This window comes from Rhinichthys klamathensis, unplaced genomic scaffold (assembly GCF_029890125.1).
Source record: "Rhinichthys klamathensis goyatoka isolate OS25496 unplaced genomic scaffold, OSU_Roscu_1.1 h1tg000020l_1, whole genome shotgun sequence".
In the NCBI taxonomy this organism is placed as follows: domain Eukaryota; kingdom Metazoa; phylum Chordata; class Actinopteri; order Cypriniformes; family Leuciscidae; genus Rhinichthys; species Rhinichthys klamathensis.
This window is the reverse complement of record NW_026606571.1, coordinates 3,843,115-3,904,719: the sequence shown is the minus strand read 5'-3', so window position 1 is coordinate 3,904,719 and position 61,605 is coordinate 3,843,115. Positions and strand designations below refer to the sequence as shown.

At 38.5% G+C, this 61,605-nt stretch overlaps 3 protein-coding genes across 4 annotated transcripts in view; 2 read left to right on the top strand and 1 right to left on the bottom strand.

Annotated features, from left to right (window-relative positions):
* Window positions 1–22,839: 22,839 nt before the first annotated feature.
* Window positions 22,840–27,984, top strand: nr4a1 (nuclear receptor subfamily 4, group A, member 1). Of its 2 annotated transcripts, none has more exons than XM_056240151.1 (7): window positions 22,840–22,994; window positions 24,648–25,438; window positions 25,561–25,690; window positions 25,782–25,945; window positions 26,096–26,298; window positions 26,382–26,560; window positions 26,660–27,984. In XM_056240151.1, the coding sequence occupies exons 2-7, from the start codon at window positions 24,650–24,652 to the stop codon at window positions 26,914–26,916; spliced, it is 1,722 nt and encodes a 573-aa protein (XP_056096126.1). In that variant the 5' UTR covers window positions 22,840–22,994; window positions 24,648–24,649; the 3' UTR covers window positions 26,917–27,984. The 2 variants fall into 2 exon arrangements, with proteins under 2 accessions (XP_056096126.1, XP_056096135.1); XM_056240160.1 differs by having other exon boundaries at window positions 22,859–22,994; window positions 24,739–25,438.
* A 10,530-nt stretch (window positions 27,985–38,514) lies between these two features.
* On the top strand, window positions 38,515–39,156 carry rprm3 (reprimo, TP53 dependent G2 arrest mediator homolog 3). The gene has a single exon (XM_056240409.1). It carries the CDS (start codon window positions 38,794–38,796, stop codon window positions 39,106–39,108), a length of 315 nt encoding a protein of 104 aa, XP_056096384.1. The 5' UTR covers window positions 38,515–38,793; the 3' UTR covers window positions 39,109–39,156.
* A 627-nt stretch (window positions 39,157–39,783) lies between these two features.
* Window positions 39,784–61,605, bottom strand: part of zgc:56699 (uncharacterized protein LOC405758 homolog) — a 27,684-nt gene continuing 5,862 nt past the window's right edge. Inside the window, exon 7 of the mRNA XM_056240138.1 lies at window positions 39,784–39,875. Within this exon, the coding sequence (XP_056096113.1) occupies window positions 39,874–39,875 (2 nt within the window). The 3' untranslated portion in view covers window positions 39,784–39,873. The remainder of the gene's footprint in view (window positions 39,876–61,605) is intronic.

Sequence of the window (61,605 nt, the reverse complement as noted above, 5' to 3'; positions counted from 1 at the left end):
ATTCAAAACAAGCATCTGTGCGGCTTTGTTATTAATGCCAATAGAGAATAGACCATCTCTGTTTTTTTGTTGTTGTTGACTTATGGATAATAATGTAGTTTTATCGTGTGGTGATTTGGAAATTTAATTTATTGCTTGATTGGTAGTGTTTCTTATACACTTCGCAAGCTGTTATTCAGGTTAACACATAGCCTATACAGTACACATTCATTCCAGTGCCTCAGGCTGTAACAGATGTGTAAATGTTTGTTAATGAGCGTTACTCCATCTCTCCAGCCTCTCTGTCTGTCTTTCCTCTTGGAACAGTGAAGCAAAAGGGTCAGTTAGACTATAACGTGTCTGCTGATAGCAGAGATTAAGAACTGGAGAAGTATAGACAGCTGCACTTCAGCAGCTCTCAGTGGAGTGAATTAAGAGCAACCTGCTAACAAAATGGGAAGCTCTTCCATTCACATTAAACCCTATGGCTGTGAGCCAATACACTTATTAGGATTGTGTGTCTGTGTGTGTACACTGTACAGGTGAAATAACTGAAGCCAGGATATGGAGGCCGTTGTCAAGCATTTAAACAGCAGACTATAAAAAAAAACAGAATCTAAATTGCACTCCATCCTGTATTTTTGCCACAGTCTTAGTTCCTCATTTTCAGTGGTTTTATGATGACAGAACCTCTCTGATAGTGGTTATCTGCATAGACGTCAGTTCTCGAGTGGACGCCATCTGCCCGCCATTACAACCGTTTTTTCCTCTCATCTTGTGACTAATGTTTGTCTGGTGCTGGTATATCAGTGTGCACCTGGTTAAAAGATTATATTGATTGCCATGGACAGCCTTTGAGACAGGAAAGCCATCTGACCAGTGGTTATATAATAATTATATGGCCTATTTTGTGGAAAATATGTGTGTCAATACTTGGGTTACGTAGATGAAAAATGGGAATTTCACAACAATTTTTACAGCTTTTTATAGAAAGTCCCAAAAGAAATGGCAGGAAGGGAAAGCAGGTTGTTGCAGGAAGCTGGTGAGTCTATTTTACATAACAAGCACTGATAAGTAGGTAACTTAAGTTCAGTTAAAAAAAAAAAAAAACACTAAAGATTTCCTCATTAAAAGTTTGAGGTCAAATTGCAAACTAAAAGGAGCAGCAAATGTTGCTGTTCTTTGATTCATTTCAATGTACACAGGTTGCAGTTTTGGAGGGAGTTAATAAGGCTGATGGCACCAATATGACAAGGATATTATGCTTTCTGTTTTTCCATGGCATTCTTGGTATTTTAAATAGTTAGAGTATAGTATGTTAGTCTGCTATTCCAAATTCAGCAAAACAGTCCAAAATCCTTTGCTAGCAAATGCCTTGGAAAAAGTGTGAATTATGGTGGAGTTGGGGGGGGGATCTGAATTAAATTTACTGCAAACATTTCAGTAACCACAATAATTTGAATTGAAAGTTTTTAGAAATATGCTTTAAAATACAGTTTTGTTTATGTTCAATATCAAAACTTGTACTGCTGTCATTATTATGACTTTATAATATATTTACATACCATAAATACCTCTCGTAAACTTTCAGTTTTTTGCTTAAAAGTCTTTAAGATAGTAGACTGTTAATTAACTGTGATAAGGGTCCCAAAAAACAATTCGCGTTACGCAGATCGACAGATTGCACACCGAAAATGAAATAAAATACTATTGAAAGTCTGGTAACACTTTAGTTTATGGTCCAATTCTCCCTATTAGCTAGTTGCTTATTAGCCTGCATATTATCAGATATCGGCTGTTTATTAGTGCTTATAAAGCACATATTAATGCCTTATTGCGCTTCACCATGCATATTCTGCATCCCTTATCCTACCCAATACCTAAAGTTAACAACTACCTTACTAACTATTAATAAGCAGTAATTAGGAGTTTATTGAAGCAAAAGTCGTAGTTAATAGTTAGTTAATAGTGAGAATTGTACCCTAATCTAAAGTGTGACCGAAAGTCTATAGAATTTACATATTGGTAGACATTGCACATAATGTGGGTTTATTTTTGTGACTCTGAATTGTCCTGTGTATTGTTTCTCTCCAAGAGATCAAAGATACATATCGCCCCGTGGAGATGAGAGGGAAGACACTGTGTACTTGTGCACGTCTGTTTGTGCCTCGTGATTCGTGAATGGTCTCTACTTGGTTATTAAAAGAAATGAACACATGCATTAGTAGTAAAAGCTTTCCATCTCAACACTAAAAGGAAATGTCTTTGCTAAAACTAAGGCACACACTAAAGAAAGGATACTTCAACATAATATGGCCTTGCCTTGCAGTAAATTGATTTTAGAACTGTACACTGAGAGATTATTTTATGCTTTGCTGTTACTACTGTTGTCCAAAAACACCACAAGTGGAACATAATGTCCAGCCAGGTCTCACTAACTGAATGTTGTTGTTTTGTGTGTTTGAACAGCTTGGCTCTGCTGGTCCATTCTGTAACACTGGTGTTTATCAGGGGGTCGGGATGTGTTGATTCATCAGGGTTTTCCTAGAGGCCAAGCCATCGTTGCGTTCCAAGACTGAGAGGAAGAGAGCTGAAAGCACGGAACTTGGAGATACTGTACATCGTTCCCGCGTGTTTCCCAGTGTAAATTCCAGATGAAGTAGGTCATCTTGACCAGCAGCCTTTAATCACACTACTTACTGAACTATCACTGTCACCCAATATTAATGAACAGATGCTTCAACCAGCCAATCAGAAACGGAAAATTGTTATAAAAATGTCAAATGTTTTTTGACTTTATTTGGAATGTTCATGTTCAGGGATCACACATTTTATCCGCAGTTGATAAGATGGATAAAAATCCCATGGACTTAAATTGATGAAGCTGTTTGGGCTTCTGTTATTTAAAAAGTTTCAATGAAGAGTTTCTTTTAAATAAATGAATACTTTTATTCAACAAGCACACTTAAAAATGAATAAAAAGTTACAGTAAAGACAATTTTCTTGAGCAGAAAATCGGCATATTAGAATGGTTTCGGAAGGATCATGTGACACTGAAGACTGGAGTAATGATGCTGAAAATTCAGCTTTGTCATTTTAAATTGTAATACTATTTTATAATATTACTGTTTTAATGTATTTCTGATCAAATAAATGCAGCCTTGTTGAACAAGAGACTTCTTTCCTAAACATAAAAAATCTCATTAACTTATAATGCCAAAAGGGGGCCTTCCCTCACACATTGACCCACTGTCTGTCTCATGTGACAGTTGGTCATACATGGGTTAAAAAGAGACAAATATTCATATTTGCATGACCTCTGGGGTAAGGATATTTATAAAGAGCAAGAGCATAAGGTCATATAAGGCAATAGAGATGTAGGCCTACTAATATCAGAAATTAGACATCCAATATGTTTGGATCTGACAGAGAGGTGAAACACCTCTAAAAATGCCTGTTCCAGCAACTGGTGATGTATTAGTGACATAATATTATTAGTCAGTGTGTGAGATATGAAAAGTATAAATGATGAGGTTGAATAAGTAATAATGACGACAACGAAAGTGGCAGATGGACGGATGCGAGCAGCAGCGTCGCGCTGTTATCACGTAGGCGTAGGGTTCTATGAAGCAAGAGGAAGCTCTGTGGTTTCTGATTGGTTGCCTCAAGTTTTCCGTTTGCTGACAGATCTCCATGATCTCTGCAGCCAGTCTTATTTAGACATGGAGCGGTTTGTCACCTCAGCATTGGTTAGTTGCATCAGAATGTCTTGAGGCCTGGGAGGACATTTCTGAGTACATACTGTAGGGCTAAAACATTCTGTCATTCAGTCTGACTTTAATTATAGATGAAAATAAGTCTCTTATGAAACACATAAATACTGAATAAGTTCCCTATATCCTTCCCCCATTTCTTCTTCCACTATTAAAATCTACTTGGCGACGGCAACCCTGAGTGAATCAAGGAAACTCTGAGACAGTATCACTGTTGTGCTGTTCCTTGGAGCATCAACATGAGTATTGGAAGATGCAAGAAAAAAACAGAGAAATGTATAAAGACTACTTGAATCTACATGAATGAGTCATAGATGGCGTTGATCCTGGTTTGGAGCGAAATCAGACGCAACGGTAGAGGTGTTGGCTGAGGCAGCGTCCCTCTTAGCACTTGCCGCCTCTCCTTTTCCTGGCTGAGCCTTTAGCTTGAGCCTCAGCGCAGCTTCCTGACTGTTTTCCTGTTCAGCTCTGGGAATGCAAACAACGTGCACCCCCACCCTTCACTGCTTCCCTGCATTTGGAAGTCCATAGTGACACCCAGTGTCCCATATTAAAAGTTAACCCTGTAAAGCCTATTGTGTCATATTTGATACACAAATTTCTAAGGCCTCTAAATTATCTACGTGATCAAATTGTCGCTTAACACAATCTACTCCATGCTTTGTTGTCTGAAAGTTCACACTTTTTTTGCAAGGCGCAAAAAGTCTTCAGGTGTCTTTTTGCTGTGAAATCCTTACTGATTTTAGACACAATGTCTAAAAAATAGCCTTTTTGTCAGTAATATTATTATTTAATGGGGCGGCAGTGGCTCAGTGGTTCATGTAGATTGTCTACAAACCGGAAGGTTGGTGGTTCAATCCCCGGTTCCACCTGACCAAGTGTCGAGGTGTCCATGAGCAAGACACCTAACCCCAGCTGCTCCCGACGAGCTGGATCGCGCCTTGTATGGCTGACACCGCCGTTGGTGTATGAATGAGTGAGTGAATGGGTGAATGTGAGGCAAATTGTAAAGCACTTTGATAGCCATTGGGTCTGTGAAAGCGCTATATAAATGCAGTCCATTTTACTTTTTTTTTTTTTACCATTAGTAATATTTTAACATGAACATGCTGGATTGAAGCAACATAGATTTATTTGAAATATCATGTTAAAATGTATCAAATTTGATACATCAGGCTTTTGAGGAATGTTTATTTCTACATCACCTAATCATCATTTTATTGCACACATTTTAAACACATACACTGTAAAAAAAAATCCTGTTGTTTTTACGGAAAAAAACTGGCAGCTGTGGTTACCAGAACTTTACCGTCAAAAATACGGTATCAACGTTTTTGGTTTTACAGACTTAACTTAAAATTTACAGTAATAAACCATGTAATAAACCAGTAATAAATGATAATTTACCAACCTATTGAAGTATTAATATCTGTTTTGCACCATTAATACACTGACAACCAACAATTATCACAGAAGTGATGAGTCACATGATAAATCAAAGGTCATCACAAGCAATCTTCCACAAGAAAGTTAATACTATTATATTGAAGCTGCACAGTGTTATTCGCACAAACATTAAACACCATCATGGTAACACACATGAAATTAAAAAAATGCAATAAACATTAATTTAACAACATTAAATGTAACATAAAACCCTGATGTAGGCTAACTGATTGGAAAAGAACTTAGAAAACTAAGAAGAAACAGTTATTTCAACAAAAATAAATCAAATGTGAAGTGTCATGCAGGGAATTGTGGGAATGTCAATTTACGGTTTTTCACTGTAAATTAGACAATGAGTTGTTCTTTTCACTTTCAAAAACTGTAAACGGTATTTTACAGTAAAATTACATTAAATGTACCGTTAGATCTATCACAGTTATTTACCGTATATAGTAAGGAAACTTTCTGTTAACCAATTAACAGTTTTGCACTGTAGCATTTTTACCGTTAAAATCAAGAATTTTTTTTACAGTGTAGGCTTTTTTTTTAAAACATTTTGTCTAAAGGTTCAATAAACTGTTAAGGCCCATTTACACCAAGGACGATAACTATAACAATAAAGATAGTTTAGTTCTAAAAATTGATCTAAATACCAATACCAGTCCATACCAACAACTATAACGACAACGGCACAGAGAAACAATATCGTTGGAATTTTATTTTAGCTGATGAATGATAAAAACATTGACATCTGATCAGAATCCACACTGCGGCAGACAACAAAACTGTAGCGCATTTAGAATAAACAGAACAACGTCTTCCGCTTCTGTGGATGCTAATATAGTTATCGTTGCAGTTATCATTCTTGGTGTGAATGGGTCTTTTAGATTTTTCGGACTATTATTTCATATTTCAGGCTTTACATGGTTAAACTAAGTGTAAAATAGTATCTTATGCCAAATTTAAATATAAACTAGACTTTCTGAAGAAAATGTGAATTATATAGTATAGCTCCCACAATGCTAGAGTTTTTTGGTTGGACGCAGATCATTGCTACGCACTTCATAAAGTGATCCGAGTCATTTTACTGCATTGCTAGGTGGTTGATTCCGACAAAAAGCTGTCAAAAGAGTCAGAATGATATTCTGGCCCCTATAAAGGGCTCAGGTCACTTCTTAAACGCCAGGCAACTACTTCAGGCTGAAATCTTTAGTCCGATCACAAAAGTAACTCGTTCTTTTTGGAAGTTTGGATAGCAAGCACCACTAATAATAATGACACTCATGGTGTCTTATGGTTCATTCAAGTCCAAGTTGGAAAGTTATAATTTAATTACGACGTCACTTTAGAGCATTTCTACGAAATGATGAATAAAGAATGAGCATCGGGTGTTTTTGTTTCCCTATTGTGAAGTACGAATTAGTGATGGGCGGATCGATCCTAAAGTATCGATACTTCGATACTGACGTGGTATCGAAAAGGATCGATCCTCACATAAAAATATCGATCCAAATGGGTATTTTTTTTACCAGTATTTTTTTATTAATTTAGCACGCAATTCAGTGCGAAAAATAAGCGAATGTTAGCGGGTAATTGTGTAGGATAGAACCTTTTCTCCTAGTCATCTGTATACAAGACGAAACCAATCAATCACAGAGAGCGTTCGATGCTGGTGCTTCGCTGAGCTCACAGGCCCAGTGCGTTTGGGAAACGAAGCCTTGCTTAGATGACAGAGAAACAATCGGGAGTTATTTCGCAATAAACAAACCAAAACTGTACATAACGATTTAAAATGTTGACGTCAGTAAGATCTTTTTTATGAAATTAATATTTTTATTCAACAAGGATCGATGCATTAAATTGATCAAAAGTGACAGTCAAGGGTTTTACACTGTTAAAAAAAAATCTACTTCATATAAATGCTGTTCTTTCAACTTTGTTCATCAAATAATTCTGCATAAAATGTTTCATAGTTTCCGACAAAATATGAAACTGTTTTCAACATTGATAATAATAAGAAATGTTTCCTGAGCAGCAAATCAGCATATTAAAATGAATTATCATCATGACTGGAGTAATGATGCCGAAAATTCAGCCTTGATCACATGAATAAATTACAGTTTACTATGGCATAGAAAACAGATAGCAGCCTATGTTAAATTGTAATATTACAGTTTTTACTAAGAGAAATAAAAATCTTACAGACCCCAAACTTTTGAACAGTAGGCTAGTACTATAATTAGGGTAGTTTTGTAAAAGTCACTGACTAATTAAAGGGGAGTTGAGAGCACAAATCACAAAATAGGACTAGTAGTCATGAAAACGTGTTCAGATTTAGCATATTAATGATGCATTCACCTCATAAATCATGACACACTGCTCTAGCACAGGAAAGTGCATACAAGTTCAAATGCATGCTTTTAAAATGAAAAAGTATCGGTATCGGTATCGATATCGGCGATACTGGCCCTGTATTTACTTGGTATCGGATCGATACAGAAATTTGCAGTATCGCCCATCACTAGTACGAATATCCAAGTGAATTCTTGAAGGTGAAAAAAAAATGTAGGGCGGGGTTTGATTTTGTCCATTGACAATTAAAGGTGCAGTAAGCGACTTCTGAGAATCATTGTTGAACACGGTTGATATTTGAGGAAGAACAAACTATTAACATGCAGTACAGAACTTTTATTTGATATTTTACAGAACATACGAGAGTTCATTGTTAGTCACCAGCAGCACACACTCAAAACCAATGTTACTCACGTATGGAGGATAAAAAAGGCAAAGTTGTTACAAGGTGGAGAAATTACTGTTTTTGATTAAAGATGACGGGGTCTCATATATATATATATATATATGATGCATGCACAGTATTATTTATCATAAACAGAAATATTGCACATTTTGAGGTTTTACTTGTTGTTTATGGAAGGGACTCATTGTTTTGTCATTGAGGAATCGTTCGAGTCAAATGAGAAAAGAGAGAGATCAGAATGAAATCTCACACACTTGGACAGCCATTACACATGTTAGAGAGTGGGTAGTTTGCAGCCCAGAGAATGTGAGAGTGGGCACAATCAAAAGAGGTCTTTCAGAGGGACAATGATGTTGGTGTTAGAGACAGAAAACAGGCAACAGCAAGAATCAAGAAGTCTTACTCTTAGTCTCATACAGAAAATGCCAAGTATTATTAAAATGTTAAAGGGGTCATGAACTGGCTTTTTAAATTGTTTTATATTGTTGTCTGAGGTCAACGTATGACGTTCGCTTGGTTTTTACATTCAAAAACATCAAAATGAATACGTAATAGGCTATTTTCTACCCTAGTTTTGAGCCTAGCTCAAAAACGCTCGGTTTTTATGGGCGTCTCGCATTGAAGACTTGGAAGTAAACGCCCACTGCTGTGAGTGGATAACAGTTTTGCATATTATAATGAGTTTCGTGTAATGCGCGAATCGGTGGGCGGGGCTAAACCGGGCGTGTTGAAGTAGGCGTTGATCTTCTTCTGCGGGGGTGGTGTTTTATCCTCTTTGTCGTCATAGTTCCCCACTTTGAAAAACGAGTCGTTTGCTGAGCCTGGTGTCAATAAAAGCTTTTATTGGACTAACAAGAACGTTTTCAGTTCTGAAACTTACAGGATATTCTTATAATTTGATGACCTCTTAGATGTCAAAAGCTCAAGGAAAATTTGATTTCTCAGTTCATCACCCCTTTAAAAGATCTCTTCATAGTTGTGACGTATTTAGGAAATGCAATCTGGAACAATGGCCTTCTCTTCAACAATGAGCAGTATTGTTGAGAGGCTTTGCTAATTTCCACATTTCAATAGTTGATCTATGTTCTCTAGGACTCATTCAGCATAGGCCAGCAAATGTATGGCTGTAGGATTGTAAAGCATGTTGCATGTAAGACTGGCCTATAAGGAAAGATCGTCTATACTCAATTATTGAAATAGTTGTAACCGGCTTGAAAAAACTGAACATTATATACAAAAAAAAAAAAAAAGACACAAAGAGGACATAAAATCACAGATATGTTGCAACAGGGTCAGTAGACAGCAGCACTGTAAACTTGAACAGAATTGTGGAGTGAATTTCATGCACTTGATCACAGACTGCCCTCTAGTGGATCAAATCAATCGTGCAGTTACAACACTTGAGAGAGGACGACAAAGTCTAGCTAATATTGTCTTTTTTTTTTTTTTTTTTATGATATTATATGGAAGAGCTCAAGACAATCTGCTAAACTTTTAATTTTGTGTTCCACCGAAAAAAAGAACGTCATACAAGTAAGAGTTGAGTTAGTAAATGACATAATTATGGTTTCTTACTTGAAGTGTGATTTTTAGAGTTTGCAGGCATATAATGCTTGAAAACGTATAAAAAAATGATATGGAAAGTTCTTCATAACTAAAGTGCTTCAATATATTTGCTGTTTGTGTTTATGCATTCACTCTGTCAAATCATATGACGGTATGCTGAATATGGTTCTGTTTATAGTGTTTGTACAGTTTCCAGCTCCTATCTTTCCACTCGGATGCATCCTGAAGCGATGCTAGGGGAGTATTAGCAACAGTAGCTGTGTAACTTGAGGACTAGTTCTTCTCCCACAGCTTCACACAGCTGAGACGCCTGACCTTGTGCTGCCCCGAGCAGAACTTCAACACAGCAAAATAAACCAGTGTTTATGGGAAATTTAGCCAGTTGAACACTACCTAACTAAGAGCCAAGCTCTTAACACTATTCCAACATGGCAGTGTGTGTCCTCATGTAGCACAGCTGGTCATCCACAGATGGATAGATAATTAATCTAGGGGTAATTATAGGTTACATAAAAGTGCATAAATATTCAACTATTATATGTATTTACGGATCTGATGTAATGAGGAAAAATAAAGGGAAAGACTGCTGCTAATAGCCTATACAAAGCTGTTTTTTTTTTTTTTTTTAAATCGTTAAACATTTTTTTTCTTCAGAATTCTTTGATGAATAGAAAGTTCAAAAGATCAGCATTTATTTGAAATTGAAATCGTTTGTAACATTACATTTAATAATAGTGAGTCTCTCTCTCTCTCTCTCTCTCTCTCTCTCTCTCTCTCTCTCTCTCTCTCTCTCTCTCTCTCTCTCTCTCTCTCTCTCTCTCTCTCTCTCTCTCTCTCTCTCTCTCTCTCTCTCTCTCTCTCTCTCTCTCTCTCTCTCTCTCTCTCTCTCTCTCTCTCTATTTCCAGATGTAGTTTGGTTTCAGCCAGTAGGACATTTTCAGGCGCTAGAAAACTATAGGGTTTCAAAAAGGGCACACCGGGGTCTAATATGGTTATGAATTCACACCAACGCTGCTAAACCACGTGCTAAATGTCCACACGAATCAAGTGTCAAAGGCTTTGGAAAGACATCCTTCTCATTTGAAAGCTGTGTGTGAGAATTGAGTTTGTTTATCCATGAGCTGTGAGCTATCCTTTACTTGATGACAGACCAGATATCACAGCACTGTCTACAATCGACATAATTTCGCCTGATCCAAACAATGTTTTTTTAATGAACTTATTGCACAAGTCACCAGCAGAGGGCGTATAAGATCTATAACGGCTCTAAAATGAGTCCTGTAGAAGTAGCTTAATGTGCAATGATAAATTAATGGCCAATAAGTGCAAAAGAAAACATATTTAATGCAAAACCTTCCAACTGATACAACAGGTAGGCTATATAGAAAAATTCTATACACAAACCTGGATTTTTCGTTATGACTTTAATAGAATATCTTATGTAAAACATTATTATTCTGAATTTTTGATATCCCAATTAACCTAAAAAATATTTAAAGTCAGTGTCTACTGCGCGACCTTCCCCCTAACCAAATGACACTGTTTATGTCATCTTGGTGCCTCATGGGAAATGATAGTATCTTCAGCCGAAACCGGAATTCACAGTGGACTACAGAGCTGAGACTCAGTATCTTGTGGTCCCCTAACGAACTCACTGGAGTAATTTATGTAGTCTATATTTAAATATGGCCTCCTATCTATTTTCTGGTGCGCCAGGAGTGGAACTGGATAAGGTGAATGGTGAATTAAGACTGCTGGAGGAATGCCTGAACTCTAGGAAGCACCAGGCAATGGGGTTTCCAACACAATAATGCTGGTCCAGTTCAAAGTGAACTCTTGAGACAAAATTTGGTTCAGTGGGGTTCTGTATAGAACCCGAGGGTTTCTGACTCACTTTTAAAGAATCCTTTACGCCAAAAAGGTCCGTCATCATTAAATGTCTTAAATGATTGTATAATACTTTCATGTTTAATGTTTTTTTTCCCCACATTTTTCTAGCCATAAAGTATGTTTTTGAACGGTTTCATTCATAGATTTTTAATAAAACTAAAAAATGTATTAAAACAAAACAAATTAAAACTAATCCATAAAATGATCCCATTTGGGAACCCCTAAAATATTCTATATACGAAGCACCTGACAGAACCCTTAATGGTTCTTTTATAGAACCTTTTCTTCTAAGAACGAAGTTTCTATAGAATGGAAGTAAATTAAGACTAGAGCTGACAAATGCCCCCCAAAAAAGCAAAAGTTGTGCATGTGATCTGTAAAATTATATACAACTTCTGAAGCCATTTGGTAAATTTGTATGAGGAAAGAACAAAAACGTTAGCTGTTTCTTTTTTTTATGATTAACATTTTATTGTTTTTTCAGAACACTTAAACACACACACATATCCATCCAAAAAATGAAGCAGTACTCATACAACAAAATAGAATGAAAGGGGGACATAGCACAACCATAGACAAAAACTGAACAATAAATACATTTAGAAAATAATAGAAAAGAAAAAAAACACAGTGATGCACCTAGCCCTTGAGTTACAGCCTTGCCTAAATGTAGGTACCGTATTCTATCAAAATGTATCCATCAATAATGTTTCCTAGTTAAATGCTATGTTTTTGAGCCGGAACGCCGTTAAACCTTCAAAGTGTACGAATGAAACTTCCCCCATTTCAAGTTGTACTCCTCCACTTTATCAAGCAACCTATAGGACAGTTGTTCAAGGGCAGCCAGCTGACCCAGAGCGGCGTACCACAAATCCAGTGCTGGTGCAGAGGGGGCTTTCCATTCTTTGACCAAAAATTTCCGGCCTAGCATGAGGACAGTCTGGATCCAGTTAGAAAGTGGAGGGGTCAGGTCACTTAATGCAGAGGGGTCCCCCAAAATAAACAGACTAGGGGTGAACGGGATATTCTGGTCGACAATTTTCTCTACGATTGTATGTAGGGAAGACCAAAATGCCTGAATTCTTGGGCAACTCCAGAGCATGTGTACTAAGGTACCATTTTTGTCCCGACACCTCCAGCATTCCGAGTTATCAACCAAACCAACCTTATGCAGCCTGGATGGTGTCCAATAGATTCTATTCAGTATTTTGAATTGGATAAGTCGCGTTCGCAGTTCCCTTGACATTTTTTTCCCATTGCTTAGAATTCTGCCCCATTCTGCATCTGTGAATGACACCTTTAGATCAGTTTCCCATGACATTTTAAGGGAGAAAATATTAGAGTCCGAGGCCGTAAGGATCATAGCGTAGTAGGCAGAGGCTTCATGGCCGCGCCCATAGATTGTTAGAACCTTCTCCAACATGTCACCGCTCGGTGGGACTACTGAAGGGGAGCCGAAGACCTGCACCAGTAGGTGTCTTAACTGAAAATACTTCCACTGTTGATTACGTGGTAAGTCAAATTCCTGTCTAAGTGCCTCAAAAGACTTTAATGTCCCATCCTGGTACAAGTCTCCGAGCACCCTAATCCCTTTTTGCAACCAAAGCTTCCAAAGGAAGGGAGATTTATTTATACAGAGCTTGGGATTTTGCCAGATCCCGGCAGCCTGGTGCAGATACGGATCAAATTTAAAAATCTTAGCTACTCTCTTCCAGACCCACTGAATGTGAGACAAAATGGGATGTGACTGATTCTGTTGGGCTAATTTAGCTGTGATGTATGCAATGGGTGAGAGAGGGGAGGACACCGCGCTTTCGAGGTGAAACCACGGGGGGGCTCTCTCCGGGGGTAAAGAGCACTGTGCCATATGCCTGATGGTAAACGCATAATGGTAAAAAAGCAAGTTGAGCACACCTAATCCTCCTTTGTCCACTGGCCTCTGCAGCTTTCGCAGGTTCAACCTGGGGCGTTTATTATTCCATAAAAATTTATTACAAAGTTGATCAAATTGTTTGAAATAGCGCAAAGGAATTCGGACTGGGATAGCCTGTAGCAAGTAGTTGAATTTCGGAGCACAAATCATTTTAATGACGTTTGCCTTTCCCCACATAGAGAGATACAATGGAGACCACCGCTCTAAGTCAGCCCGCAATTTGTCCAGTAGGGGGTCAAAGTTTGTTTTAATCAGATCCGTCAATATGGGGGGGAATGTTAAACCAAGATATTTAATGCCTTTCTTAGGCCAGTCAAAAGTGCCTGACTGGAAGAGGGATTTGGGACAATATGAAGTGAGAGGAAGAGCGTCAGATTTTGTCCAGTTGACTTTATAACCCGAAATGGATGAGAACTTGTCAATAATTTTGAATAGTGATGCAAGAGATTGTTCGGGATCTGTGACAAACAAAAGGATATCATCTGCATACATCATCAATTTATGACATTTTTCACCGATTTGTATGCCTGGAAATGCAGGTTCTTTACGGATAGCAACCGCTAGCGGTTCAAGTGCAACTGCAAAAAGTAGAGGAGAGAGAGGATCTCCCTGCCTCGTGCCTCTTTCCAGTTCAAATGGGAGGGAGATGATACCGTTAGTAAGCACTGACGCTGAGGGGTGAGTATATATGAGCCTAATCCAATCTATAAACTTTTTGCCGAAACCGAAACATTCAAGGGTGGAGAGCAGATATTGCCACTCCACCCTGTCAAACGCCTTTTCGGCGTCCAGCGAGATAGCAGCCACGGGAGAGGCATTATCCTGAGTGGCCCACATAATATCAAGAAGTCTTCTGATGTTGTCAGCCGAGGAGCGCGAACGTATAAAGCCGACCTGGTCAGGATGGATCAAGGAGGTTATTACCTTGTCCAGACGGTTAGCTACAATTTTAGATAGTATTTTACTGTCACAGGAGGTCAAACTAATAGGTCTAAAATTCTTACAGTCTAAAGGGTCTTTTCCTTCCTTCAAGATAAGGGTGATAATGGCCTCGGATAATGAGGGAGGGAGTTTACCCTTTTTGAAAGCTTCATTATAGGTGTCTAAGAGTAATGGTGCAAGTTCCTCAGCATAAACTTTATAAAACTATGCGCTGCGTCCGAAATCGCAAACTGTGTAGGCACTTTTGGTTTGAAACTTACTTCTCGACTGCATGTTTAGTATGAATGTGTGTCTATCTATCTTTCTATTACCATTTCAGTCATATCCAACTCTTGGTGATTCTATAGCCATATCTTGCCATATGCGAAAGACTGTTCATGGATTTTCTTGGCAATGATTTTTCTAGGGTAGGTAGGCTTGGGACCCATACAACACACACATTCACACCTATGGACAATTGAGCCTCTCCAATTCACCTATACATGTTTTCGGATTGTGGGGGAAACTGGAGCACCTGGAGGAAACCCAAGCAGAGACAGGGAGAACATGCAAACTCCAAACAGAAAGGACTCCTGGCTCGGCAGGGACTCGAAAAGGGGGCCTTCTTGCTGTGAATGGAAGAAATTTTGACGTATACATCCTCTATGTTGTCACTTCACCGCCATTCACAAATCCTTTTGCCATGGCCTCATGGGATAATACCATGATAGACTATAGGTAAATACCCTATGGTAAATACACACTTTCCGAATCTCAGCGGAAGTAGGTCATCCAGGCATTCTTTTTGCCTACTGTTTTCGAATACTATTAGGACATTCTACTCTGTTGGCATACTGTTTTTAGATACTATGTAGAAGAGAAGTATCCGATTTCGGATGCAGCGATGTTTTTTTTGACGGAATCTTCTAGACCAGTTTTATGAACAATTATTTGTTCTGAAATTAGACTTAATTTCTCTCACAAATTTGCCAATCAGAGTCGTCGTCACCATTCAGTTTTTACAGCTGAAATTGCATATGCTTTAATAGGTGCGGATGACAAGATTTTCTGTAAATAAAGACGTAGGCCTACTGAATATTGTTTGTAAAAAATTAGACTTGAACAATAATCCAAGAGCAACACATGTCCTCATTATAAGGTTGAAATAGAAATACAGTGATCAAGTTGGTGGTTCACATTTGATAGCTTTAGCTTTGAGCTATAAGGCAGCTGTCTGGCTTCGGCTAAGCCGTTTGGGACTTGTGCTCACAGTCAATATCCTGACAAGGGCAAGTTTAAGATCCAGCCAAAGTCAAGAGACCTTATCTTAGCACATTTGCATATCATTCAGTGTGCTAAGCAACAAAGTTACTCGAGACAACTATTCAGGGGATGATATGCACTTGATTTGATTCAAAAGCCAGGCTGCGGTCCAGGCTCTCCAAGCATGCTGGATTGTGGAGAGCCACATGATTCTGTTACTGACATACAGACAGGGAGAGCTCGCTCTGTCCTGCAAGCTAACAGCTGTACGTAAATCACTTTGATTCAACAACAGGTGCCCGAATGAATGCAGAAACCGGGTATGTATACGTGCTATATGTTTCAATGACCAGTGCGCTATGTTCCATAGTGCATAATGTTCCTCAATTGAAATGAAATGGTATGTGCTCATCCAAAAAAAGCAGCTGCATGACCAGAAACATCCAAATGAACCGTGCACTGGCACAATTCTCTCAAACTCTGTTATAATAATAATAAACAAAGAATGTTATACATTTTAAAATGTCATTTATTCCTGTAATGGCAAAGCTGAATTTTCAGCATCATTACTCCAGTCTTCAGTGTCACATGATCATTCAGAAATCATTCTAGAATGCTGATTTGCTGCTCAAGAAACATCTATTAATGTTAAAAGAAGTTTTGCCTCTTAATATTTTTGTGATAAACATGATACATGTTTGATAGATTTTTTTTTTGTAACAAGTCTTTACTGTCATTTTTTTATCAATGTAATGAATCCTTGCTAAACCTAAATATTGATTTCTTGGTAACACTTTACAATAAGTTCTCATTTGTTAGCATTATATTTTTGACCTCAAACCTTTGAACAGTATGTGTGTATATGGGCCTATATACATGTATATAGCCTATATATACAGTTGTAATCAAAATTATTCAACCCCCATTGCAAATCAGGTTTATTAGCGAAATTTTGACTTTCAGCTGTTTGCAATGAACAAATCAAACAAAAGTGATTGAAATAGCTCAACACAACAAATGTTTCAAGTGGTTTCCCCAAATTCAACTGAAAATGCAACTTTTAATGACTTCTGCAGTCTCAACATTATTCAACCCCCTGAATAGAATCTCTCACGACAGCACAAATCTGTAAAACAGGTGTTGTCTCAAGCACACCTGATGCAGCTAATCAAGGGCTTCATTAGTTGCACCAGGTGTGCTTGAGCTAGAACACAATGAAATACCTGAACTGGCTAGGTTTGTTGAGTGTCACGTTTGACTACATGTTAGAAATATAAGTCTAACAATAAGTCCAAAGAATGGTCCAAAAAGTTAAGAGAAGATATCATCGCCCTCCACAAACAAGGAACAGGCTACAAAAAGATAGCGAAGGCACTAAATGTTCCTATAGAGACACCTTTGGAAGCACAGTTCCAAGTTCAAAGTTGAAGGAACAGTGGTTACACTACCTGGACGGAGCAGAAATAGGAAGCTATCAACGGCTGCAACCAGATTTCTGGCAGGTTCAGAAAAACCCTTGAGTAACTGCAAAAGACCTAGAGCAAGACTTGGCAACAGGCACTGCAGGTTTCAGCTGCACAGTAAGGCATGCGGATTAATCCAAAGACAAGATGGATTAATTGAAGTATCAGGAAATCCTAGGAGAAATGTCATGCCGTCAGTGAGGAAGCTTAAGCTTGGGCGTCATTGGACCATCCAACAAGACAATGATCCCAAGCATACCTCAAATTCTACCAAAGCTTGGTTGCAGAAGAAGTCCTGGAAGATTCTACTGTGGCATCACAGTCACCTAACTTGAACCCCAAAGACAATCTGTGGTGGGATTTGAAGAAGGCGGTTGCAGCACGTAAACCCAAGAATATTACTGAACTGGAGGCCATTGCTCATGAGGAATGGGCGACGATTCCTCAGAAACGCTGCCAGAAGCTGGTGTCTGGTTATACATCTCGTTTGCAGCAGGTCATAACAGCAAAAGAGTGTTCTACTAAGTACTAAAGGTGCTTGCCATGAAGGGTTTGAATAATGTTGAGACTGCAGAAGTCATTAAAAGTTGCATTTTCAGTTGAATTTAGGGAAACCACTTGAAACATTTGTTGTGTTAAGCTATTTCAATTACTTTTGTTTGATTTGTTCGTTGCAAGCTGGAAGTCTGTCAGTTTTGCCAATAAACCTGATTTGCAATGGTGTGTGTGTGTGTGTGTGTGTGTGTGTGTGTGTGTGTGTGTGTGTGTGTGTGTGTGTGTGTGTGTGTGTGTGTGTGTGTGTGTGTGTGTGTGTGTGTGTGTGTGTGTGTGTGTGTGTGTGTGTGTGTGTGTGTGTGTGTGTGTGTGTGTGTGTGTGTGTGTGTGTGTGTGTGTGTGTGTGTGTGTGTGTGTGTGTGTGTGTGTGTGTGTGTGTGTGTGTGTGTGTGTGTGTGTGTGTGTGTGTGTGTGTGTGTGTGTGTGTGTGTGTGTGTGTGTGTGTGTGTGTGTGTGTGTGTGTGTGTGTGTGTGTGTGTGTGTGTGTGTGTGTGTGTGTGTGTGTGTGTGTGTGTGTGTGTGTGTGTGTGTGTGTGTGTGTGTGGCCTGGTAAACCCTACGTTATGGGGACCAAATGTCCCCACAAGGATGGCAATATCCGAAATCCTTGTTCGTGTGGGGACATTTTTTGGTCCCCATGAGGAAATCAGCTTATAAATCATACTAAGTGATGTTGTTTGAAAATGTAAAAATGCAGAATGTTTCCTGTGATGGGTAGGTTTAGGGATAGGGTTAGTGTAAGGGAATAGAATATACAGTCTGTACAGTATAAAAATCATTATGTCTGTGGAAAGTCCCCATAAAACATGAAAACACAACGTGTGTGTGTGTGTGTGTGTAATTGGCTAAGCAATGCCTCTGCTGAAAAGGTGATTTAACAGTAAGTATTTTGTCAACTAAAAAAAATATTTTAATCAAAAGAAATGATTAGTACTTTTGGTAAATACATAACATGGATAAAGGTATGTGGACACCCCTTCATAATTAACAGGTTTGGGTTTTTCCAGGTGCTGGTCATATAATTAGAATATCATCAAAAAGTTGATTTATTTTAAGAATTTATTTTTTTAAGATTTTTTTTTTTTTTTTTTTTTTTAGCAGGATTTGCACCTGCCCACACTGCCAAAAGAACCAAAACCTGCTTCAATGACCATGGTATTCCTGTGTAATTACTGTGTGATTTCATGTAATATTCAAATTTTTTGGGATTTTGATTTTGTGGGTTTCATAAGCTGTAAGCCATAATCATCAAAATTATAACAAATAAAGGCTTGAAATATCTCACTTTGGATGTAATGAGTCTATATAATATATTAGTTTCACCTGTTAAGTTGAATTCTTGAAATAATTCAACTTTTTGATGATATTCTAATTATATGACCAGCACCTGTATACACCCAAAGCTAACAGTTGCATGAACTCAAGTATATAATCTCCTTAGACAAACATTTTCAGTGGAATGGAAGAGCTCAGACTTTCAACGTGGCACATTCATGTTGCAGTGCAGAAGAGCTTCCAAAGGCCAAACCTGAACCCTACTGAACACCTTTGGGATGAATTGGGACGCAGACTGCAAGCCAGACCCATTACCCAACATCAGCGCCTGACTACACTGATGTCTCCTTGTGTCTCAATGCGTGCAAATCCCCACAGCCATGTTCCAACATCTAATGGAAAGTCTTGCCAGAACAGTGGAAGTGGTGAGGGAGGACCAAACCCCTATTAATGTCCATGGTTTTGAAATCGAATGTTCACGGTTATGGTGTTTAATATATCCATTCGCACTGCAGCTTTTTTGGTGGCCTATAAAAGGCTGTTTAATTTTACAGGTCCCCCCTCAAGGTGACTGCCATGTTGAGATCACATGACCAGTAGTGTCATTTTTGGACATGTTTGCATCTGTGGAGTGTGTATCTATCTTTTTTTTTTTATATATTTATTCGTGTGGTTTATTTGTGTAAAACTACTTTTGTGTAAAAGTTGTATTTATATAGTAGCCTACCTTTCCAGGGCTCAAGGACGGTTTACAATGAACAAGCAACAATAATGGCAATGGACAATGGTTACAAAGAAAACAACAGTAGGTAGATGTGAGTAAAAGTAGCCTAAAGGAGACTTATGGGCAGCATACAGCAGAATACAATCAGACACAACGAAATGTAATACAACTTAAGATTGAATAGTCATATTTAGAAAATAAGTGAGTTTTTAGCATAGTTTTAAATTCAGAAATAGTATTAACACAACAGATTGATCGGGGGAGAGTTCGTGTGTAGAGTGCACCTTTAGAACAGAATGGTCTTGAATGTTTACGACTTTGCCAAACTATGTGGAATAATAGTGACTTGCATGCCCTGTTGAGTTCTGAAATATAGCCAGGCCTACTCTTTTCTTACTAATTTAAAATAGGTAGGTTGTCTTTTTTTTTTCTCGTAACACCTGTTCCGATTTAATCGCTTACTGCGTGTCAGCAGCACAATGTTTTTCTCATGGTCTTGTGACCACTTCCTCGTCGTCTTTTTCCTATCCCGCCCCTCGTGACAAGTTCAGCTCAACCTATGTGCCAACAGCTCAGCAGCTGTAAGATAATTGAACAGTAACTGTCCCTCGGTACTCGTTTACCTTATCATCAGTTCGTAAAAGGTTTATTTTAAAAGTAATTAAGCTCGTGATCCGGCTTACGGCACGATGTAAATGGACGCAGTAATGGAAAACTGTCGCGTCATTTAGCAACAAGCTCTTCGGCTGTATTCGGCTGGGCTTCCCCATATGGCAGCGCGCGCGGAAGGGATTCCTTCTACGTCAGCCAAAGCGCTTGATTGCGTCATTGGCGGAGCTTCTTCTTTTTGGTCTCAGTGACACAGACAGACACATCCTTTCTTTTCTCCAACCGCATGGTCAAAAGAGGAAAAGCGAATCTACACAAACATCGATGCGCGCGCGGCTCCCGGTCCTGTCTGCGCATCACAGGTGGAAGAAAGAAGGAGATTCCGCGGCTGCCTTAAGAAATAACAATCTCGTGAGCAAAAGTCTTTGATAAGGAAAAAGATGCCAGCTCGTGATAATGGGGGAAAGAAGCGGGAAAGACAATTCTGAGTATACAGACTGCGTGATGGAAATAGGCAAAAACACCAAGAATGTCAGGAAAGACCGATTAAAAAGACTTTACTTCGATAAAGTGTGTTTTAGGGTGAAACCCTCCAAGAGCATGTCATATTTAACCCCAAAATCATAAGAAGGAAATAATATGGTTACACTTTATTTTAAGGTGTTATTGTTAGTGTAATTCTATGAGTAATATTAAGTAACTGCATGTACTTACTATAGGGTTAGTGTAGGATTAGGATTTGGTTGAGGGTTAGTTGCATATAGTTATGCATAATTTACTGTTATTACTATGGTAAGTACATCATGTAACATATGTAACAAGGACACTGTAAAATAAAGTGTTATATTAAAAATTGCTTATAGAATAATTTATTACTAGGCTATATTATAATTTGTATTATAAATATTTTTTTGCATTTGCATAATAAATGTAGCTCATGTGAATGTGTACATCATGATTGAAGGCTATTTGTTGTATTGCCTATATTTTTCCTATAGGCTTCATTTTATGGATATTTCTTATATTTATTTTGGTTTGAAATTTTACTTGGACAATAGAATCAACGTTTAAGAAGAATAAAGATCACTGAATAGCTCCATGCTGTATATAAATGAGAAGAAAGGCTATTCTCTGTGTTCCACCGCTAGTCAACTTGCCACCCTGCTACCATGTTGGCCTGCTCTGCTGAATTCCTCTGAAGACTCGCTGTCCTTGTTTTTAAATATATGTGTCAGAACTCAGCAGCCTGTATTTCATGTTACTTGGCCTACACTTGAATCAACCTATTCAGCAAGAATGGGTCACTCGCTCACTGCGTTTTACTGAAAGGTTATTGGCAGAGAAAATGGATTATTACACGGGGACGGAAACTGTGCGTCTTGTGAAAGTATGGTGAGAAACAACCGATATGGCCATCTATATATCACACTCAGAAAGCACAGAAGGCAATTCTGGATCAGGACATGCTCTTTAAAATAGCAGCACAAGCATCTCGCCTTCAGAAATGCGTGGCTGGCTGTTGATTTATTGTAGTTGCCAACAAGACTCCCATTGTTTACTAATATGAAAATGTACACCTGACCTACTACATGCAGAGGCAGGATATTTTTAGACTTGTCAATGTCTTTCATCTTATGAGTTATATCTGCAAGTTAAAGTGAAATGGAGTTGGCACACATAAGGTTTTGATGTCATATGGCAGACAGGGCCATAACCACCATATATTCAATGTTTTTTTCAATGTCAGATTCTTAAAATGTTACATTTGGTTCCCCCTTAGATTGAATATTGTGTTACAATCTTTTTATTTGTGCTCAAGAGTGCAATTTTAATTTGTTTCGGAAAAAAACTTCTTCTTTTTTTTTTTTTTTAAACCTTACTGTCCTGAGGACTGGAAGTTCAAGAGTAGTTGGTTGCAGGGTGCAGGACTCACTAAAATAATATTTGTGACTTGAAGTTATGCTTGCTTGTTTATTCTTACTTAATAGGAAAAGATTTAAGCTTGAGAATCACCGCATGGCACACGAGACGTGGCATTTACTGGCACTGTCAATCCCTCACACACCCTGCATTATAGTAGCCTGTATACCTCAGGCATCGCTGACTTCCGGTTTCATTTTTTTCGTGATACACTTTCATGTTTTGACACGTTCATCTTGTGCAGGTGTAGCCCTACCCTCTCCTCGTGGGCTCTTTGTGGTTTTCTTGGGGAGGAAAATGTCTTATTCAGTAGCAGTAGTAATAACTGAGAATTTAAGAGGAAAATTTAACAAAAAAATTGAAGTAACCTAAAAATAGATTTTATTAACAACATAGGCTACTTCAAATTTTATTACAAAAAATAAGAAACCTTTACATTTTCCTCAATCAGTGAATCCTGTTTAAAAGATTACACGTTGTTTATGTGTTTCTTTTTACTCTTTCTGTTGCTCATCTTTGCTTATCTGCTAGTTATTTGTGTCTTCTCCTCACTATTTTTAACTAAATTCAGCCAGTTGCACAGCAGTACGCTGCTATAATTAGAACAATAAACGTGCGGATTGCTTGCGTCAATGGAATCCCGTGTGTGCGTCATGTCTCTTGACAGCGAGCGCTCTGATTGGTCGGCAGCCGGAAAGATTTGCCGAGGATCTCCGCCCCTGCATGGCCATATTTGCCAGTGGAACGCCTCGAGAGGATGCACCTCTGACGTAACGGCACAATAAAGTACTCGCTTATATATCTGCTCGCTCTCAGAAATATGAGAAAACCGTCTTGTCGTTGCCGGGGACGTAATACATGATTATCCATCAGTTGGAATACGGACGCTGACAAGTCCCTCACCACAATACATTTTCAGGTACGTAAGTATTTTTGCTTTTAAAATTCGGAAGTCAGTTATACTCTTTCTGTTTTTATGCTTCTTTTAAATCCTATACGAAAAGCAAATGTGTTTTTAGTAACCCAAATTATGTGTTGAAGAATTGAAATAATTAAGGCTGAGGTCTAATTTAATGTATATTGAATGGTTTACTACATATGGTGCGCACGAGTTATTCCGAAACTACTAGCACAGTGTGTATCCGCCACAGTTAAATGCGCAAACTCAGTTGGCTTCTGGCATCTCAAATGTAAAACAATTTGGATATACATACGCATTGAGAAACCGTACGAAATGAAAGACTAGACTAAGAGGGGTGTGTGTGTGTGTGTGTGGTACAGTGGTGCGCTTCTGCACGCGCAGTGTCACGATGCAACAGGTGCTCGCGCAACTTAGCTGCACACATTCTCCTTTTAAACCTGACTGTACTTTGGCTATTTAAATCATACACATATATACATTACACGGTTCACATCACACACCTTCATTTGGTGTACACACAATAATAATAAAAAAAGAAACGTGTCAAGCTATAATCTTGTTTTACCAATATCATTTTGAGTCATGAATAAAGAAGTTTTCTTAGAATTAATCTCACCTGAACAAAACGAGTCATTTTATAAAGAGGTCAAAATATGTGACCTTTATAATAATAATAATGACATTGACACTCAGGGTCTTAAGGGGTCCTGGCTGTTTATTTGTTTACTTAAACAACTTTACTTATGTATTTATTGTCAACAAAATGACTTGGCTTCCTGCATGTTGGTTATGCCACACCGACTCATTTGGCAGAGAAACATTTGATCAACTTTTCTTTCTTTCCTTTTTTTTGACAATTTCCAGAGAGTTACACCACATATACATTTTGACTTTAAGAAACATATCTATTGCAAATGCATTTACATGTTTATTCAATATAAGAAATGTTTAGGGGTCAGATGATCATTAGGTGTCATGTTCTCATCTTGCTCTGTGCGCAAGGTCATGAATGACTGTCAAACTGCAAAGCCATAATTATCTTTCACATTTACATAGTGCTTTTTAAACCAACATACTTTCTGCAGAATGACTCTTTTAAAATACGTTTACAACTGATATTGGCACATTTTAGAAATGTTTTAATTGCCAGTCTAAAGATTTAACCCATGTGGAGCAGTAATGTTAGAAATGTAATACGATTGTTTATAAGCATTTCCTCACTGCAAACAGTTATTTTAGTAAACCCTTATTTTATCTTATCATTTACGATATGGAACACTAGGCTATGTCTGATTTAGCTGGGGAAATTTGAGTCTATCTAAAAAAGTTCCATACACATACACCACCCACTCACATGCGCCCTCACAAACACACACGCCCTCTCAGTGAGGCAACCCACATGTCATGTTCGTCTGACGTTCTCAATGTGGTAACACAATAAGCATGGCTGCTCTTTCCAGCCAGACGGCTGTCTAAGTTTTCTCAGAAATCTCAAGGCACTTCAGAGAACTGTGTCTATACACCTTTTGACCGGCAAGTAAGTCTGTCTAGGTATAGGTTAGAAAGCGGAGTTCAGCTCTCGAGGCATTAGACTTTTCCACGGCAATATCTACGGTATTGAAAAGTAGATGTTGTGGTTCTGTTCTACAGAAATGACCTGTGTTCAAAGTCAACATGGAGTCCAGACCTATGAGAGCTCCCTCTTCAGCTCAGAGTTTTTGAATCCTGACTTCACCTCCAGGTTGGCCATGGATGTGACTGACCAGCTGGACCAGCTCTCCGCACCCTCCCTGCCCAGCATCACCTCTCTGGTCGGAGGCTACGTTGGCGAGTTTGATACCTACTCATGCCAGATCGCAACAGGCGCTGCTTCTACCTTTGCTGGTGGCACCTCTGGGCAAGACTCGTTCAAGTTGGACGACCTCCAGGTGTACGGCTGTTACCCAGGCACATTCGCTTTGAGTTACCTAGATGAGACGTTGTCTTCTTCAGGTGGGTCAAACTGCTTTGGAAGTCCGGCGTCTGCACCGTCACCCTCTACCCCGGGGTTCCAGCACATGTCTGCCTGGGATAGCACATTTGGTCCCTGCTCCCCCGATGAAGGATGCTGGGGTTCAGAGAAGCCTCTGAACCAGACTGCCTCTTTCTTCACATTCGGGCACGTCACAGTCGACGAGCTTTCTCATCGCAGCTCGCTTCAGCCACAGCTTCCAGATCAGGATCCCTTTTCTCAGACCCAGCAACACGGTTCTCCGCTTCCCTACAGCCCACTCGGCCTGGAGCAGGGCAACCGGGATGGCTCAGGACTAATGGATGGACAACTGTCTCCTAAACTAAGGAGCCCCACAGGAAACGAGGGACGCTGCGCAGTGTGTGGAGATAACGCTTCCTGTCAGCATTACGGAGTGCGAACCTGTGAAGGATGCAAAGGCTTTTTTAAGGTGAGAGAGAGTGATCAAATTATTATTGCTAATCATGTCATGTTAATTCACCTCAGCATTTTGTATTTGGCATTGAGCTCATTTTGATGACAAGCTTTAAGGTTTTCTTTCTGTTTTTTTAGCGCACAGTACAGAAAAACGCCAAGTATGTTTGCCTCGCCAGCAAGGACTGCCCAGTGGACAAAAGGCGGCGAAACAGGTGCCAGTTCTGCCGCTTCCAAAAGTGCCTAGGTGTGGGGATGGTGAAAGAAGGTGAGAATATATATATATATTTTTTTTTTAAAATTAAAGTACCCACTTACCATCAAAGCAATTTTAATAAGTGTACATATTTTCCCTCAAGTTGTGAGAACAGACAGCCTGAAAGGTAGAAGAGGTCGTCTTCCGTCCAAGCCAAAAGCTGTTCAGGACTCATTGTCTGTCTCTTCACCTGTGAACATCATTGCCTCTCTCGTCACTGCCCATATGGACGCAAACCCTGCCAGTGGAACTCTAGACTATTCAAAGGTGAGGACAGAACAAGCTTCACAACAATCTGACAGCAAAATGACAGCTCGCTTAGTGTTTTAACCCTCATAAATCTGAAATAAAATGATTGTCATATTTCTGTACACTTGCAATGTTAATTCATATATTGTATTTTTGGTCATTGTCTAGTATCAGGAATCAGTATCTGGATTGTCTGAGAAGGAGGATGCCAATGACATACAACAATTTTATGACCTGCTAACAGGGTCAATGGATGTGATCAGGAAGTGGGCTGGAAACATCCCTGGATTCAATGCCTTCTGTAAGGAGGACCAAGAGCTTCTTCTTGAGTCAGCATTTGTCGAGCTCTTCATACTTCGGCTAGCCTACAGGTACAACTCAGTTCATATGACAATAAATTCAGTATTGTAATATTACTATGTGAGGTGACTAAGAATTCATTTATCTCATTTAGGTCAAACCCTGAGACAGATAAACTGATTTTCTGCAACGGTGTGGTTTTGCACCGGACGCAGTGCGTACGAAGCTTTGGTGACTGGATTGACTCCATTATGGACTTCTCTCAGAGTTTACATCGCTTGAACTTGGATTTGTCGTCTTTCTCCTGTCTTGCCACACTGGTCATAATCACAGGTAAATTGCTGTCTTTTAGTCTGTTTCTATTTTTTCTTCACAGGATTTAGAAATATGTTTTATCCCAAACAAATCTCTAACCCTGATTGTGACCAACAGATCGGCACGGCCTGAAAGAGCCCAGACGGATCGAAGACCTCCAAAACCGCCTGGTCACGTGTCTCAGAGACCACGTCTCCACAAGTGCCCCTGAGGCCACCCGGCCCAACTACCTGTCCCGACTCCTGGGCAAGCTTCCGGAGCTGAGAACACTGTGCACCCAGGGCCTCCAGCGAATCTTCTATCTTAAACTGGAAGACTTGGTCCCACCTCCACCCATTGTGGATAAAATCTTCATGGACACATTGCCATTCTGAATGCGCCAAAGAGATTTTATAAATGGACAAACTGATGAAAGAAATGGATATGAGATGTTTGGGGGAACTCTTGATGGTTTGACTAGTCAAAGGACTGTATCGCTTACTGTTCTCTGCTTTCTTGGAATGGAATCAGAGAAAGATTACATTCTATTTGAGCCTGCATTTGGGAACCTTCATTACATAGTCTTCAACATTGAACTCACTAACAGACACATAACGAGAAATATGCATTTGGTGGAACATTTTGGTAACTCTAAACAGACATGGAGTTTCAAATCCTCATATAAATTGGTGGCTTGAGTTGGTAGCATTTCATGTCAATGGTGCAAATCAAATGCTCTAGATGTAAAAAGAAATGATATTCCCATCAGTATTACAGCAATGTTCAGAGGGCATATTCCAAATAGAAAGCATCCAAGAATCCAGTAAAACATCTTCCAACTTCAAGTTAGAAAGGCCATGGACCAAAACAGGGAGCAGAAATAGCATTTACTTGGATGTTTAAATGATTATACAAAGCCTTAAATATTCTCAAGTGCCCAAGCATTATCTCCCTTGAACATGTTCAAAAACATGCACCATAGTGCTTACACTGAAAACAGAGATACACTGATACACTTGAGTACAGGACTGATGTGAATGCATTCGAGGACTGTGGTACACACTTTTCTAATATTTCTAAAAAAAAAAAGTGTATTTTAAGAGTCAGTAGTTTATATATATACAGCTCATGAATATTTTCTAAAAGGTCACAAGAGATCCAGTGCAGCTACTGTACATGTACCACGTACAGCCTCTTTCATGCAAATACTTTTGAGTATTATTACAGATGCCTGACTTAGTTTAGTGTGCCAGTCAAACCTTAGATTAATTATATTTGTTGTATGTATGTATTTTAAGGATGTCTAGGTATGTGTAGAGCTCCTACAGACTGCAACTCTTTTTCTCACAATGACAAAATCAAGATAGGGCATTCTGAATTTTTTACATAAAATGAGAGGTATTGCTTATCTTTCATTGATTTTGTGCAGCTCTCTACATAAAATAAAATTTGAACAAAAATCATCTTGGGTGCTTCTAAACATTTCTTTACATTATATGGTAGCTTTTGAAACAAAAATGGTTTATCGATGAAAAAGTTAAAGCAAGATTAGCATGGTTTTCTTCTTTAATGGTTAAAGGGTATCTGTCATAATTTACTCACCCTTATGCCATTCCAACCCATGCTTTTCTTTCTTCTATGAAATATAAAACAAGCCTTTATTTATAACTTTTATATTGTATATTGTATTCTAATCATATAGCCCAAATAGCCTAACGCCTAAATTCTCACATCAATCAATGATAAACAAAACAAACAAAAAAGAATAAGAATAAATTGCAAATATTTGATTTTATATAGGGTTTCAACATTGCTTTCATAACAGCTGTAATCTGAGTAATCATGATGTCATCTGGATTACTTCAAGGTGAAGAGCTTTCCCCCTTTAGAAAGAAGTTATGGTTTTGAACATTCTCCATATGGACAGTTAGTGTGCTAAACTGTGTCAAGTGAATGATTCAGACCTGTCCTGAAGTTCTGAGGTCACAGCAGTTTGACGTCGATCTTGAACTATATTTAGAACTGTTTTACGTTTTTATTATCAGGCTATTTTTAAACAGATTATCACATATATTGCTTTATGAGGCCAACAATAGCAGTGAAATTACTATTGCTCATATTTTGGATAAGGGCTTTCAACGCCCTGACTCAGAAGGGTAAACTAGGCCTCTAGTCAGAATTTAAACTATTCATTTGGAGCAAAATTCTTTGCAATGTGCTACAGATGCGAATGATACGTCAGGTTTTGAGGATTGCTGAGAAAAATGTATGCACTCAAACATTTTGGGGATTTTAAGATTGATGTATTTGAAATGCATATAAAATTTCCATCTATTAGATGTCAGTTTTAACACAAATACTAATAGACTAATAAACTTAATGTGATGCATATTTGTCAGACTTGCATAAATAAAACAGGTATGAATGTAAAATTGCAGTTTCTTGTTAACTCTTTGCATATATTTTATTTCATTTAAATAATCATATTTTCAAAATACATCTATTCAAAGTGCCTAGAATCAGCATAAATCTGCTTATTGTGAAAACAATTAAATTTGTTCAGTTAAAAGGTATGAGTATGGTTAAAATATGGCTACCTATGGTAATATATAAACTTGGCAATTGTGTATTTAAAACACATTCAGTTATTACAGAAATATTACCCTTTTCTTACCTTTTTCATTTGTATGTCTGAAGAAATTGCATCACATTAAGTTTATTAATGTTAAAACTGTTTAATCCAAATGGATGGACATATTATTTGCATTTCAAATACATAAATCTTCAATCTAGGCCTTTTTTTTTAGTGTGGCGGATGATAAAGCAGGCAAAAAAAATCACATAGACTTGCATTGAATGAGGGACCTGGACCATATCTAATGACCAGACATGGGTTTGTTAGCAACCATCGCAAAACCCCTAGCAACCACCTGTAACAGCCTATACCACATAGCAACACAGTAAGAAGCACTTTGAAAAAATTAATATAGCAGCTCCCTGTCAACCCTCACAACAGAGTGGAACACAGAGACCCTCTCTGTCTTTAAAAGGTATTTTACATCATTTTGTGCGGTAGCTTCAAAACACTGAGCCTGTCTGTCCTGTCACGTTACACACCACAAGGATTGCAGGGTATCACATATCCCCCGCAGAGAACACCGAATTCTGTGGCCTAATTTTGGGCCACTGTAATTTATTCTGACACATGCTTGCCAAGGTATGTGACTGATGGTACCACCAAGGAAAGTACAACTGAGTAGACAGAGTAAGTGCCAGGGACTTTGTGTGACACCTTCCTTTAGCAGCCCAGACCAACAGATGCATTCTGGGGCTTAAATTGAGAAGGATCCTCAACATTAGTGACCCTGGGCAGAAATGTTATGTAATATCCCAGGCCATTCTAAATGTAACTAATACATACTATCTGGGTGGTGGCAATGAAATTGGGTTACAGTATGCCTCATGAAGTGAGTCATTACAGAAAAGGGATATCCCAAGAAACAATGAGTTTTCTGACACCTGGCCGTTGAAACACATTATATTATGTAATTATTTGCATAGTTTGTTGTTAAAACTCTCTTCTTCGGTGAACTATATGTCTGTATAAACCACGTGTCTGGAGTAAATGTTTATATTTTTGTAAAGAATTCACACAGCTCCTTTTGAGCACCTTGCACAGACAGTGAGAGGAAAGAAGGAACCCTGTGGTAAATACATTAAGCTCATTATTGTGGCATGTAACTCAATCTGCTCCATTGTCAATTTGACAATGATGAATGAGAGGGGAAGAGACACATTTTTCTGGTTTATGTAGTATTATGAAATTAGTTACTTAAAACTGAAGACAGACAGACAGACAGACAGACAGACAGACAGACAGATAGATAGATAGATAGATAGATAGATAGATAGATAGATAGATAGATAGATAGATAGATAGATAGATAGATAGATAGATAGATAGACAGACAGACAGACAGACAGACAGACAGACAGATAGATAGATAGACAGACAGACAGACAGCTAGATAGATAGATAGATAGATAGATAGATAGATAGATAGATAGATAGATAGATAGATAGATAGATAGATAGATAGATAGATAGATAGATAGATAGATAGATAGATAGATAGATAGACAGACAGACAGACAGACAGACAGACAGACAGACAGACAGACAGACAGACAGACAGACAGACAGACAGACAGACAGACAGACAGACAGACAGACCTATATAACTGTTATTAAATTGTCTGGCAACCTTATAGGAACATCTGAAGGACATGGCAGCACCCTAATAAAAAATACCAGAGCTCATCCACAAGAAGTAATTGGATAAAGTCACTATCACTCCGATTACAGCAGTTATGTGGGCAGGGCCATGGACAACATACAAAAATATCCACAGTTTCCATGTTTGTCTTACTCTGTTAAAGTTTTTTGGTGCAACAGCAAAACAAGGTGTTGAAAAGCACATTTCCATGGTGACAATTTAACAACACTGCTTTAACTCCAAAGAATACAGTTAGTATATATATATATAGTATATAAACCTCCACCAATCTCCTGTACTGGTCACAGATAGCCTTGAGAACATGAGAATGCTGGGATATAAAACAAGACCGACAGGGGCGGCTCAAGTTTCGATGGAGAGCTGCAAGTTTTGGAAAAGATCCCAAAGGTTGTTCTAAGTTCTTCCACAGCCCAAGAACAAGGAGGCACAGAATGCACATGCAAGACCCTAATAACCACATAACAGGTGTGAATATATAAGATATAGCCATTGATAGCCTTTCAAGTTGTGAGCTACCGGTACACTGCTTTGGTGCAAATAAATCTGACAAATCAACATCCAAGGGCACTGTGTGTACAGTGCACTACCAAGTAACAAACATCCTTTTAAGTGCAAATCCTCCTCCTGGATTTAGCCTAAAATATGCATTAGCAACTGTATTATTTGTAATATGATTCTTTTCCGATTCATTCCCAATGTCTGCAGCCTTTCTCACTTGGGGACAGACAGCAAGGCTATTTTTATAAACTGTGAGCCCATGAAGATTCAGTGAAAGAGTTGACAGTGTTGTTGATGACTTGTCATGCACTAAACAGGTGCAGTGGAGCGGAGCATAAAGCAGAGGGAACATTTACTGTACACACTGAACTCATGACTCAGTCTGAACATGCTAAAGCAATCCAGATTGAGCATCATGTGGTATATCATGCAGTGTGAAAACGTGTCATGTTTCATCTATGTTAATATGGCCTTGTTGTAAATTAGAGGTGTTGAGAGGGCGAGAGAGAGATAGAAAACGTATAATGGAGTAAGATAGGATAGAAGGATATAGATAAAGATAGATGAATGTTGTATGACTCAAGTGTTAAAAATGAGGATGTCTAGTAATTTCCATCTAGCACTAGTTTCAATTCAACACTCAATCGTTCCATTCGAATGAATGCTTGGACAGATAATAAAAGAAATCACAGAACAGCTCCCGGACATGAGCCTTCCCACTCAACAGAGAAAGCCTTATTCTCGAGAATAATCACAAGAATTCTTGATTCCAAACACCACAATTCAGCTCTGACAAGTCTACACTATCAGTTCATTCTCCTGCCTAAAATGGGAGACAATTCACCAAATAAATTTCCTGCAAAATATTGTAGTGTGATCTCGGTGGGAGACTGAATGAGAACATGTGTTTATTAGTGTTTATATCAAATAAACTTACAAGCATGCACAGTTTGCCATGCATTAGCAAAAAAATGCCATAAGGGTGACATAAAAATTCTCCCCCAAAAATTTGACATCAAATAATAATAATTGTTGTTGTTATTAAATATTATGTTTTAAATTTATTCAGTGTTTTTTATTTTAATAGTTTTTTTTTCTTATTAAATGTTATGTTTTTAATTTGTGCAGTGTTTTGTTATTTTAACAATAATAATAATTATTATTATTATTACTATTATTATTATAAAAATAACAAAAAAGTAAAGATAATTACACTCAGCACATATTTAATGGAATTAACATATAAATAAATCTAATAGGCAAGGCAAGTTTATTTTTATAGCACATTTCATACACAATGGTAATTCAAAGTGCTTTAGAAGTAATAAAAATAATCAAAAGAAATGAGAACATTTTAGAATAAAAAGGAAATAAAATATAGTGCAAACAGTCGGACGAACAGTGGCACAGTGCTCATTCAGTAAATGCACAGCTAAACAGAAGTGTTTTGAGTCTGGATTTGAATGTGACTACTGTAGGAGCACATCTGATCTCCTCTGGAAGCTGGTTCCAGCTGCGGCTGGCATAGTAGCTAAAAGCAGACTCTCCATGCTTAGAGTGAACCCTTGGTATTTCTAGCTGATGTGATCCTAATGATCTGAGTGATCTGTTAGGTTAATATTCAGTGAGCATTTCTGCAATGTATTGAGGTCCTAGCCCATTGAGTGATTTATACACCAGGAATAATACTTTAAAATCCTTCCTAAATGTAACGGAGCCAGTGTAAAGACCTGGACTGGTGTGATATGGTCATATTTTCTGGTCCTGCTCAGAATCCTGGCAGCAGCGTTCTGTATGAGCTGCAACTGTCTTATGGTCTTTTTAGGAAGGCCAGTGAGGAGTCCATTACAATAATCCACCCTGCTGGTGATGAAAGCATGCACAAGTTTCTCTAAGTCTTGACTCGAAACAAAGCATCTAATTCTTGCAATATTTTTCAGATGATAGTATGATTTAGTTATTGCTTTGACATGACTACTGAAACTAAGGTCTGACTCCAGAATCACACCGAGATTCCTGACTTGATTTTTAGTTGTTTGACCCCTAGCGTCAAGGTATGCGTTCACCTTGAGAACTTCATCTTTGTTTCCAAATGCAATGACTTCAGGTTTGTCTTTGTTTAACTGAAGAAAGTTTTGCCACATCCAACTGTTTACTTCATCAATGCATTGGCACAGGGAGTCAATGGGGCTGTAGTCGTTAGGCGATAGGGCTAAGTAGAGCTGTGTGTCGTCTGCATAGCTGTGGTAAGCAGTTTAGTTCTTCTTTCTCATTATTTGGCTCAGTGGGAGCAAATACAGGTTGAACAGGAGTGGCGCAAGAATTGAGCCTTGAGGGACTCCGCATGTCATGGATGTCCCCTCAGACTTATGGTCTCCTATACATAATAACCTCTCCCTTCTAAGTATGACCTGAACCATTTTAGGACTATCCCAGAAAACCCGACTGAGTTTTCCAGCCTGTCAAGAAGTATGTCGTGATCTACAGTGTTAAATGCAGCACTGAGGTCGAGTAGTACCAGTACTGATCATTTGCCTGTATCAGTATTTAGGCGAATATCGTTTATCATCTTTATGAGCGGTCTCTGTGCTGTGATGTGGTCAGAAACCAGATTGAAAATTATCGAAAATTGAAAATAGAAAATTATTGAAAGTATCCATTCGAGCTTAATAATTTGTTCAGTTGATTGAAGACAACTTTTTCAATGATCTTGCCTATGAAAGGAAGATTTGAGATCGGTCTATAGTTGCTTAATATGGTCTTATCCAGATTGCTCTTTTTCAGGAGGGGCTTGACAACTGCAGTTTCCAGGTAGTCTAGAAAACTCCCAGAGATAAGTGAGGCATTTACCACTTCTAGGAGATCTGCTTCTAAGCTGTTTAACACACTTTTGAAAAAAGATGTGGGAAGTGTGTCAAGGGCACAGGTTGATGATTTAAGGTGCTGTACGGTTTCTTCCAAAATGTTGCCATCAATCTCGTAGTAACTACTTTTTGAGGTTGTGGTCTGATCTGTCTGACCGCAGAGCAACTCAAGGATGTGCTGATCACCTTTCTGATATTATTGATTTTCTCAGAAAAAGGAAGCAAACTCACTGCACTTGCTGTCTGAGAGCATTTCAATATGAATGTGTGTTGGGGGGTCAAGTCAAGTCAAGTCATCTTCATTTATATAGCGCTTTTAACAATGGAGATTGTTTCAAAGCAGCTTTACAGAGATAAACATACAATTTACGGTAACAGAGATTGTTTTGGCTTTATAGCGATTTTGAATAATGTTATTTTCGGCTAAAGTTGGTTTTGATTGATTCACTTCCAGCAAAATTATCATTTGTTATTACATTAGGGGCCACTAAGACGACGGCGTTCTCTCTAAACAGACTTTAAACGCGAACCTGTGACCTGATGGCGTTCACATGCGCATTAAAAATTGATTATATTCGTTTGAATATGTGTGCGCAGGTTTGTAAGGGTGCAGGGTGTCAGTCTCTCTACAGTAGCAAAAAGAGTGTGTGTGTTTATAATATTCTAAAAGAAAGTCTGACTAGCTTTGCCTAGTTCCATATTGAAAGCATGAATGCAGTCAATATGGTATAATAGTATAATACCAGAACAAAGTATAATACATTATAGTAAGTCATTTTTAGTATATTGAGTTTTTGTCATATAAAAATTCATTCATTAGGAAATGTCAGCTTAAATGCATAATAATAAAACAATCGGAAATAATAAGTATATTTGAAATCACCAAAACAAACATGCGCCACACCAAAAGGATCACACCCCTATCTTAATAGCTCCACCCCCAAATTCAAGAACATGCTATGCAACCCAGGCCCCTCCCCCTTGTTAATGTTTACGCCCCCACCTGCTGATTGGCTACAAGCGTGTTTTTGGTGCTTGGTCCAATCCACTTTCAACAGGGTTTCTCAGAAATCACTTCTGAGTGATTAATAATAATATCATTATTAATAATATATTAATAAATAAACATGATCTATAATACTGAGTATAATAAGTATAATAAAAGTACAATCATGTGTTGCTCTGTTCTGACAAATTCAGAACTAGTCACTTTTACTATATTAAGATCTTTCATCTTATTAAGGAAAATGTAATTCTTTAGTAAATGGCATAACAAAAATAAATGGAGATAATAATGCTCAGCTGGTCACGTAGGGACCCCCTCTCAGAGCGGCATGACCCACAGGGAATGCTACTAAGTGAGGACTGTTCACCCAGCAACGGCATTGTTACAACACAGCTGTTAGAAAACCAGCTTGACCACGAGAGACAGTGAGAACAGAAAGGTATGTTCCACTTGATGTATAGTAAAACTTTCTCTGTTTGTATTAACATGGCATTTCACATGTTTTGTCAGGCAGGGTCTTGTCTCAGGACTTCTATGAAACTGGCTGAGCAGGTTTATTCTTTTACAAAATGCAAATTAATGAAAAGTAAAACATCTACAGTATGCCAACGTAAATATATTTGACCTGAAATGCTTATTTGAAAGAAATAATAAATCATATTAGTTTGCTTATTCCTAACTTTTTCCATTCATGTGAGTATTTTGTATCTTACACAAACATGTGAACACATTCTAACCTACTAATACACATCTCTTCCACACACTACAGGCGTAGATTCCTCAGTGTACAAGTTGTTCCCCAGAGGAATATTTTGGGCTTTCAGAGGGGTGTCATGGGTGGGGATTGCCGGTCCCTAACTTTAGCCTTGAGTTTAAAAATAACCTCTCATCACATGAAATCAATAACAGCACTTAGATGTAACGGAGTGCGTGTTCGCGAAGTCATGCCCCTCTGGGATTATCACACTACTTGGCAAGTGTAAGTGACACCATCACTCTCACCTGGACATGAGGAAAATCCTGCACCAAGGTAAAACGGAAAGAAGTTGCTAACAACATGGCGACTACTTTACCAGCTACCAATATTCCAGGTTCTCACTTCTAATATGTTGCAGAAAATAATTTTCCATTTTTGTCCACAGAATAAATCAGAATTGAATTTCCTTCAGCCTGATTCTTATTCATTTCACTGGGGTTTTCCCCCCAACTTTTTTTTCATTATTAAAAACAAGCAATCCCAGCCCGGGTAAAAAAAAAAGCAACACATTACCATAGAAAGTAACTAATAACATAATTAAATAGGTTTTTAGGGAGTAACGCAATTTTATAATGCATTCCTTTTAAAGGTAACTTTACCCAACACTGTTAATTAACCACTTTAGTTAACATAAACCAACAATTAACTAATACATATTCTAAAGCATATATTAATCTTAGTTAATGTTAATTTCAACCTTTATTAATACATTATTTAAATTATTAATAGCGGTATCTATAAATATTAATTGGGCCTGAGCTAACATGAACTAACAATGAACAGTTGCATTTTCTTTAACTAACATTGACAAAGATTGAAAAGTGCTGCTGGAATGTATTTCAGCACTCTTGGCACGACGCTCTGCCAATCTTTTTGAAGGATATGAGCAAACTGTTGTATAATATTATTTAGCCTATAATGTCAAAAGGCTGTGTCATGTATCAGCAAAGATCATTACCCTCTTCTCAGAGAGTAACTGTAAACCAGCGAGTACATGTTGCTCTAGAAAGCAAAAGGCTGAAGGAGCATTTCTCGGCACTGCTGGCATGAGGATGTGTACCATCTACAGATTCATGGCTGATGAAAGCAATGTAGTCATCAGTGCAATTAAAGTACATGATTGTTGTTTAAACATTTAAATAGTTCCAATAACATAACGTTCTGTAAGAATAAGCATTATATATATGCTTCCGATGAACTTCAGATGTGCTTTATTGTACAGAGGAGAGACACAATCAACCAAATATTGTTTGATGTTTTCCATCAAGTATGCAGGGTAAAAGGCGTACAATTGAAAGTCATTTGTGCATATACTTTCCTGCTACTTTGGCCTTCAAATAAGTTATGCTATTAGGGATTTAAATGCAATATAACATCAAAAACACGATGAAATGTATGTGCATATAATGCTATTCCTAAATTGAATTATGCAACATACAAAAAATCGAAAACAATTCTGAACCTGAGCACATTTGTATCTCCATGTTCTAAAAGTGTATGGCTATACCAAAGCAGACATATGAAGCCTGAAGGCCACACTTGCATTTACTATAGCATAGCTAATTAATTACATTCTTATGCTGCTTTTTTAATTGATTAAACTGAAGTATGCAGTGCTTGCTTCTTTAACATTTTCTTGGATTTTCTAACATAAAAAAGCTATAGTCTTAAATTATTTCACAGTCACAGTTGGTTAAGCTACTGCGAATTTGCTATGACATGTTTTATGATAACTAAAATGAGTGTTCAAATTGAGCATTCTAGCTGAAATGACACTGTTTGGTCAGGTGTATACACGCCGTACAGCCATATACGGCTCTATATGGCTCTGGGTACAGCCAATTACACTGGTAAAGCAAGGTAATACTGCCATCTAGCGTTCCGATGTAGATATAAACCAAGTTATTTGAATACATAACTAGCGAGATAGTTCTTCAAATGCTAGTAAGAGACCCCACATTCATTAGATTATTTAATATTTTTAACAAACAATGTTCGACAGTGGATCGTCACAGCAGAATTGAAACTAGACCGTCTTCAACAAATGTCATTTTCACCACATCTCAAAACACTATGGCGAAAATATTGGTGGTGGAAATTATATTTCAATCATTTCTGGAATAAGTTGGCCGACTCGTTTCTTGCTAAGGCTAATTTCATAGCTAGCATCCTAAATAAATACGCAAAAATAAATAACAGGCCTGACTATTTTCACACTTTATGCAAACTGAAATAAATTAGGCAACATCTAGATTCGAAATGACGTACGTAACAAATATTCTGTTCACAAGTGATATTTACCTTGATGTATCTTGAATTTTCTTCACACATTTGATCTCAGGTAGCCTACCGTAGGCTGCGTCCTTAACGACACTTTAGTAGAAATTGCTGTGGTCATTACAAACAGCGAATTCAGAGCCATATAATGCAGCTTTCGAGGTTACTGCATTTTATTTGAAAATGCTTTCAAAACATATAGTTATTTATAGCCTACACACGTAGTCTACTTTTAAGACACCCTCCCTCCTCTATGGTCTGTGAGTTCAAAAGAAAGTGTGTGCGCGTGGCCGCGCCTCTCAGCGCGCGCTCAAAGGCGCACTGAAATAGCGGAGTGCGCGCTCTCCCAGACATCACTAAGATTGCTGCGGAGATGCTTGGATGTTGCATTCTATCATACAACACAAATAAATCAGACTATCTTCCACGTACCGACGCCTTAACGACTGTTTGTTACTTTTAAAATATGATATCCATGGAAACGCAAAAGTGACTTTGGCAAACCCGCGGTATCCTTTGGAAGTTTTAAAACATCAATAGCTACTCGTTGGACACGCCACAAAAAACTCGACATGAATGTTTCACACGGACTACTGAACCGGACGATCTCTACAGCGAAGCATCCTTTGGAAAGCGTCCGAGGATGCTGCAACTTCTCGGTGCTCACCACCAGCGACGGGTTCGGTTCACCGATTCAGGACGAGCGCGATCAGTTCATCATGCGTTTGGTGCAGATAGCAGTTCTCTGTGTGCTGTCACTGACTGTCATTTTCGGCATCTTTTTCCTAGGGTGCAATCTACTCATCAAGTCCGAGAGTATGATCAACCTGCTGGTGGAGGACAGAAGACCTTCCAAAGACGCGGAAATTATTATGATTGCTGCATGAGTGGAATACACTGTGTGTCGTGAATCACCAGTGACTTAACTGACACAAACTGGTGACACAAACTTTAATGAAAGACACCTGTTGGTATGATTTCCATGCCAGTGCTGAACTAAATGGATTTTTATTTAGGCCATTTCATCTTGGATCAGAACCTTTAACATTGACTTTTTTTTTTAAAGGTCAAACATGTGTTGTGTTAAATTTTTGTCTAGATATTCAATCAAAACACATCACCTGAAACAACAAGACCAGACAAAGATAACCAAATTCATTAATCCAGGAATGACAATTTCAATGTTTTGTATCTGAATTATGTGACTCATAATTTGCATATATTGATTCAATTGAAATAATTAGATATTTTTGAATGGGTTAAAGAAAGATCGTTGTGTGAACTTGCATGAGGGAAAAAATGGGTTGAAATGAAATTAAACATGAATTTCATTCTGCATTCTACAACTTTATTTTAGTTTCTAAAGGACATTTTTGGAATTTTTCGAACAGAACCTTTGATTCTGACAACAATCCAGTTAACAAACCAATGAATTATATAACATCTGTCTATGTTGAGCTGTCATCACGTTTCAGGTTTCTGTCAAATACATGATTATTTTAATTATATAACAGATAATATATTAATTAGATATCTTTAATGAAAGACACCTGTTATCAGAATACACATATGAATATATTCAGCCTTTCTGCAGGGCTGCCGAAGAGGTCCAACCATAAAGTGTCTTCAGCAGAGCAAGAATGTGAATCAAGTTCTATGAGAAAAGAATGAAAATTAATTAAAAGAAAGATGATACAATAAATGAGTTAACATATGGAGGCCCGTTGTTCCATCTATTTCTTTTGCCGTAGCTTGTAGCTGCATTACACCACAGTTTGGTGCAAAGCATTTAATACATTTCTTAGTAGCTGTGTAAAGCAACTTGTGTCCTCCCAAGATGGTCCCTAAAACCTCTCAGCATTGTAAAATATAGCAGTGCAGCATAATTCAGTCTCCATGTAATTTGTAAGGAAAGTAAATTTATTTTGTTTCAAATTAACAGCTAATGTTCTTGGTTACGGCATGATTCTATTTTAAAACAGATGTTGACATTTTAAAATGCACCAATATGGTTTTACACTAACAAGAGAATGGTTCAAAATATCAGCTTTAAATTTGTATATGTGCTGACTACATCTGCCTTTCCACATCAGTTTTAGCCTTAGGTAAATATAACAAGAGGAACATTTTATTTTTAAGACAGTATTTTACAGTGCACCCCAAACATTGAAAGAATGATGTATAATCATGATGTTTATACATTATGTAATTTAACCTGGGGCTCTCAGTATGCAAATCACATTAACAAACTGGAAAAACAGCACCCTTGTTTTATTTGCATAAATATCATTGTATATCGGTGTTTTTAAACCAAAACCTTAAAGTAGCATTACGGAAATGTTGCATAATTCTCTAAAAATCAATTCGGTAAAACCCTGTCCTCTTTACACACACTGCTCTATAAAAGCATGACACTGTTACAACATGGCCAAAGCCATTCAATGCAATACATGGGACAGCTCAGAACATGCCAAAGACGTTACTATAAAGTCACTGCCTTAAAACAGATGGTGCTGAAATACAGTACATGCATTGGAGGACAAGGGGCCATAATCCAAATTAGAGATTAAGGCTGTGTGCTATATCACTGACCCCAATCCTAGGACATTCAGCTCATAAGACCCCATCCGGACATATGTAACCGATCGCTGCTGATTATTTTAATCTCACTGCTTTTAATGAAGCTTGTAATGCACCACTATACCATATACATGTTGGATATAATACCATAAAGAACATTATTCAAGTTTATTCCGGTTTTCATTCATAAACAAGCCATTTCCATTACACGAGAGTAGATGTTAAACCTCATGCTGATTTGTACTCGGCTTTCGCCAAGATAAGCACAAACTAAGACGTAGCTTTACAGTAACCTATGCTTCTCTCTCTCCATCTCTCCATCCATTTACGCTTCTTTCCATATGTGATGTGAATCTCCTTCTGTCCGGCGTTAACGGCTGCAGTGTACTTGGCGCGTCAGTACACACAATGGCTGCAACTACAGTGTGGTCTCCCCAGTGGACCAGCACGACAACCGTCTGGATTGAGCCTAGTAGGGGACATCTCTAGGGTCTTCAAGTGGGCACCTTCCGTCCTCAGTGTTTCGTCGACTAGCCCACGACACCTCAAGAGGGCTCGACAGTGACTCTGGCGTCCCAGAGTCACCCCCCTCCGTCCCCCACTCAACTCAGCCCAGCTTACTGACCTCTACATCCCTCCTGCTGCTGAGACCTAACCACAATCTCACAATCTCTCCGCAACCCGACCATACGCGCCAACCCGTTTGACTAAGGCTGTCGAGCCCCACTGTCTTCGTTAAAGTAGTTTCAGTGGCAACGGTTCTGTATGGCATACTACCTACCGCAAAACACAATATCTGCCCAAACACCAACCCTCATTCACGCAATATACACAGGAACGTAATAACTGTAATTATTACTATGCAAACTATACAAATAAACCAACAGACTCTTCGAGTTTTTCAAGAATTCTACGAAACCGTAGCGTGGCGGCCTGTACACAGCCAGCCAGAATCTTTCCGTCTCAACCACAGCCAGTTGCTGCTCCTTTCTGCTGCTTCAAATAAGTTCTTTACAGTGCAACATAACTCTTGGCCACTAAATCCGACGTCTCTGAGGAACCGGGTTGTAGAGTGTGCCACAAATCCTCAACAACCCACTTCCATTGGATAAACCTGGACTCTCCATCCTCGCTGTTCTGCTTCAGTGGCCAGATGAGTATACCGCAGTTTCTTCCTCTCATATGCCTCATCTACAGCATCCTCCCATGGCACTGTTAACTCTATCAGTTGAACAATGCGTGCTGATCCAGACCACAAAACAATATCTGGTCGGAGGTCAGTGGTGGCAATCTCAGGTGGAAAAATAAGCCGTTGGTCAAGATCAGCCAGCATTTTCCAGTCCCTAGCAGGTTCCAGTTGTCCTGGGCGAGAATTGGTTTTAACACCTTTTCTTCGTGGTTGCTCGTCTGGGCGGAGGAATATTGTCTTCAGTGTGTAATGTTTTGCTAGAACAGGTGGCAACTTATTGGTCATGTTGCGCTTGCCTTCCAATGCTAAAGCCAAACATCGCAGTACTTGGTCATGGCGCCAAGTAAACCGACCTTGGCTAAGAGCCACCTTACATCCTGTCAAAATGTGCCTTAATGTGGCAGGTGATGAACACAAAGGACAAGAGTGATCCTCTCCTACCCAGAGGTTTAGGTTCTGTGGTGATGGGAGAACATCATATGTTGACCTGATAAGGAAACTGATCCTACTCTCTCCATTGACCAAAGGTCTTGCCAGCCCATCTTGCGTTGTTCCACACTTTCCCATCTCATCCACTCTCCCTGCTTGGCCTGGGAAATGGCCTTTATACACCTCATCCTCTCCTCCTGCTTTCGCACCTCGTTGACTACCAGCTTCCTCCTTTGAGCTGGGCCTGCCTTGTGCCATTTAGGAGGAGCTAAACTGAGCCCAAAACCCCCTCTTCCATGCTGTACCTGTCCCACAATATCACCAATTTGAAGGGCAGCCTTTGCCTCTACCACAGATTTCTTTGCTGACCACTTCCTACCAGTTTTTAACACAGGTGCTGCCTCCCTTACACATTTGTCGCGTGACTCTACTAAGGTCATTTCCAGTCTGACCTTGGCGTACTTAAACTCCTCGGTTAGAGCAGAGACTGGCAGCTGCAATATTCCAGAGATTAATGCAATATTCCATGACAAGGCCCAGGCAGTATCTATTTGAAAAGAAATTATTACTTTTGTTTACTTTTATTAACAACATTTTAAAAAATCAGTTTCAAATGAATGAACTTTCTATTCATCAAAACGTCCTAAAAAAAATCTCAGTTTCCATCCAAATATTAGGCAGAACAAATGTTTTCAACATTGATGAGAAATGATTCTTGAGCAACAAATCAATATATTAGAATGATTTCTGAAGGATCATGTGGATCACTGAAGACTGGAGTAATGATGCTGAAAATATTCATCTTTGCCATTACAGGAATCAATAGCATTAAAATATATATATATATATATATAAGTTTTTATTTTTTTCAGCATTATATAGATATATATATATATATATATATATTATATATATATAAGTTTTTTTTCATTTTCAGCATTATATATATATATATATATATATTAGAGATTAAGGCTATATACACTCACCTAAAGGATTATTAGGAACACCTGTTCAATTTCTCATTAATGCAATTATCCAATCAACCAATCACATGGCAGTTGCTTCAATGCAGGGTGTGGTCCTGGTCAAGACAATCTCCTGAACTCCAAACTGAGGGGGCTTTCACACTGGCAGTTTAGTTCGGAACGGGGCACGGTTCGCATGAAGAATCACCAATGTGAACGCTGTCATGGGACCCGGGTGCGCACTGGGGTACCGAACCCGAGACTACATGGAGGAGGTGGTCTGAGTTCGGTTGCTCCCGAACCGTGCCGCGGTTCGCGTGAATGTGAAAGCAGCACGGACTCGGGTGCGCACTTGTTCAGCAAGTAAAGTGACCTGCGCATGCGTTTTAGCTTATTGTGATGTATTCAGTTAAATAAAACACTTGTAAGGGATGATAGTGTTGATGATTTACCTTGGATACGTGCGAGAGTGAGCCTGCAGTGTATTCGTGCATTGCGCGTGAAATCAGGGCACCAAATTTGGAAATCCACTGTCTCCTCAAAAGAGTCCGTTTGCAAGCAGCAGAAGGCCACCTTATGTGACACACGCACAGTAAACCTGTATTGTTCACTCAACTGCGCATAATAGCAGCGAATTAATAAAAAACACAATACTGACCCGCGTTCTGTTTTCTATCATGCGCCGTGCACGTTTGCGATGACATAATATGCACGCAAACGCACCAAGGTTCGATAGAATCAAGTTGTGTGAAACCAGACCAACGCTGCGAGAGACGCCGGGAACAAACGCGCTCGGGCTCGGGCCGCAGCAAACGAGCCCAGTGTAAAAGCCCCCTTAATGTCAGAATGGGAAAGAAAGTTGATTTAAGCAATTTTGAGCGTGGCATGGTTGTTGGTGCCGGACGGGCCGGTCTGAGTATTTCACAATCTGCTCAGTTACTGGGATTTTCATGCACAACCATTTCTAGGGTTTACAAAGAATGGTGTGAAAAGGGAAAAACATCCAGTATGCGGCAGTCCTGTGGGCGAAAATGCCTTGTTGATGCTAGAGGTCAGAGGAGAATGGGCCGACTGATTCAAGCTGATAGAAGAGCAACTTTGACTGAAATAACCACTCGTTACAACTGAGGTATGCAGCAAAGCATTTGTGAAGCCACAACACGCACAACCTTGAGGCGGATGGGCTACAACAGTAGAAGACCCCACCGGGTACCACTCATCTCCACTACAAATAGTAAAAAGGAGGCTACAATTTGCAAGAGCTCACAAAAATTGGACAGTTGAAGACTGGAAAAATGTTGCCTGGTCTGATGAGTCGATTTCTGTTGAGACAATCAGATGGTAGAGTCAGAATTTGGTGTAAACAGAATGAGAACATGGATCCATCATGCCTTGTTACCACTGTGCAGGCTGGTGGTGGTGGTGTAATGGTGTGGGGGATGTTTTCTTGGCACACTTTAGGCACCTTAGTGCCAATTGGGCATCGTTTAAATGCCACGGCCTACCTCAGCATTGTTTCTGACCATGTCCATCCCTTTATGGCCACCATGTACCCATCCTCTGATGGCTACTTCCAGCAGGATAATGCACCATGTCACAAATCATTTCAAATTGGTTTCTTGAACATGACAATGAGTTCACTGTACTAAAATGGCCCCCCGTCACCAGATTTCAACCCAATAGAGCATCTTTGGGATGTGGTGGAACAGGAGCTTCATGCCCTGGATGTGCATCCCACAAATCTCCATCAACTGCAAGATGCTATCCTATCAATATGGGCCAACATTTCTAAAGAATGCTTTTAGCACCTTGTTGAATCAATGCCACATAGAATTAAGGCAGTTCTGAAGGCGAAAGGGGATCAAACACAGTATTAGTATGGTGTTCCTAATAATCCTTTAGGTGAGTATATATATATATATATATAATGCTGAAAATTTAAAAAAATAATATATATATATATATATATATATATCGTTTTTTAAATTTTCAGCATTATATATATATATATATATATATATATATATACATAGCCTTAATCTCTAATTTGGATTATGGCCCTTTGTCCTCCAATTAAATCCAGAGTATAAGAACAAAACTAGACAAGCATGACCTTCAAGTTGGGACATCTTGCGAAATGCCACTTAACCAAGAAGAACATAAAAGGTCGACATGAATATGCTCAAATTCATTTGAATATATCTGTGGTGTTATGGAGTAATGTTTTTTGGAGTGATGTGACCAAACTACAACTTTTTGGACCCACGGATCAGCGGTATGTCTGGTGCAAAAAAGGCAAAGCAGAACAACGCATCCATGGTCAAACAGCATTGCTGTTGCATGAAGTGGAAATCTTGACTGTATGAAGAAAATCATGAATTCTTTAAAGTATCAAGCCATTTTGGCAAACATGGTGATGCCTTCGGTGCACAGACTGAAGCTTGATCATCAATGGACTTTCCTGCAGGACAGCCATCCCAAAGTATACATCCAAATTACTTAAGTTTGGTTCAGGGATCAGTCGTAGAATGTTCTTGAGTGGCTGTACAGTCTTCAAATTTGCATCTTATTGAAAATATTTGGTGGAATTTGAAGAAAGCAGTGGTAACATGATAACCAAAGATTATCAGTTATCTGGAAGCTTTTTCAAGTGAACAGGCAGCAGTTATAGGTTATAAAGGCCTTGAAGACCCTGGAGCTCAAGCCGGAACCGGGAACATTTCCTATAACACCCGATGTACTCGTTACATCATAAGAAGAATGGCATCTACGCTAATGTTAGTCTCTCTGTTGATCCCGAGGTTTACTGTAGTCAGCCGGATCCGGGCCGTAACCAGATCAGATGCGCCTGCGCCTAGACACGACCACAACGCATGATGTAGTCAGCCGAATCCGTGCCGTATCCAGACCAGGCGGAGGACTTGCACCAGACACGACCACAACGCATCCCTGAAGTGTCAGCAGAGATTGTGTCAACTACTCTCCCCTGTAAAGGCCTCATCGACACGACAGCCAGTGGCACTGATCATCAACAAACCCGTCTCCATACCGGCGTGATGACTCCGATCTTCAACCAGATGGAACTGGATAATATTCTGAATGTTCTGATCCAATCTGACTTCTGACCTGTAATGCTGCCTGAATCATGATCATACACTGTTCGTTCATTGGCCAGAGGAGCCTGGGTTCTCCCAAGGTTTTCTCTCCATTCTGTCACCTGATGGAGTTTTGGTTCCTTGCCACCGTCGCCTTTGGCTTTTGACTTGCTTAGTTGGGGACAATTAATATTCAACATTATTATTGATCTTGATTGAACGGAGCTTGACGATGACAGCACTGTTTTCTCCAGAGTGGCTATATACACACTAAATTAATACATTTTTTCCAACAAAAATGAACCATCACTGAACTTACTTTAAGCTGGACTATGACGCTATTTTCTTCTAGATCTGCTGTACAGCAGAAACGAACTTTGTTGCACTATTTTTCTGTTATCACTGTAAAGCTGCTTTGAAACAATCAGTATTGTAAAAAGTGCTATATAAATAAAGGTGACTTAAAAGATTCTGCACAAAATGTCACTTTTGGGGGTTGAATAATTTTGAACAAATGTTTAGAGCCGGGTTCTCATGAATTTTCCTCATAGAGGCACTGAATGATTGATGCTGTGATTGCTTTATATTTCTTCAGCCCTTCTTTAAAGATAAAGGGAGAGCGAGTGCAAGCATGGATGAAAGGAATGGAAGAAAAGGTCACTCCCGGTGGAAGTGGCTGTCAGACAGCGGTACAGTCCTGAGAAGTGACGTGGCATTACGAACTGACAGAGCTATAGAAAGGCTATGGAACAGGGGAAATGTCAGAGTATAAAAGAAGGGAAAAAACATGAGGTCTCTACAATACATGTTAGCATTAAAAAAAGGGACTAGGTGGGTTGCAACCACCTTAACTGTTACGCAACAAGCGATTGTGTAAAACTCAAGGAGTTTTATAGTGATTCTGCAGTAGTACACAGAAAGTCACTGTTTGCCACCAAACCTCACTGAGAAAAACATAATATAAAAGATGCCCTAAACTACTTTGGGGTGAATCCAAAACCATTCACCATCTATGAAATCTCTTTTCTTTTTAGATCATATCTGACAGCTTTAACTCTGAAAAGTAATCAGTATTTTCATTCATAGTTGACAGATGTTATACAAAATCAAGGGTCTGCCACAAAAGCCACAAGGGACAAGGTCTAAAAAAAGCTTTTCTTGAGACTAACTGCGTAACTTTGGGAGTAAAACTTGCTGCATTTAATCACACCATCTCACCTCAGTTACCCTAGACTGACACTCAACATTCTCTATACAGAATCCTTCATTTAGAAGAATTCTAGAGAATAGTTCTTTGGAGAAGTTCTGGTGTCATTAATGTATTCGCACATATGAATGATTGAGTTTCACTGTCGCAGAGCTGTTACACATTTAGCAGAATCTTAGAATGTGATAATTGTGGTAAAATAATGGGTGAGCTCATCATTGATGCCTGCATGTTTTGGCTCCATCACACACACACACACACACACACACACACACACACACACACACACACACACACACACACACACACACACACAATTGAGTAAAAAGACTAGTGTATTAATTTTTCAATTACATCAGTTATCTGTTGAATAAGCCAAATAATTTTTAAATTATTCAGTGTTACACAAAAGCACAATCTCTTATTACTGAAAGCATTGGAGAAAAACAACATATTGCCCAGTAGTGTTTAAAGATCTTAAAATAGACTTTAATTGAATAATGCTTTAGTGTGGCATTATTCATACACCCACAGATGCTTTAATAACTGACATGAGATACCGTGATGGCCAGACAGTGAACCTGGCTGCTCTTTCTCATCCTTTTTAATTTAGTTATTTTGTCGAAACATCTTTGTTGGTATTGTTCTCTCTCCCTATGAATGCCTATCTCTGTTTTGCATGCACAAATGCAAATGCTCTAATACAATCCCCGTCGACTCACGAGGCCCAAACTTACGCTCAGCATTTGGGAGTAACAGCTGCAATACCTTTCCATCACAGTCAGGACAGAGCGACCCATCACTCCAGTGGTGTGTGAGGAACAGGAAGTGACAGACTGTTTTTCCCCCCATCCCTTCCTTTTTGTTCAGTCCAATGAGTCTAAATGTGATTGACAGCAAAAGGCATTTTAAGCCCAGTCACAATTCTGCAAAGCGCAAATGTTTGTACAGCACACCAAATATTGCATAACAAGATTTTAATGACAATTGACAGCTTGAGTTACTGGCTACGTATAATTATACATTTTATTTTCTGATGAAAGGCTAGCTATAGAGTTTTATGGGTGTTTATATCAAGGTCATCTGAAGTAGACATTAGCTTTGCTTTGAAATAATTCTAAGTTTTGTATTTGAGTAAAAACACACTTGCATTTCTTAATATGAATCTATCATTTAAAATCTTCCATATGTGGAAAAAATAGCTAATTATTAAAGTTTTATTTTATAAAAAAAAAACTATTGTTCTCTCCATTTACTGTACATCTATATCAGATGTAGGCCTAAGTAACATTAAAACAATTTTACAGCAATATACTTTATTTTACTAGAATCGACGAGACGCAAGATGGTGCGAGTTGTGTTTGTATGAAACAAGAGACCGCGAGTCCGTGGAGTGATACTAGAGACACACGCCAGTTTTAGTTACCTGGAAAAGCTGTATGCTATGATTGACCAATCAGAATCAAGTATTCCAGAAACCTGTGTGATAAATGACAATAAAAAAAAAAAATCATGTTAAATAGTAAGATAAGGCAACTTCTCTGAGTCTTAAGAAACGGTGATGTAACCAAATTCTTGCTGGATGTCCACCCACTCGCTCTCGCTCTGCATGACTGTGCTTCCCATGGGTTTCTGTCATAAATGTCTTGCTGAACCTTTTCAAACATGCAGTCTCAAACTGCAGCACGTCGAGTCCTGCTGAGCGGCCGTTTCACAGTGCTTACGCAGATCGTGACCCAGACAGTGCTGAGACTTCGACCTAAGCTCTAAGTCCTTCAGTTATCAGATTGCATGCACATAACGAATCGTTATTAAGTGTCCTTGCCCAACTGATTTTACCGTCTCTGCTTCAAAAACACTTACAATTAGAGAGAGATCCATTTGAAGTAAATATTGAATGTTTTAAGTGCATGACATCGATTTAAGTGCATCACTGCTCGGCATTAATTGAGGTAACAGGAAACATAAGTTGCACTAGACAAATAGCTGAAGTAAGGCTATGTTCATACTATTTTTGCAGTATGCAGTTTGTATAATGTGGACCGATGTATCTGTACAAATAAAATATACAGATGATTTATACATTTGCCAAAATATGCCAATTAACACCACACAGTGCAATGTGCTTAATACCTTCCATGACTTGATCAAACCACCAAATCACACAAGACTATGAATTTAAAAATTGCGATGGTCCACTAAAGACATTCTACAAACTATGAGTAACTTTGCAACTACTGTAGCTACATGTCAACTAACTCTCGAGTCTCAGTAGAGTATTAGTAGACTGTAAGGTTAGAATTCGGCGTTAGGGATCGGGTAAGTAGAATAAGTTGACATGTAGTTGCAAAGTTACTTATAGTCAATAGAATGTCTGTTGGGGGACCATCAAAATACAGTTAGCAGATATTAAGCAGACACTCTATTAATACTCTAATGAGAGTTAGTTGACATGTAGTTATAGTTAGTAGAATGTCTAAAGTAGACCATTGAAATAAAATATCAAATTTTAATGTAAAAAGTTTTTTTTTCGATGAGAACTGGATGCCACTTACTAAACGCAACGCAGTAATGTGACACTGCAGCATTCTACGTGTCATTGCATGTGTTCGGTTTAGGCTTTGATAAATTATAATTATGGAATTAAATGTCACAATTATTACATATGGTCAAAATGAAGACATGCCAAAATTGTCAGTCAAAACCATGACATTAAAAGTCTAAATTATGAGTCAGTCGAAAAATGACATACCAAGTCATAAATAAAGAGATAAAAGGTCAGGTATGACAGTTATAATTTACTAGGCTTCCATAGGTTTCATGTAGCTACAACTATCGCATTTTCTTTTTTTTAAGTATGTTCTGTGAAGTATGCAGTGAGATAAAAAGTCTCACAAAAAAATTACACTGAACTATGAAGTTCTACTAAATAAGTATTACTGGTCCAGTAAACAGCATTCAAACGCTAATGTTAGGCGATGATGTAACTGTAAAACGCCGGCAGAACGGAAAGGCAAAGCATGGGCTGGTAGAATTGCTCTTTGGGGAAAATTAATTGAAGGACAGAATATATTTGCACCTCATGAATACTTTACAGCATTCCAGAGAAAGGGCAGTCATACAATAACACTATCTTTTGCTTCAGAAGATGCATTCATGTCCAATTTTATCATCTAGTAATAGCCTATTAATGACCCTCATTAAAATCCAGATGAATGAGACAAAAACATTAGTTTTACATTATTGCATTATTTTTCTTTCAGCATAGCTGACAGGTTGAAGTGACCCATTTTTAGTCCGCTCCACACATAGTGTCATTGATGCAAGGCACAGGCTAATGATGAACTGACACGCTCGTGTCAAAGCACACAACGCTGAGCAAATGGAAGCGTGTGAGAGACTAGCATGACGCTGGGTAATTTCAGCATCTGTTGCAGGACAGAAAACCAGATGCAAATGAGGGGTCTTTATTGTCAGTCACGTTGCAGAGTGTCTTGCGTGTAATCGGATTAGCTTCTACTTTAGTTAGGGTTTAAGATTAAAGAATTGAGGAGATGGGCAATTTTCTTTCCCATATTAATGAGCTATGGGTGAAAAATGCTCTGGTCCAATCAAGTTATTTGTAGCATTTCCCAAATACCATTCATGAAATTATATTATATAATAAATAAAAAAATCATGTTAGAAATGTACTGCTCAAAATTTGATGGAAATTAATGCAGAAGTAGTACACTACTGTTTTTTTGTTTTGTTTTACCTTTATTTTACCAAGAAATAATCCCATTGAGATTCAAAATCTCTTTTTCAAGGGAGTCCTGGCCAAGACAGCAGAATAGTAGTTAAAAAAATAATAATAATATACAAACATTTGACAGAAAAAGACATTTGGCAATTTAACATCATCTCAACATAATCACCAGAATCGCTCAGTAACAGCACATGTGCATTTAGTACTCAAATAGTCCTTTATCCTAATTTTAAACTGGTTCATTGTCAGTAAATAGTCCAATTTTAGCTGAATCTGCTATTTGTACCAGGAAAAAGGTGCAAAACTGTTCAAAAGTTTGGGTCAGTGAGAACTTTTGAAAGTAATTAATATTTTTATTCTGGGATGCATTGAACTGATTAAAAAGGTGACAGTATACATTTATAATATATCAAGTTTCAAATACATTGTTTTCTTTTAAATTTTCTATTTATCAAATAATTCTAAAAACAATGCATCATGTTTTCCACAAAAATATACAGCAGCACAACTCTTTTCAAAATTGATAAGAAATTGTTTTCTAATATATTTAAAAGTTATTTTATGTTGTAATAATATTTCATAATATTGCTGTTTTTACTGTATTTTTGATCAAATAAATGTTGAGAATACCAAAATTTTAAATAATAATCGGTGTATTTTAAATGATGAAACAAAAACAGTGACCAAGTTTCATCATTCTTAATTCTTGCAGCCATTTACAGTTAATTTAAATATGTACAAATATTCCAGGCTGTCTAAAAACAATTTTTAGCATAAAAAAAAAAAGTTACAATAAAACAGAAAATAACAAAAATAGATGACGTATAGGATATCATCTTGCAGGAAACTGCTTGAATTTCAATCAACCGAAGAAGCACAAGAAAACTCCAGCTGCATTCTTAGCATTACATTGTATTTCATTCGCTCACACATGGCGAAAGTGCGAAGTTTAAAAATGAAACCGAGATTGTAGATTGCTCCTTGGAGCAACAGTGCATTTAAAGAAGCGCTACACAGCTGTGTTTAACAGGCACACAGAAACAGAGACGCCAGAGGAGCAGAGCAATCAGTCCTGCCCACACAAACGCAAGCACACACACACCCTGTCATTTGTGCAAATGTCTGTTGTCAGTGCAGCTAGCAGGGGAGAGCTGGTGTGGCCAGCTGTCTGTGCGGGTTAAACGAGGCACGGGAGATGAGGAAGAGGGGGCAGACCTGTGGCCCTGCCACACTAACTCATGCTCCATTCATATTGACAGACACAGGGTTACACTAGCCCATCGCCTCTGTGACTCAAACCAGCCACTGTAACGAGAAAAAAGGACAGAACGTTCACGCACTAATTAAAAACGCTCAAAGCGCACAGTGTGAGAGAACATCAGGATCTCACAAGTTTAAAATAAATTGCAATGATGACTCATTACTGTAATATAAAGTGGATAATTAAAAAAACTTCAATGGCTGCTAAAACACACTTCCTTTAGAATAAAGTTAATTTTACTTTAATCCATTAGCTATCAAGAAGCCACATTGTTAATTGATTAATCTGACAACAAATTGTATTTTATCTGCATTTAAAAACACATTCAATATACACTCACCTAAAGGATTATTAGGAACACCTGTTCAATTTCTCATTAATGCAATTATCTAATCAACCAATCACATGGCAGTTGCTTCAATGCATTTAGGGGTGTGGTCCTGGTCAAGACAATCTCCTGAACTCCAAACTGAATGTCAGAATGGGAAAGAAAGGTGATTTAAAGGATAATTCCGGTATTTAACACTTTGAGTCTATTTTCTAGTTTGTTTTGGATGAACTAGAGTGGTGGACTTAGAAATTTTGACGATGGGTCCTGTCTCGACTTTGACTAATTTAGAATCGCCTCTGAGCGCTTCAGAGTGGATGTCTATGGGCATGCTCAAACATGTCCTTAAAACAACCCTTAACGTTGGTTTTCAAAACTGTGCAACTCACCGAGTGGTTAGTGGTGTTCGTTGATGTTCCAAAACAAGTAGCGTAGCGAAATACAGTTTCTGTCGTGTTTTATTTGCCATTTTTTTAAATCGTATTGATGTCTGCTGGAGGACTCAGTGCTCGTTGATATTACTGCGCTACCGGAAACGGAAAGGGGTCTGTTTACATTTGGTTGTAGTCTTTTCGCTCGGTTCTCCGTCTCTCAGAAGGCTAGCGTGAGCTGAGCAACTGCGGCAAAGTGGTTATCGCCATCAAGTGGCCGGGAGTGTGCTAATGCTTCAGACTCAAATATCGAGCGGAAGTTTATACGCGGTTGTGAGGTATCTGAAAAAATAGTTCCACTATAGCAAATAACACGGATTGAAAGCATACATTGCGCCGATATATTTGTTTTTAATCGAAGGGTTGGTCAAAATCCCTTGCCTCTTCAAATACATATATAATCATATATCATTTTGAATGGTTATATACTTCCTTTATAAAAATCAATAATCAAATATATTCATTATCACATAATAATTTTTATATTCTTTGTGCTTGTGAAATTATATTTTCTTAAATGCATGGATGTAAGTAACCAGTTTCTTTTAGGTGCATTCCAATCTTACTTTGAGATTGCACGTAGTACACGCAGGACACGAAGGCCACGTAACCCACAAGGCCATTTGTCTCTTTCTCTGGGATCAGTAGAAAGGTTAGAGGGTCCTAAAGGCAGCGTGGGCACATATGATTCTTCGCTGGACATATGGTCAAGCTATATTGAGCGTTACTATCAAACTTTAATTGTTGTATTAAAATGTATTCTTTCCAGTATATTTCCTTCCTTGGGAGTAAATGCCAGTGATCTGTTTTTCTCCCAAACGAGTGAATGTTTTAGCAGTATGTTTTGGTATACTTAACTGATAATAAGGAGCTCAGACTCTCTTCAGCCTTGATGGGAGCTGTTATTTGCTAGTGTCTGTTATTTGTGTGTGTGTGCGTATGACATTCTATGTAGGTTCTGGACGGTCGGACCAGACACCCCGGCGCCCTTCTCTAACCTGCGAGGCCACCACAGACCTAAATCCAATGAGTGGACGACAACTATCTTTACTAATGGCGATAGGCACCCCTATCTCCTCACATGTGTTAAATTGTTTAGGCTTTCATGTTTCTTAGCCAATGAGAATCATTCAACCTGTAAGCAATGACGTAGCTTAGACCTTGGAAATGGTATAACTGCTGTGATCTTTGTAACTGTAAGTGGGGCGGCCTACGAACTCCTGTGTGAGTCTTGAAGCTGACTTCTGCTGATGAAAATGCAAACTATCTTCAGTAAAACTTTTCTTTAATTTTTTATAATTCTGACTCCGGGTCTTCATTCTTCATATCTGGTTCTGGGTCTTTGACTGTATACCCCTTACAGTTATGGTGGAGAATGCGGGCAATTATTCTCGGTGACACCCCTGGCAAATCAACAAACAAGGTAGTAAGCTTTTGTTAATTGTTAGGGCTGTCTGACTGGAAGAGATTTTGAAGGAGAGCGGGAGAGCTTCACTCCGATGAGGCGAGTGAAGCTTCACTCCGATGAGGCGAGTGAAGGAGTAAGTTAATTATACTGCTGACAGTATAAGAAGTCGCTAAGAGCGTCGTTAAGGGTAACGGCAGCAGACAGCGCAAGCGAAGCGTGCTCTGTGGGGGCCCCGCTGGGCATTACTGGTGTAGCACCACCCCAGCAGGGCACGTCCCTGGGCTAGAGGTCCAGTGGCACCGTAAACCTGCTCAATCTCTTCCATCTCAGATAGGGGATCCCCGAACTTAGTGAAGTGAATCAGGCAGTTAGGGATACTAACAATAATAGGGTTGTTTGCCAGGGATGCATCAGGAACAATTCCGAGAGAAAAATTTAAAAAAGTTGTGACCCAAATTGGCATGGATCAGTATATGTAACTGTGATTTTGGAGTATACTTTGCAGTTTCATCACGCAGAAGCCAAGCTGTGTTGTTCAAAGATCGCCGCCTCCATTTCTGCAATAACTTCAGGTGAGTATGAACCATGATTAAGATATGGCAAAAAAAATTGTAATAACTTAATCAGTAACCTGAAGAGTCCTGAAACAAATAGTGAGACAGGAAAAGCAAACGCTGTAAGCAGCTGTGCTCTAAAGCCCTCACTTTAAATAAATTTGCAGAAATGATTAAGTAAATGGTAGTCAGGATTTTGATTCTGATTGGAAATTTAAAAAACTTGACTGGCTACAAACAAACGGAAAAATTAAAATGTTTAGCCTCGTATTGCTTACGATGATTACAAGAAGCAAGGGAAAGAAATTCTGGGTCTGGGATAATTTCCCTGGACAAGCGACTAAAGTTAAACATAAACTTTGTGAAAACAACTTAGAATATTTTGAGCATTTCGATGCAGCTTATGAAAATGGATGTTCTGCCAATAATAATGATGAAGATTATGATTTGGCTATTGTGAGTGAATCCACCATTGGTGGACTGTAAAAAGAATACAGAGAACTGCTTATCAGTGGCTCTGTTTACATTCCTGAATGGGACACACACTGCTTCAAGGGCGTGCAGTAAGTTGGAGCCGTTGAGGCTGACACATGAACCCTTTTGAAGAAAAGATCTATAATACTAATTTTTATAAGTGAATTGGTGAATACAGGTTGATGTAAAATGAATGACTCCAACAAATGTGAGTTGCAGAATATATCAAAGTAACTAAAAGGATGATTGTGTTGCCATTAAATTTTTTTAAAAGATTTTAGATGATATAGAGAGACTAATCTCACAGATGATTTACAATAACTGCAAAAGTATCACAAGCAGAGAGTGCTTGCCTCGTCAAACTTAGTGTGAATCCTAATTGGAGATTGATAAACTCCAAGAGAAATCTTAAGTCAAATATTAAAATTGAGATTGAGAAATGTGAAACGTTATTGAGAACTAGAATAATTATTTTTATGTAAGAACAAATAAGCAGAAGCAGTAGGCTACTGGATTAACAGTTGCTAAATGCTGATTAAACAAACAGCTTGAAAAGTTCACCATGAAAGAACTAGAAGCTGATGTTTTGCTTTCAAAAGATAAGTTTGTTATTGGCTGTAATGAAACAGTTTGCTTATCTGAATCTGATGTGTGCTGTGGCTGAAACTGCCAGTGCAACAGTCTCAATCTGAGTGGAAATTTGTAATGCCTAAATTTCCTGATGTGTGGGCAAAAGACAAATATAAATAATATGTTTATTTGAAACCGTATGTAATATCTGGCCAAGATGCCTTAAGCTGGGATAGAGTTAAAAGATGGTAGATAAAGTTAGACGTTCAGAGTGCAGTGGACCAGTCCCTCTCTCATTCAATGTCTCTCTCTCAGTCAATGTCAGCTAAAAGCTGTTACCTGAGTCGGTGTCATAAGTGATAATAAGCTATTTGTAGTGACATCTTTGATTAGGTTATTTTAGGACCAGTAACTTCTTTGTCTGATCTTAGTCCCCACCATGAAACGGGGGAGGGGCCGACGGAAATGTACACTGAATGTATGGTTGTGATCTAAATTCACTGAGTATAATCCAAGCAGCTAGGTTGCTGCTTTTAAGATAGTTAATGGATTTAAGTGATTAAATACTGTTGTTATTGACCTGTCTCCCTATGTGAACACTATTAGGCAAATTCGAATGGCTCTGGTGACTCTTGAACGTGCCTTTCCTAAGCTCTAGAAAACAGCTGAGTTCTGTTGAAGCAAACAGCCTGTGATGGGAAAGAGCGGTCACCAGTGGGCACGAGTGACCATCTCTATGACGGGTAAGACCTTCTATTGGCCAGACAGGGGGCAACCCAAGCCAGAGTGGATCACGTAAAGTCACTGGCATCTCAAGATGGAGGTGTTTATGTGAGAAAGGTATGAGAGTGGAGCGGATGACTGTGAGGCCAGCAGCATCCTTTATCGTTAGGGCGGATGAGCTGTGAGGAGTTACAGGCAGTCTGACCCAGAAACGTGAGTGTTCCTCTATACCAATCACAAGAAACCGCATTAGTTGTATGGCTTGTTTTTTTATTGTGACAAGCGTCTGCAAATATGCCAGGGGAAAACACCCTGATGGAGATTATAGATAAAGGGCTAACAGGAGTGGGCTTTCAAGAGCCAGCTGAGGCCATGAAGTGATTCCCATTAGTTGTTGTGGAGACAGTAGCAAAACTTTTTATGTACTGGTTTGCCTTATGGGCAAGGAAAATCATAGTGTTGATTTTGAACTAATAGGTCTATGACATAGTTTTAACTCCTGAAGGTCGTTAGACATGGTGGTGGCTAAAGATGAAGACAGCTTTTGTAGATTTGAGAAAAGTCTGGATAACAAGGTGAATGGTCAAAGGTTATTGTAATTAATTTAATATTACATTTTGTCTAAGTTACAGCCTTAGAAGGCTGTTGAAAAAGATTATTTATTTATAGTGAGAGAGACTGCTTGAGCAGAGGAAGGGATGGTAACTGTGTCTGTCTTTCCATTATTGGCCTGCTAGAGCAAGCTGAAGCAAAATAATGATAATGAAACAAAACAACCCAGCTGACCTCGTTAAATTCTAATGAATAATGAACAAGACATGCTTTGAAACTGGTTGGGAGACCATGTTAAATTAGGTAGAAGCTACCGGAAAATGGGAAGTTTAAAATCTTATTTAAAATTTAAATCTTTTAGCAATAATATAAAGAAAAATGAATATTGAAAATGAACAGTTAACATATGTGTGTCTAGTATGAGTGCGTGTGATGGTGACAGCACTTTATGTCTTGTATGTATTAGTTTGGGGTACTATTATTTCCTGATTTTGAGGATATTGTGTCATTAACCTCTGGAATTAGTGTTTTATCATTACAGATGGGTTAAAAAAAAGTTGATAATTCTAAGACAATCTGATGAAAAGACAATGCAGAACATGGGACGAGCTTTAATTGGAGTGGTTCTCCAGCTCTGTCTGCTATTGGTAATTATGAATGCTTTTGTCATTTATGATATTGAACTGAATTACTCTCTGGATTAGTATTTTATATAAATTGGAATTGTAAAGAAGATTGCCGTCCATTATGGGGTAAAACTCTTGTCTAAATTCAACTGAGGGTCTAAATTTAAATAGACAAGGTGGGATCATAAGGATAAACGTAGGAAAAAAATATATATATATATAGACTTGACGGCAGAGAGACAAAGTGGCACATTGGCTAAGTCACTATCCAGATTATCCAGAGTGAGCTCCCTCATTTTTATTGAAAGGCCGGAGGGCGAACAAAGAAGGAGTGAATATAACTTCTAAAAAGAAAAGGTTTTATTTCTCAATCCCTTAAATGTATGTATGACATTAGATGTCTAAAAAAACTACAATTTAATAAAGGTAAAAAGAGAAAGCAGCTATATGGCTGTGGGCTGGGATCTGAGTAACATAATATTTTGGTTTCTGTAAAACTGTAAAGATAAGTGGAACTGAGACAAATACTGTGAGAAGTAGTTATAATGAAAAATAAAGTTGAAGTTAATGATAAGAAAACAAGAGTATTGAAGAATTAATAAAATACCATGATTTCCCCTAACGAGGGAACTTTAAGTGTCACTAGGCTGACAGTGGTGAGAGACTCGGATGCAGAAGGAACTGGCATGTAGGGCAAGATGGAAGAAATATAGTAGAAGAAAATGTATGTTATGAAAATACAATTTCTGATAGGATTTATGGAAGTCAAATTAAGTTTAAATCGTATGAAAAAGGTTAGGGTTAGACATTGTATGATTGACAGGGATTCAAGTGATATAAGGATAAGGAATGAACAAAAGCTTTATTAAGCAGAATGGGGAACGATCCTATATTTTAGTGGTAAAATAATGACTGAAATGATGATGTGAATTTGTTTTATTTTATTTCTATTTTTGAAACAAACAAAAAAGGGTATAAGATGTTATACAATTAAAATGGTACATGCTATGTGACTGTAAACTGAAGGATGATTTCAGTAAAGACTTAAAGTGCTTACATCGATTATTATGGGTCTTAATTATTAATATTTTATTGTTTGTTGTTTATTTTTAGTTAGACAACCATTGTGTTTAAAACCTAAAGGGTCTATAAAAGGGGTAGTGAAAATAATGGATTAACCATCCAACTTTGTTTATAATAAAAGGATTGGGAAATCATAATTTTATAAATAAAATAAAAACTAGTGCATATATTCTGGTATTCATGATTATAGACAATGTCTTTATTTAGGATCTGAGTAGTGACTGTGGATCTAGCCCATGCTAGTAGGAATACAGCAATAGTGCTTGCTTATTTAGCCTGGCTTCCAGAGAATAAATATGTACTTGTTTCGTAATCAGTTATGTGTTTTATAAAAAATTTAACCTGACTGATAAACTGAGGAAGAATGACATTGATGTCCTGTTGTGAGTGGAAGGTGGGAGAGCCTCTTAATGGGGACTGGAATTTTTAGTATCCAGCATGTCCATGACGAGGTGAAGAGACAAGTGTGACCCGTCAGGGGAGCATGCGTCACCACTCCTCCCTTCCGTAGTGACCTCACTGGTTAGACAAGACGTGGCGGTATTGGACCCCACATTGGTCTAAAACGGGGGACTGAAGGGTTGGTCAAAATCCCTTGCCTCTTCAAATACATATATAATCATATATCATTTTGAATGGTTATATACTTCCTTTATAAAAATCAATAATCAAATATATTCATTATCACATAATAATTTTTATATTCTTTGTGCTTGTGAAATTATATTTTCTTAAATGCATGGATGTAAGTAACCAGTTTCTTTTAGGTGCATTCCAATCTTACTTTGAGATTGCACGTAGTACACGCAGGACACGAAGGCCACGTAACCCACAAGGCCGTTTGTCTCTTTCTCTGGGATCAGTAGAAAGGTTAGAGGGTCCTAAAGGCAACGTGGGCACATATGATTCTTCGCTGGACATATGGTCAAGCTATATTGAGCGTTACTATCAAACTTTAATTGTTGTATTAAAATGTATTCTTTCCAGTATATTTCCTTCCTTGGGAGTAAATGCCAGTGATCTGTTTTTCTCCCAAACGAGTGAATGTTTTAGCAGTATGTTTTGGTATACTTAACTGATAATAAGGAGCTCAGACTCTCTTCAGCCTTGATGGGAGCTGTTATTTGCTAGTGTCTGTTATTTGTGTGTGTGTGCGTATGACATTCTATGTAGGTTCTGGACGGTCGGACCAGACACCCCGGCGCCCTTCTCTAACCTGCGAGGCCACCACAGACCTAAATCCAATGAGTGGACGACAACTATCTTTACTAATGGCGATAGGCACCCCTATCTCCTCACATGTGTTAAATTGTTTAGGCTTTCATGTTTCTTAGCCAATGAGAATCATTCAACCTGTAAGCAATGACGTAGCTTAGACCTTGGAAATGGTATAACTGCTGTGATCTTTGTAACTGTAAGTGGGGCGGCCTACGAACTCCTGTGTGAGTCTTGAAGCTGACTTCTGCTGATGAAAATGCAAACTATCTTCAGTAAAACTTTTCTTTAATTTTTTATAATTCTGACTCCGGGTCTTCATTCTTCATATCTGGTTCTGGGTCTTTGACTGTATACCCCTTACATAATCATCAACGAACACCACTAACCACTCGGTGAGTTGCACAGTTTTGAAAACCAACGTTAAGGGTTGTTTTAAGGACATGTTTGAGCATGTCCATAGACATCCACTCTGAAGTGGTCAGAGGCGATTCTAAAATAGTCAAAAAGTCGAGACAGGACCCATCGTCAACATTTCTAAGTCCACCACTCTAGTTCATCCAAAACAAACTAGAAAATAGACTCAAAGTGTTAAATATCCTTTAAGCAATTTTGTGCGTGGCATGGTTGTTGGTGCCAGACGGGCCGGTCTGAGTATTTCACAATCTGCTCAGTTACTGGGATTTTCACGCACAACCATTTCTAGGGTTTACAAAGAATGGTGTGAAAAGGGAAAAACATCCAGTATGCGGCAGTCCTGTGGGCGAAAATGCCTTGTTGATGCTAGAGGTCAGAGGAGAATGGGCCGACTGATTCAAGCTGATAGAAGAGCAACTTTGACTGAAATAACCACTCGTTACAACCGAGGTATGCAGCAAAGCATTTGTGAAGCCACAACACGCACAACCTTGAGGCGGATGGGCTACAACAGCAGAAGACCCCA

Bases quoted from the DNA above. Each gene is read 5' to 3' on its own strand.
- rprm3 (XM_056240409.1), top strand. From the start codon at position 38,794: ATGAATGTTTCACACGGACTACTGAACCGGACGATCTCTACAGCGAAG.
- nr4a1 (XM_056240151.1), top strand. From the start codon at position 24,650: ATGACCTGTGTTCAAAGTCAACATGGAGTCCAGACCTATGAGAGCTCC. The intron at 25,439-25,560 runs GTGAGAGAGAGT...CTGTTTTTTTAG, and splicing joins GATGCAAAGGCTTTTTTAAG to CGCACAGTACAGAAAAACGC. The intron at 25,691-25,781 runs GTGAGAATATAT...TTTTCCCTCAAG, and splicing joins TGTGGGGATGGTGAAAGAAG to TTGTGAGAACAGACAGCCTG.